This window comes from Scophthalmus maximus, chromosome 14, assembly GCF_022379125.1.
Source record: "Scophthalmus maximus strain ysfricsl-2021 chromosome 14, ASM2237912v1, whole genome shotgun sequence".
Taxonomy (NCBI): domain Eukaryota; kingdom Metazoa; phylum Chordata; class Actinopteri; order Pleuronectiformes; family Scophthalmidae; genus Scophthalmus; species Scophthalmus maximus.
This window is the reverse complement of record NC_061528.1, coordinates 20,117,345-20,189,433: the sequence shown is the minus strand read 5'-3', so window position 1 is coordinate 20,189,433 and position 72,089 is coordinate 20,117,345. Positions and strand designations below refer to the sequence as shown.

Here is a 72,089-nt window from a genome sequence, read left to right as displayed (position 1 = left end):
GCACACAGAGAGACACACATTTGCCCATGGTTGTGTTGCCCCCCCCACACACACACACTGTGACTGTTTGTTGTATAGCAGGAAATGACTGTTAAGTTTTCCCAAGGGCAACGGCAACACAGCTCTTTAATGGACATTGTTATTAGAGGATATTTTTGTGGTTTTTAAGCAATCATCCCCTCCGCAACCGCCCTCCCTACCCTCAGCAGATGGCTCCTGCAGGTGATTAATGCATAGCCACGACGTTAGCACTTTGCTAATCAGCCCAAAAGCACTTTGCTTGAGTGAGAGTGAGTCGTCCAAATGGTGTTCACTCTAAAAACCCTGTGTTGATGTAAGAGGTCAGGGATTTCATGTTGAGGCTGGTACATATGTTGGCCATTGCAGACGTGCCCCTGTGTCCACTTGTCCTGCTTCAGCACACTGTGGAGCATAGCTGAATAAAATATCCAAGTTGGAATATTTAGCATGTAACAAGAGACAAGAAATTCACAACTAGATTGTCACTCATTGGAGCACATACACCTCGATCTTGACCTAACAATCCTACATATGATAGGCTATTTCTTATAGTATAAATATAAAAGAAAAAAAGGATGTGGCCTGAAAGCTTCAATAATTTCTTTGTATTAAAATAGTTAAAGAAAGCAACAAAATGTAATGGGCTCATCTCAGGCCCAGACCTCATCCTATCGGTTAAATAGTAAGGCTGAGTTAATTAACAGAGAGATAGGATTGGTATTTGGAAAAATGTTGGCTTGGTTAGTATGTTATGGAATTTTTTTTAGCTGTTAACAATCAATGACTTTAGCCAGTCCAGGAGGGTTGCGGGTTGTGGTGAGTGTTAAGAATGAGTTAATGTTGCCTCAAACTAGCTCTACATAGCCTAGGGCTGTCAATCTTTCCAAAAATCAAGTTTGAACAAACTTGAATGACATGAAATTCATTTCAAAAGTATTTGAACAAATACAGGATGGCTTTGTACACTAGTGTCTTTCATTTTCATAGCAAATCAGCATACACATCAGCATGAACTTGTTCATCAAACAGGAAGCAGATTGGCTACTCAACTGGTTACTGTCAGGGATTAGGAGCAGGACCCAAATGCAAGTAGAAGGGGGGGGTAATAACTAAGGTAATAAAAATCAGACTTACAGTCTTGAAAGGAAAAATTGAAAAATAAACAAAACCAAAACTCTGACATGTATTTCGAATACTTTTTTACATGAGTAGTGCTGTCTTGGAATTGTGTCTATCCTTCCCTGAAAAACTGTTAAGACAAGTCTTCTCAGGCACCAAGCAAGGTCAACCTGTCTGTGGCAAGCCACAACAATCATCGAGCAGCTGAAGTCTCTCTCGAGGTGTCATAGTCGTGAGGAGATGACAACATTACCCTGAACTAAATACACTTCAGAGACCGGGAACAGGCAGATTGTCTTGGGGCGCCATACACTGACCACCTTGTTGATCTGTGTAAACGAACCAGACATCTCCTTGATATATATTGAGCTCTCATAATAAATACTTCACACACACAGGTATTCACACACACACACACACACACACACACACACACACACACACACACACACACACACACAGAGAGAGAGAGACCTAATGAGAGTGTTTCTCAGCCTTCGTTTGGGGGATTATCACAAGCAGAATGGAGCTGATTGAGAGAGGAAACCAGCAAAGGGGTGTGGACAGACTGAATGGGTAAAGTAAATAGCACTGACCAATGGGGGGTCGGCCCCCTTTCACCAGCTATCTCCCTGGGAATCCACTCTGACTCATTCAGGCCTGTCCCCAGCTCTTCACTTCAACGCATCACTATATCCCATTCCTTTTGGGATTCAAATGATATCTCATTAGCTCTTATTGGATTGCATCTTTCATGGGATGCATAGTGTTTCAGTTTTTCTATTTTGCTATTCGATAAAAAGGACACTGGCGTTTGGTATACATGACTCCATTTTATGTTCCTCCCTTCATTGACCATCTCGCCTAATATGCACTTCTCTTCCTCTCCTCATTTATTCTTTCTATCACTCCATCTTTCTCTCCCTCCTCCTTTACATTATTTTCACCTCGTTTCAACACAGGATTCATCTTGTGCTCTTGTCCTTTTCTGTGCCTCTCCCCTCGTTCTCTCTAGCCTCCTCATCCACAGGGTGTCTTTGTCTGTATTTAATGTGCCATTAACTTCAAGTGCCAGTCAATGGTATTCAGTCCCAAAGGCCATAGAATTAAAAGAGGAGAGAGTAAAACTTGAGGCATCAGATATAGGGCTGCAGCTATCGATTATTTTAGTAATCGAGTATTCTACCGATTATTCCATTGATTAATCGAGTAATAGGATAAGAAATACTTTTGCTTTATTGAGGAGTGTTGATCTTTTATCCTGCCCGTCATCCAAACTGTAGTCGGGGAGCACGGAGATAGTTTATCCAGGGCCAAAGCTGTCTGCTCCGGGACCAATGCCTTATTTTCCCTCCAACAGAGCGATGAACAGACACAGGTTTAAAAAACCCGGGTCGACCCGCTAAAAATTGGCCACTTTCACACTGCAAGCAGACCAGTATCTGATGATCGCCAGCAGGAAAACAAGGTAGTGATAGGTGGCAGTCATAGATGGCGGTAAAGAGCAGTGCGCAACGTACATCCTAATTTAGTTTTATTAATACCTCTGTCCACGGCAAAACACTCAATAGAAAGATTCCTTCCTTTCTTTTACTTTTCCAGTTGGAAAACAACACAACTGCACATCACGGCTAGTGGCAAAGCATTAGATAGTTTGAGCAGATTTACTCACTTACCTCAAGGTCTCCTGCTGAAGCTTTAACGTGACCCTTTAACGGTTGTAAGCAGATGACACACAAATGTGAATGTGCTCTGATTCCTCTTAAGGACCCAGACCTTTCTGATGGAACACTGCAGTTTTGAGTCACTGTCACTTCTTTCCACATTTTCTTTGACTGTAGCAGTTTTTTTAATGGAACTTTTTGAGCTATCATTTGTGAGGCAAATTCTTGCTCTACCCACTTAATTTTTGTAACAGTGGAAACTTGTTGCAGTTATTGTATATGTATGTACCTTTATATGTATGCAGGTATATGTTACTTGCAGTATTTTAAAGGCTTGATTCGCAGGTGTCCGAGCCCACTACTCTTTGCTGCTGTTGGCCTTAGGAATTTTTAAATGTTGTTAATTTAACATCTCCTTTATTTAATATGCCTTTATTTGTCCCACAATGGTGAAATTAAGGCATTACAGCAGCAAAGTGGACAGAAGAATATATAAGAAATTTACAAAAAAGGGTTAGTATGTAAAAATTTTACAAAAAAATAACATTAAATTAAAAAATTAAAAAACAAGGGTATATAATACTATATACAGAGCAGTAGCAGTAGTTGCACATGGAACATTACAAATATAAAATATAAATATTGCACAGTTAGCTATTGCACTTTAAATGTATCCTTGACTTATTTTAGGGTGGTTGAGTCCTGTGTGTTAGAAAATATGTTATTGTGACTATGGAGAGCTTTTCACTTCTTTACTCTCACTCTCTCTACATGACATCTGTAGGCTTTAACAGGTGGATTAGCCCTTTATTCCTCTTCTTTCTTTTAGGGGGCTGAGACTGTTTGTGTTTTTGGATGAAATGAGATTATCTGGCATCAACATTGTGCACACCGCCTCTTCCTCCCCTAAATCAATTTGTAATTTCTCTTCTTTTAAAACCCTCTATTGTGAGGAGTGAAGATTAGAGTCCCCAAATAGAGAGATCATTTAATTGTCTCTGTTTGGTGAAAAACTTTGTAGTATTCATTCCGTGAATGGCATCATGCAGGATATATAGCTTCTAATTCACGCAGGACATTCAGGGAAATACTGAGGTTGCCTGAATACTGAAATTTTACGTCCTCACTTAAAAGCTTTTTGTGATACTAAAATAATTGCTTGCTAACCACCTGAATCCTGAAAGTAGGCAAAGTTGCGGCAGAAATCCTCACTGTAGTCCAGATTTGTAACTAATATTTTTTTCCACAAAGTATTACTGGAATTGTTGTCATCAGGGGGTTTGTTCACAGGTCTAGTATCACAATATCTACAGAGCAAGAACTTAAGTACTCTGCATCTACCTGGGATCGGTTTGGAACAGTAATAAATTAACTGTGGGTCACCTGCAGTTTGACAAGAGAAATGCCTATAGAACTATAGCATGAGTGAAATGCAGGCAGTACACAGCCTGTGTGGACAACTGTGGAGCCCATCTCTTCTGTCAGACTGTATCAGAGCAACAACTGAAAAAGGCTCAAACACTTTTTGGAAAGACATGCTTAAGTCTAAAGTTCCACTTTTCATATTTAACCGTGTCTGGCATGAACATATACTTCAGCACAAAAGACGTATATTTTGCCATTAGTGGAAGGTAGAAATAAAACAGGATATTAACAAGTCAAATAACTTTAAGAGCAATTGTGGCTAGATAATGCTAGCATATTAAATGTTGCCAGCTTACACTGTAAAGCAGCCTACTTGCCCCAGAGGTAGTTACTACTTCAGCATGATGACAATCTCTGGTCTGACAAAAATCTACGCAGGTAAAAACATGTACTAGTTGATGCAGCAGGGACCAGTAGTACACACATTAAAGTGTGTGCGCATTTTGCGAGGTATTGATAGTGTTTGACAGTGTGTATAATGAGCTTGTGTTTATGAGGCTGTGTAATAATGTGTGTGTGTGTGTGTGTGTGTGTGTGTGTGTGTGTGTGTGTGTGTGTGTGCATTGGGAAGGGGGTGGGTTCTCATTCAGGCTTTCCTTGGGGCCTGCCTGGCATTGTGTAGCTTCCTGTCCCGGCAGACTTTATCAGTGTGGGATCAACGAAAGGACAAAAGGGCTCCGGACACACACACACCAGATCGTTTTTTCCCAAGCTTCATGGAGCCAGCGAAAGGGTCCTGTCTATGAAATGTATTTCTATCTATCTATCTATCTTTCTATCTACACTGTACAAATTAATAAATGCAACTCTTTTGTTTTTGTCCCCATTTTCCGTGAGCTGAACTCAAAGATCTAAGAATTTTTCTATGTACACAAAAGGCTTATTTCTCTCAAATATTGTTTACAAATCTGTCTAAATCTGTGTTGGTGAGCACTTCTCCTTTGCCGAGATAATCCATCCACCTCACAGGTGTGGCATATCAAGATGCTGATTAGACAGCATGATTATTGCACAGGTGTGCCTTAGGCTGGCCACAATAAAAGGCCACTCTAAAATGTGCACTTTTACTGTATTGTTGGGGTCCGGGGGGGGGGGTTCGAAAACCAGTCAGTATCTGGTGTGACCACCACCACCAGTTTCAGTTCTGGATTTCCTTTTATTTTTACCTTATATGATTATTTGGATTATGCCCCACCACTACCCTACCCCCTTTTCCTCGCCTCATTCCTCTGTGTTTATCTTGTTTGCCCTTCATCACACATCTCAGGCTTGTGTGACTGTGGTATGTCTGACGATGTGGTCTAAATGTTAGTGTCGGTGCCTCATTGACCTGTCAGACCATGTTTAGTGAAATCACCATTAGCCTGAGAACATGACAGAGACAACCAGCCAGAAAATGAAATAGGAGCTTTGGTGTACAAATTATCGTTACCTGCATCTTTCTACTGCAGCGTCTGTACAACAGTGACCAAACAATAGTGGAACCGCTGGCGGCTACTAAATGGTTATTTTGTTACAATATATTGTGATCATAAAAAAATAACAGCCTAGTTAACATTAATTACCTAGGAATAAATTGTTATTCCTTCTTGTTCCATTGTTGAAAATTTGTAAAGAAGAACAACAAAATCTGTAATCTGTAGCTGTATGAAAACTGTATATGTGATCACAGATAAACAGATGACACTAGTGGGACTTTTGTTTTTCACAAAAAAAATTTCAAATCAATTCAATTTTATTTGTATAGCGCCACACAACATACATTGTCACAAGCCACTTTGCATAGTGAGGTCAATATTACAATATTACAGGGAAAAACCAACAAATCCCACAATGAGCAATCACTTGGCGTCGGTGGAGAGAAAAAAATCCCTTTTAACAGGAAGAAATCTCTGGCAGAACCGAACTCAGTTGTCGTCGGTCATTTGTCTCGACCGGTTGGGGTGATGAGAGAAATGGGGAAGAGAGGAGAGGTGGGCAGAAAGAGGGTGGGAGGAGAGACAGTAGGAGAGAAGAGAGGGAGAAAACAGATGTACAACTACCACTCTACCAGACTGATAATTATAATTACAAAAACTTACAATTATGTTGTTGTTATTATTAGTGATAATAATTCATTCATTCATCGTCTACCGCTTTATCCATTTAAGGGTCGCAGGGGGTCGCTGGAGCCAATCCCAGCTAACATTGGGCGAGAGGCGGGGTACACCCTGGACAGGTCGCCAGCCTGTCACAGGGCCACACACAGAGACGGACAACCATTCACTCTCACATTCACACCTACGGTCAATTTAGAGTCTCCAATGAACCTAACCCCATTCTGCATGTCTTTGGACTGTGGGAGGAAGCCGGAGAACCCGGAGAGAACCCACGCATACACGGGGAGAACATGCAAACTCCACACAGAAAGTGATAGTGATAATAATAATTATATTAATAATGACGGGTTTGGGTCCTGCAGCTCTGGGGTCAGAGATACACTAGGAGAGAGAGAGAACACAAACAGGGTTGCTGACATGTAATGTAAACATATCGGGAGAGAGAGTTGTAGTAACAGTTGCTTGAATCTCTACCAGATTGATACTTATAATTACGGAAAAACTGACACTTATAAATGCAATGATGTTATTAATAGATTCAAATTTTTTTCTTTGTCTTGCCAAAGGTACTTCAGAGATTATTGGTGTTGATATGTGCTTTTTTACATTGTGTTACAGTAGAACAAGGTTGTGTGAATTACAGAATCTATTGACTTAAATTAAAAGTGTAAACTGATTCACTATGATGTGGGTTTGCTTATCCACCTGTGGCAAATTCAAACAGCACTCAAGGAAATTGTAGTCCAAAAAGATTTATGGAAAGTGGATATTATTAAAATCTAATGGCAATTAATCTGCATTAGCAATAAAGTAACATACATTTGTTTGAAATTGATTAATTACGACAAGTACATTTTATGTTGTGCTTGAATTGTTATAAAAAATTCTAATAATCAAAAGCTTAAATAGTGTGTAATTTTTGTAATTTTCTGGCGCCATCTGGTGGTAATGTTGCAAACCGCAACCAACTGATAACCCGAAAGGGACCATTTATGGTGGCGCACCGCTAATTACATTTCTGGTTAGTGGCAGGGCTGAAAATTCAACATGAATGCGACTTATTCTGGACCATTCTGGCAACCGTATTCAACACGATGCAGCAAACATGGCGACTTACACGGAGGTCAGGTCCACCCCAACTATATTTAACTCATTCAATGTTGACAAAAAACATTGGTTCTTTGCTGCAGATAATTATAGATATATGAACACATAGTTATGGACAATATGTTAAATTTCTGTGAATAAGTGCTTCTAAATATTATACACTGTAGCTTTAATATTTAATGGTATTCTAGGCTCTCCTGTAATTAATGAATAACTATCCATCAATAAGTTTAAGTATTTCATCATCTATGACTGGCACAGTTGTAATAAGCTCCTATCTCTGATGCACACTGCAATTCACCATCACTTTTGCACTATTCTGTGACAATCTTATTAAGGTAAACTATTTGTGCCAACCTTAGAAAGCAAACCAAACAAGTTACCTCTCTTTCTGAAGAATTTTATGTATGAATATGAAAGGATTAAAAATATGTATTTTTCGAAATTTAAGTGTGAACAGCGCCAATTTTCTGCAACTTGCCTTTTATTCAGTCAAGTTACCCTACAGCCAAGATAGTTGAGTTTGGTATATCGTCAAGGTACAAAAGATCTTATGTCGACACTTAAACAATGTCTTCCATGTCATCAGTCTCATGCTTCTTGACTGCTTATATTCTCCCACAAACACAATCTCTGTATCAGTGATTGTTATTGTCAAAGGAACTCACTACCATTCCTCACATCTAACATGCTCCTCCTCTTCCTCCTCATGTTCCCCTCATAATGCCCTCTGCTCAGCAGCCCACATGACCGATTAAGGCCTCAGGCTTAAGAGAAGGGATAGGAGAGGTCTGCAACCCCTTAGCATACAAAACCCTACACCCCCGACATAGACAAACGAGCTTTTCAGCCTGTTCTCTTGGTGCTGTGATGTGAGAGTCTGGAGACTGGGGAGAGGAGTCAGTGAGGCAAAACCTCTTCACCTCTCTTTGTTTTGTGATTATGAAAGAAAAGCAGCATCCTTTGTTATTGCACTTTCATATTGTAACTCCACATGTTTCATTTTTACTGTGTGTGGAGAGATGGCTGATGCCTTGTATGGTACTTTGAAAAAAATATTTGTTTGAGTTCACATGAGCTTCAACTCAGAGAGTGAGAAGGAAAGGTTACAGGGTTAAGTGGCAGAGATGAAACAACAAATTCTGTTGTAGTCGCCTGAGAAAAATAAAAAGCCACTGTGCCAAAGTAATGTTATTTTAATTTTCAACATTAAAGAGGTTTTCCCCATGTGGCACCGTGCCTCTAATTGTGATGGACATTTGTGTTTGTTGATAAGGTCACAAAAGAATTTGAAATTGTTTGTGCCTGGTTTTGTCTGCAAACATAAACTTTTTGGGGAATGGAACAATCCTTGGTTAATATTATCAGTGCAATTAAGAAATTGAATCACACACAACTGCAAGACAGTAGTCCAAGTTTATGGTCATATTGTTCAGTAATAAAAATAAACTGCCACAGATAAAATGGGGAAAGGAACTGACTTCAGTTCCCATAAGTATAACAGTAATGACTTACTTAACTGTTTGGGTTTACTTTCACTGGTCAGTGTAGTCAGGCAGGGGGATAAAAACCTCTAGAAACCCAGTAATAGACCGGCTGTTGTGCATGGTGAAGCATTTTGTCAGCTAAAGAGCAAGATATTTTACTCAGGAGATTATGGAGACCTATTGCAGACCTAAATGAGATTCAAAACAGCGCTAAACAAGAGAATATTGGATGTGACAGCATTGTTCAATAGTCTGTCTAATGTTCATCTTACCAAATATGCCAGATTCAGATCTGAAATTAACATATATAGTACATTACACTGAGAAGTGTAAAAACACTACTGGTTCATTATGAAACTGTAGCAGGGTTAGGGGACGTCAGCCGAGTAGGCGGTCCTTCATATGTGGTCCAGGATTCATGTTTCTTAGGTGCATTCACGCCTAAACTTAGTGCTGTCCAATGTGATCAGATCACTTGAACGGATGTTAATATCATGTTTGAACAGGATGTATGTCACTCTGCTGGCACAACGCATCCACCCCCAGGGGATCTGTGTGATCGTGAAACAGGGAACACTGAGTGCTCTCCCAAGCTGCGAAGAGATCCACCGCCTCCCGAATCGTCTTTATCACTTCCTAATGCCATTTTCACTCTGTGAAAGCGGGCTGCTCCTCGAAAGCAGATCCGCCCATAAGGTCATAACTCCCGGCACGTGAGTTGCTCTTAGATACTGGAACTGGGCATAACCCTGCACAAGTTCTAGTGTGTTAAGCTTGGCGAACCTGAGACCCCCCTGCTTGTTGATATATCCATCCTTTCTTCTCAGTGAGGGGGCTGGCTGGCCAATTAATCTCTGGGGTAACGGCACCCTCTTGAGGGGATGGTTGGCATGGTTATCTCTGCCTGCACCGTGGGCCATGGGATATTGAACTTTACAGGACCACGTTTACACACCTCCTGCATGTCCATATCCAACAAGGTCGAAGGCGACGCCGCCTGCTATGTGCCCGCTGATTCGGTTGGGAGCTTTGTGCTAGCCTCCACCACAGCACCTTAAACAAGAACCGCGCAAAGTGGATGCACCCGTCTGGTGAGGCGAGAGCTTCCTGAGCATGTTATAGCCCCGCAGACAGTCCCATTGCAAAATTTTTACTGCACGGACAGGCTCGTGCCTGCAGCTTATCCTACTCTGCGGAGGCTGTTTGTGGCATAGCCATTCCTCAGTAACCACAGGTGTGCCAGCTAATTAACCAAGTCATGTAGATAGCTATGGGCGGCTATATACTTTTAGCCTTATTCGTCTACCTTAGCTGTGACGCAGGGAGGTGAGTACTGCATATAGCTACCACTCAGCTAGCGAATGTGGGGAAAAATATTAGTACTTTTTACTCCGATAGCTGGCGTTAACGCTAACCACAGAGAGTATCGCTACCCCATAGAGCTAGCGTTAGGGGAATAGGTATTACTACCAAGTGGGGAATATTGCTACTCTCCTGACTTTTGGCTAGTGCTAAAGTATTGCTACTCCAGCCACTAACCTAGCAGAGACAGCTAGTATTGCTCCTAGTTGCCCACTGCACTCAAGCAGTGATGCTTTCGCTGCCCTACACACCGAACAACAACTAAGAGCAAAGCGACGAGTTGGTTACTTGTGTCTATGAACAGTTGAGCTAGGCTCTGAAGTGGCTGTTCAGTCGTGGGCTTTGGCTTTGTGAAGCGAGAAGAGATTTTTGAATGGTGAATGTCAGTATGTCAGAATGACAATATCTATCTTTAAAAAATTCAGTAGTAAGACTAACAATGAATTAACCCGTTTTTAAATGGTTACGGGTTGGATATCTATTGAAATGTTTCTATTCTTTGATTTGAGAGATTTGATTAGATTCTAAATTTGAAATAAAACACTGATTTCATCTTTTTTAATGAGCAGAACAGGAGAGAGGAGAAGAGAAAAGAAGGAAAGAGCAAATGAGATGAGACACCAAAAGAGAGAGAGAGAGAGAGAGAGAGAGAGCTACCGATGAAGTGGAGAAGAGGAGAACATCAGACAGTAGGGTGACCAGATTTGGGGAAAATAATATTTTTGTGTGGGACAATGTGGGACACAGTAACAAAGATGATAGTCTAATGTTGCGCCTTTGAAACATCATACATTTATTCAGACTTTTGTATTATCAAAATCTACTGAACCACATACAGAAGTAGAACCACGTTTATCAAACAGAAGGCATTATTCACTTTAAGCCTTTTAATTCTCCTGATCAAATCACTGAATTTCAATAGAAATCAGACACAGAAAATTTAGATAAAATTAAAATGTATTAATACAAATCAAAATCGACCAAGAAAACAAGAAACAAGAAAATAAAATTCAAACAAGTCTCCATGGAGGCAGGGCGCTGCTTTAATACGACTACAGGACTTCGTTTTTTTTACAATATCCGAGTCTGGAAACATGACTGATGTCGCTCACTACCCCAGTCTGCTGACCTGTCTGATTTGGAGTGCAGCACAGTGTGGTAAACGCTACTTATTTCAGCTGCTGTTACCTTATCTGTCTGACAATCATCTCTAGGTTTCAAAAGGAATGCATCCATAGATTTGGACATCTCTTTTTGAGCGACACTTTTTGAGCGACACTTTTTGAGCGACACTTTTTGAGCGACAACTCTGCGTTTCACATCCACTGTCGCTTCACATCTTACTCTCCTCCGTGAGTAACTAAAAAACTCTTTGAGAGTCCCCTTCCACTGGCTTAACCAAGTTGTAATGACTTTCCCAGTCTTTGTTGTAGCTGGATTTTCTTTTCTTGGCCGTACTTTCCATTTCATTTTCCAGACATCTGCATACTTTATGATTGTGGCTGCAAAGACGGTCCTAACCTGCGCAGTTCAAGTGGGCATCTTACGTGTGTGCGATTTGATTGTCATCAATACACAGCCCCTGAATGACAGCTTTCCCTGCTTTCTCTACAGCCACTGGGTAAAAGCCGAATTTAGACAAGCGTTTGTGAGAAGCGTCTGCCAATCAAAATGCGGGACATGGTCTCAGTTGGTGGGACGTGGGAAAATGGATAAAAATGCTGTGCAGTCCCGCATAAAGTGGGACACCTGGTCACCCTATCAGACAGACAGAACACAGAGTGAACATAGTTTGTCACAGTTCAAAAGGAGCACACTGTTTTACCTCTTATATTAATTTAACTTGAAATATATGACAAAATCGTAAGACTACTGAGCTGGGCTTAGCCCCTAATGTTCAAGATCTTAACAGTGCCTCTGTTACACAGAGAGTCAGGATAACAACATGGGAGGCTAGAAAGGAACAATATTAACTTACCTACTGCAACTGCATTTCCAACTGCAATGGTGATCAAAAAACTATGTCAAATTATTGGGGATGATAATTGATAATGACTGTTTCACATTTTTCAATACTTCCCCTCAGTATATAACAATTTTGCCATTGCAAGACAAATTAGCAGATTGTCAGATTTTGTATTTCCATGTTAGTTGATTAGTTGATTGATTAGTTTACAATTTCAATTCAATTTACTTTTATTTGTATAGCTCCAAATCCCAAAATACATTATCTCAAGGCACAAGGCATAGTAAGGCGCAGACTTCACAATATTACAGAGAAACCCAACAGTTCCCGCAATGAGCAAGCACTTGGCAACGGTGGAGAAAAAAACCTCGCTTTTAACAGGAAGAAGTCCCTAGCAGAAACATGGACTGTGGTCGGCCATCAATAAGGAAAAAAATTCAACACCAGTTTTTTGCCCTCAAAAAGTCTACATAAACATAAGGTTTGAAAATAGGAGAAGATGCGCACACCTAGAAGCTACTGTTTTCTAGTAGTATTCTATTTACCATTCTGATATTTTAACAATCCATGTTAACCAACACATGTGATGTATCACAAGAATTATCGGCAATAAAACTATATATCATAGTAAATATCATAATAAATTATGAATAAATCTATACAAAAATAGTAAACAAAGATAAAACAACCTAAATGATAAATGGAATATAGCGCTTTTTCTAGTCTTATCAACCACTCAAAGTTCTTTACAGTACAAGTCATATTCACTCATTCATACATGCATACATTCATACAGCGCTTCTATTTACAGTGTATTTTCTGTCACATTAATACACTGCTGGAAGAGTAGCACTAGGTAATCTAGGGTTGAGTGTCTTGTCCCAGGAGACTTCGACATGTAAACTGGGGGAAGTTTCGAACTGCCGACTTTCTGGTTAGTGGACAACGGTCTCTACCTCCTGTAAAGTAAAGGATAAAAGTCACACTAATATTGGGTGTTCATACTTACTACTGGAGGTGCTTCTTCATTTTTCCATATTTCTGGTTCCAAGTCCATGTCAAGTCAATAACCATAAGAACACTGCTCATCAACTGTAAGCCTTTTGGGTATTGCTACCTGATAAATGACTGCAAAATAAATTGTTTGAGTTGTTCATCAACTATTTATCATTTCTTATCCCCCCCCAAAACTTCTAGTTTGCAATTACATTAGTCATTTTCTGTAGTCACCTGTCCACAAATGTTCCACATGCTTTCTTCACTTTTAAGTGTCCAAGCTCTTGCATTGTGGCACAGACTGACAAATAGAGATCCAGCACCCAACATGTCTCCATCAACCCATTCTTCTCATTCCAGCAATTAACGATGCAAAGCATGGGGCCTTGAAGAAACACCATACTCTCCTCCTCTCTCGCTTTGTTCTCTCATGCTGGGACAACTAGAGATGATTGCCTCAGTGAGATGGGGGTACAGACACAGGACTCCCCCTTGTTTCTCTCTCTTCTTTTAATGTAATCATTCCTCTACCTCCTCCACATTCCGAGGGCCAGTACATTGCCTAGGAGGGATAAGACATTCCTGGGACCTTTGTTGGGCTCAGGATATTCCTGTAATAATGATAAGAGACCCTTTATGACCATTTTATTCACAAAGCTGGAAGTGTTAGTGGGGTCAGTAGTGATAATGGCCTTTTTCTTTTCATTTATAGTGAATCTGGTGTGAAGGAGGCATATTTAGTGCAAACTGTGTTAATCTGACATGAACTGTGCCTATATATTCAACAATGCAAGTTAGATGACAAGTAAAATACATTTTTTTAAATTAGTTATCATATCTTTGATGATCCTCTAAACTTTTGGTAAATAGTCTACTTGCATTGAAATCTTGTTCATATATATACTGGTAAAAAAAAGGTTGAAACAGTGTAAAAGCTTGGCATTTAATAAGAAAAAATATTTTTTCAAAACAGAAACTGAGTTCTAAAGGCTGTTATGATAACTGAAAAACATTTTCAAATCTCTGGGTGCAAAACTGAGCACACACAGATTTAGACTAGAGTATTTCTGAAATCCTCTCATTTGTGGTTAGGATTTCTTCTGATCACCTCTGCCTTCAACATGGTTGTAAATAAGTTAAAAACATGGGCTTTTCCTTTTTGTCTCTGTGAAATTCAAACACGTAAAAGGTCTCTCAAAAACCTTTCAACTTTTTACATTTACATTCTTGACCTGAGTAAGAAAAGATGAACAGTATACTAACTTAACAACCAATGCACTTACAAAACAAACACAACAGCATCCGTACACCTAGGCCCTAGTCATACCTTGCACTGGATAGCTAAAGATACACTGAGATCTGGTTGCTCAGACCACATTTGCAGGTGATCTGGCCACATTCTTTTAGCAGTGTGAACATGTATCTGTTCTGGGCCACATTGGTTAAAAACAATTGATTTGGTCTTTGGGGTTAGGGTTGGCTCATGTATGTGTTTATTTGCCTATATATCTCACCTGGGTTCCTCAAAAAAAAAAAACAGACCACACCTCTGGATAGGAGAAGGAAATCTTTCACTGAAGAAATTACTGATCACTCTCAATGCAAAACAGAAGTTACAGAGGAGTAACAGAAACAGAAAATAGTCAACTGTCAAAACTGCCATTCTAAAGCAAAGAATAAGTGGTTTCAGACTTTTGTACTCCATTGTGCATATAACCGAGAGTTAGCATGCTACCATTCTTTAATGACATTGCATGCAGATATATTCTAATGCTCTAATGGAAAGCAGTCAGCTAGAGAGGACTGCTCAAGTACATCAGTTCACACCTAGAATTGGAATGCATCTCCAGATAAGTCTTGCGTGACTACTTCTGATCAGATCTCACCTTCCCACGCTATATGCAAATGCACATGTACATCATCATTGTTTGCGAAGACCAAATGCGTTTTTTGTTGTTGTCAGATTGCTCTGTTGTCAATGTGTCATTCAGTATGAGAGACTATGCTGAAGAGGGACCTTGGCTTCAACATCCTATGTTTTTGCATGATTTTTGTACTGCCCTGACTGTAAACCAGGGCGGGATCAGCCAGCAGCGACTTCGCGCATGCGCGATTCATTTGCAGTCTGGATGCAGAGGGGTGAACGTCATCTCCTGCTCTGACTGCAGCTGGGAGTGACTGCGTCACCACGCGAGGACTGGACCCCCTGTGAGTGCTTTGGGACGGGGGAGGGGCCCACAGCAGCACCCACTGCTCGTTGAGAAGAGTAAGAACAATACGTGCTTTCACGTCAGAGCCTCCAAAAGTCTGCAATAACACCAGAAAAAGTCGCTAGATTTGTTGCTAGTCGCTTTTTTGAAAAAGACTCGCTAGAGGGATCTGAATACTCGCTAAATATAGCGACAAAATCACTAAGTTGGCAACACTGAGACTATCTAAACATAACTCTCAGCAGTTGCTTTCACCATGAAAGCTTTGAATTAGGCTGACTTGGATTCCATGTTGAATACAAGTTGCATACAACCTGGACAAGGGCCTCAGCCATTTCCAATTCAACCTCACTATACGTGAGCACTTACCAGGTCTGAGGAAACAATCACAAAGTCAATCAGAGGTGTTGGGTCTAAGGTTCTGGTACCAATTACACTCATACCACTTTCACACCAAAATAACAGTGTAGACACGGTTTTTTAAATGCAGGTCAACCCACAAAAAATCGGCAATTGGCCACTTTCACACTGCAAGCAGACCAGGGTCTAATGATTGCCAGCAGACACAGTGCATCATGTTTTAACGTCATGATGTTGGTGAACGCGCTGGAAAACTGTTTAGTGATAGGTGTTTGTGAGCGGTTCGCGCCATAAAACAAAGAAGAAGAACAGTGTAGTAAACAACAGAAAGCAGCCAGCATGGAAGCCAGTGAGATGGTGGTCAACGTTACCTTATATCTTGTACTTTTGTCACTTTTTCAAAGTATACAAACTCAAGACAGTTACCAAAGAAGGAGACAAGCATTCATTGCCTCTTTCATCGCGCAAATTAGCATATTCACACGAGTGTGATATTCAAATCAATGAGGTGAAGCCTATTATTACCCGGGTCTATTGCAGAGTCATTTGACCCAGGACTAAATGCTGATTAAACGTTTTCAAACTGCAGAAAATGCTGGGTGTTATGGCTGGAACTATCGCTGAAGACTTTAGTGTGTCTCAAGTGCCAACCAACTATCTGTTTTTGAGAACAGACTTTTTGTCAAGGCGGAAAAATGTGACTTCCATGTTCCTACTGTGTCCTTCTTGGGATATTTCATCACACATGGGGAGGTGCAGATGGACCCTGCCAAGGTCTCAGCTGTAAACTTCACCCATGTGCTTCTTTCTCTCACAAGCTCTCTCCTGAAGAAAGGACTTATGACATAGGAAACTTCGAACTGGCAATGAAACTGGCTCTCACTGGCTTGAAGGAGCCAAACATCCAAACATTGTATGGACAGACCACAAAAACCTGGCATTCATACAAGAAGGCAAAGCAACTGAACTCCTGGCAAGCCAGGTGGGTTCTATTTTTTGGAAGGTTTTGCCTTACCTTGACCAATCGCCCTGGTTCTTGAAACATCAACGAGGATGCCCTCACCCGTCAATTCACAGCCTATACCTCTCCTGAGCCAGAACCCATATTGTCCTCATCTTGCATCGTTGCCCAAGTTACCTGGGAAATTGAGTCCTGTGTTGTCCGTGCTCAGCAAAACCAAACTGATCTAGGTAATGGTTCTCCCAATTCTCTCTATGTTCCAGATTCTGTCCGCTCTGATTGTATTAGACCGGGGACCCCAGTAATCGCCCAGCTATGGAAAGCTTACTGTGCTGCTCTGGGTCCTACCGTTAGCCTCTCCTCTGGATTTCACCCACAGACCAACGGCCAGACCGAGCAGGCTAACCAGGAACTGGAGGCAGCCCTGCGTTGTGTGGTTTCAGCGAACCTGTCCCATTGGAGCTCCCAGCTGTCATGGGTCGAGCACTTGTCCCGTGCTTCTCTCCTTCATTCCTCCAGTCGAGCCCAGACCTAGACATTCCCTTAAGAATGGAGAATAAAAAGCTTGCTCCCCATTTCATTGGACCATTTGCCATTAATAATTATTAATACGTCTTATGGATAAGGTATTTTATTGCATGTATTGACAATAAAAAATATATAACAATACCATCCTTTAACCCTAAAGTAAGTCAGAACTTTTGGAGAAGACAGGTTCCTGCAGGACAGTATTTAAATCTCTCTCTCTTGATCTCTTGATCTCTCTTTAAAAAAAGAGCAGATATTACATTTACACAATGACATCAACTATTTATTCAAATACATTTTATCCGCTACAAACTAACTCATGATGTCAATCAACTTCATGCTATTGTCAATATATATATTATGGAAGTGATGGAACAGTTAAACAGAACACATTCCCATTTTAGTAAGTCAAACAGTTAAAGTCCAAAACTGTAACTGATTTATGTCTGAGCCTGGGGAGCATGGCAGGCTGTAAAGTGACTACTGCGTACACATTCTCTCTCTCTCTCTATCTCTCTCTCACACAAACAAAAGCAGCCAGCTCAGACAAGGGCCAGTATACTGCTGTGTTTTAGAGATGCGAACATGTTTGAACAGATGTGCTCCCAGTCCGTCCAGTGGAGCCAGAGAGCCAGGGCAACCACATGCCCCACTCTGACCTCCCAACCTTGACCCTTTGATCCCCATGATATCCTGGCTTCTTTTTCAGAGCAACACTGGGGTTAAGTGTAATCTGTCTATATGTCCAACATATTATGTATAGTCTACAGTTGCTTTTGAGAATATTTTTTCTCAATTGCTGAAACACTTTTGTCCACTCTGACGATCGGTTTCCTTCACTGTCAAGATCTGAGCATATTGTTGCCTTCTTTATTACATTTATTCCAATAGAATTGGAACTGCCCATCCTTTACACTGATCTATGTTTTTGACCTGTATAGCAGCTGGTCTTGGGGATCACGATTATAGGTGTACTTAAATTGTGCCTTACTCTTCAGTTGGTCAGGTCACACTGGTTAAACAGGCATCACCCCTGCTGCCAAATTGCCTCAGTTCCCACAGTTCCCCATCAACTTAACACCAGTTTCCTACTGTTTTCAGTATCATTTTCCTTCCTTGTAGGGGCCAAGTGGGAAAGATGCCTCACCCATCTCCAGGTTCCTTTCCACTGTGAAAGAATGATGGGAGCAGGCCATTTATGGCTGTTTTCTCATGGGCACAGTGTTTTAGTGTAGTATGCTCTCACAGACACATGCAGGGAAAGATGGTTTGCTTAAAAAGTAAGGACTGTGGAATCATCAATCTTTGCTGTGACAGCTACTTTTGTGAAATAGGGTAACAATGATCCTGAAGCAGAGCAAGACAGGTCAGGGTTAGATTAAAAGCAGGCAGGTACACAAAACATGATCCAAAAGGCATAGAAAAGACTGGCAAGAAAGGTGGGTTGAAGCAACAATACCACAAGGTCAGGTGACATTCTGGCGAAGGAAGTGGGCATCGAACTGCAAGTTTATATATTGTAACAGGTGAGTAGATTGTCTTGATGAGAAACAGATTTGTGAAATGATTGGGAAGGATAAGCAAGAACCGAGGGTCACAGTCAGCCCACCCAGCAGCACGCATTGTCAGGGGTCCCAACATGCAGGAAGAAAGAGAGAGATGGGTTTTAGTTGAAGGAAAAAACTGGAAAAAAAACCCTGATTTATATCAAAGCACACAAAAATTTTAACTGCGTCATACTCATCATACTTTCCTCTAAAGCCCCATTCAGACTAACTAGATTCCTGTGTGCTCCTCATTTGTTTGAATAGTGCCAGGCTGTCGGCAGAGGGAGGAGGGGGGCAACACACATTCCAGATACTTTACATGAACAGCATATTTCTCCCTTCTTTTTAAAAAAATATGACGCTTTGTTATAAATCTACCCACCCAACAGTGTATACTGTGTAAGAAGAGGTGAAATGATAATCCATTGAAATTATTAGACAGATGATTCTTTCTTCTTTCTGTTTTTTATTATTATTTAGGTCTTTTTTCCCACACAAATGGCAAAATTCTCAAATGTGATAACTTGAGGGTACATATACATAGCCCAAAATAATTCAGGGAGCTCATTTCATTTGCTCTGCCAGACTATGGTCTGGATCCCCTCCATAGGGGAAAGGATTTGCTCCGACAGGAAACTTGCTGGTCAAACCACAACCGATTATCTGATAATGGGCGGGGATTTATACCACGGCGCGGAAAATCGACTTTTGTAAACATCCAAGGCTGCCGCTAATAAACGAGCATTTGACTTAATGTACCCAATATTTTCAAATTTCTCCCACAAAATCGGCAACACTCGTCCACAGTCATTATCACAGGCATCTCCTAGTCTGTTGACATTTTTCGCATCGCTCAACAGACATCACATACTCCGTTGCTCTCACTGGTTGTAGGTCTATCCAATTGCGTCCAGAAACATTTTGGTCTGCATCCATTGGTAATGCATCTTGGAAATCGAAAATGAACCGAGAGCTCCCAGACTATTACGCATTTGAGTATTAACTGGCTATGCCAGGCTAACGTATACAGCTGTTAATGTACTCTGTTTGGTTAGTGGACGGTTGTGGCTCAGGGGTTGTCCAATTACAAGAGGGTCAGTGGTAAGATCCCAGTTCACTGACTGTTTGATTGAAACTTCCATGCTTATATAATATATTAGGAACAGTGTGTCCACTTGTAAAGTGGGAGTTGTTGCCCTGACTTCTGGACCTTTAGATGATGTTAAATCATTGGCTAAACTGAAAATGATTTGATCAGACACACAAACAGCAACATTCTGATTGGAATATGCATATATGTTGAGAAACCAGAAACATTTAAAATGTTAATTCAGGCCTTTGGGTAACAGATCAGTGTTAATTTTGGCAGCTGTTTTAGATATAGTCTTAAGACGAAAATGCTTATTAGTTTAAGTAACATTTTAGTCATGTTTACCTTTCATAGTTTTAGTCGACGAAAACTCATTACATTTTAGTCAACTTTTATTCAAAATGTTTTCTCTTTTTAAACAAGTATCGGAAATTGAAATCAAGGTGACTGGTTGTATCAAGTATTCACTCTGAACACTTTTACTTGTGTAATATCTGGATTAATTACCTTACCTTAACCATTACCTCTTCTTCACAGAAATGAAGCCAATTTTAAAAAATATATATTTTATATATAAGGGCAGCAGAGAGGGCTACTCTCCACTGACGGAGACATACTACTTATCCTGCTAATAAGTCAAGATATCTGTCTGTCTGTCTGTGTCGAGATTCATCGACACATACAACCTGAGCGGAGCGGTGCAAGGATGCAGTCTGAGTGCTGCTCTGCTGAAGTAAACCCAGCAGCATGCAGGTTTGCTACTGCTGGGATAAATGCACGCCGGGAAAAATATCATTTCATCTTAACACTTAACATATTCGTCCCGTCTCATCTCATCAATGAAAACAAAACATACATTTCATTTTTATTATCAATGATCTATTTTCAGCTTGTCAACAGTCAAAAAGTTGTTGAAGAACACTGTAAAAGATGGATTTTAAATCTGATCTTCTTTCTTTCCAGGGCCAGTGGAAACAGGTTCTGAACACATCATTGAGATATATTAACTCTTTCAGGTGTTATGGAGCAACATTGTTGTTCAGTTTGATTGATTGTTCTGGCTACCTGCCAAATGCATTTCCAATATTCATTATCATTCATTGGTCAATTCCTGATGGAAATGTTTGTCTCTTTAGCTGTTAAGTGCTCCACTCTTTAGTCAATGTGTCTGTCGGCTGTGGTACTGGCAAGATGGTGTCCAATGGGTAATTCCCACAGGATACCATCAATTCCTCACAGAGAAGGCGACTCAGGCATGGTGCAGGCTCTTGTCATCTCACGCCTGGAATACTGCAACTCCCTCCTAGCGGGTCTGCCAGCATGTGCCATCTGAACTCAGCAGCTCATCCAGAATGCAGCAGCCTGGCTGGTCTTCAACCTACCAAAACTCTGCACCCTGCACTGGCTCCTGGTGGTGGCTCGAGTCAGATTCAAGGCACTGGTACTTGCCTACAGTGCTGTGAATGGCTCAGGCCCTTCCTACATCCAGAACATGGTCAAATCATACACCCCAGATTAGGCTCTACAACTGCCAAATGGCTTGCTACTCCCTCACTGCCAGGGGTGGGCAGTACCTGCTCAACTAAATCCTGTCTGTTTGCTGTCCTGGTTGCTCAATGGTGGAACGAGCTCCCCATTGACATCAGGACAGCCCTTCAATGTTTCCTTCGCAGACTGAAAACTACCCTGTTCAGACTGCACATAAATCGGAAATGGAGCACATAAATGTTTATGTACTCTCATGATTCCTGCACTTGTTGCACTATATCTTCATGGTTGAATGCACTTATTGTAAGTCGCTTTGGACAAAATCGTCAGTGAAATGACTGTAATGTAATGCAATGTAAAAACATGTTGCCTGCTGTTGCTATGAGAGAAGTGAGAGAAAACCAGAACAGTAAAGTTGTGGGCTGGATAGCAATGATCTGAATCTCACTATAAAGTACCATACACATTAAGTAGAGCTGCAGACTCTGGTGATAATTATCTGTGGATTCATCACTACAAGCAATCCATTCACACTGGCCACATTAAAGAACAAGAACACGCAAAGAAAAAACATAGCATTGCATTTTATTATGTTTTTCACAAATGTCATTTTCAGTTACATTTCTGGTGTGTTACTCATATGAGTAAATATATTTCTCAAAATGCATTTTGGAATGAAACCGACCTTCACCCTACCATGTATCCCATCCTCTGCTTCTCGATCCTCCTTTTCCACCTCCCATCAGTTTCTATCCAGAATTCAAGGGTGACAAACCTAAGTTCTTCTCACAGCTCAATGAAGAGACACACAAATCACTTTCAGGGTCGCATTGGCCTTTTTACAATGCGACATAATACTCCAAGAGCCCATCCATCTGACTATCTGAACTTCGGCGCAAAGAAGACAGAGAAAGATGTGAATTGAAAATAAGACTGTTAGAATAAATGTTGTTTCACATGTCAAGGTATGAGCACAGCTGTGTTAATATCTGTCGTAGGTGATCTGATCACCAGTGGACAGGTGTGAAGCACACCCACGAGATCCAATCATTAGACCACATTCAGAGTTGATCTGGGATGCACGTGGCCACATTCTTTAAGCAGTGTGTCCTCAGCCACATTGAAGGACCACCTATTCAGCAGACAATCTTCGACCTGCTAGAGTTTTATAATGAACCCCAAGTAATTTTTCACATATACTAACTTATATCAACATTTACCGCATATAGAGAGGAGAAATAATATTTAATATCTGTCCACTTGTGATCAGATCACCCAAGATGGATGTTAATGCCAGCTCTGAACAGGGCCTCCGAAGTTGAGCACATGCATTTTTGCATTTAATCTGATTTCAGAATGTGTGTGTGTGTGTGTGTGTGTGTGTGTGTGTGTGTGTGTGTGTGTGTGAGATAGCTCGTGAATCAAAGGGAGAGGCTTAAACTGGGACATAGAGTGTGACCCTGGCAGTGTGAAACACAACTTGACAGGACAACTGGGAGGGTATATTACCACAAAGTCACCTGTGTGTGTGTGTGTGTGTGTGTGTGTGTGTGTGTGTTTGTGTGTGTGTGTGTGTGTGTGTGTGAAATCTCTGTGTTGGACAATGTTCCTTAACTTATGCTCACCACAGGACTTTGTTCTCAAATACAGCATTCTTATCTGAAGAGTAATCTCACACTAACAACGTGATAATGTGATAGTTAAATAGTTCATAACAGGACTTTAGAACTGCTTTAAACAGAGTGGGAAAGTACAAGCAAAGGACTTCTCACCAGCTAGCATTGGCTCCCCCAAGCAGACATCCATAGTCATAATCATAAGAATGAGGTGGGGAGAGTGTTTGGATATTATCTGGTAAAGGCTGCCCTCCAGTGGACAAATTAGCAAATTAGTCTCTTATGATATCAATAAAATTGCCATTTTTACCCCCCCAATCTATATTCAACAATCCATATTGAACATTTCAACATTATGTTTCCAGATTTTTTTTTGGGGGGGGGGGGGGGGGGAATTATTGAAAATCAATAACTGAAATCTAAAAATGACAATTACAATTGTGATCATGTGCATCCGGTTCGCTTCAATTACCCTTGAGTTGTGTCCCAGAACCTGCTGGAATGACAACTATCTCAGCAGCACTCAAATCAACCCAGCCTTCATTCTGCTTGGAGTTTGCCAAATGACAAGACGGAGACCACAAGAAAAAAAATTATATATATTATTTTTTTATTATTATTATATATAACAATTGAAATCTTTGGGCAGAATTCCAAACATTATGTCTAGTGAACACCAGGCACCACTCAGCACCTGGGTAATACCATCCCTACATTGAAGTACTGAGTTCCTCTGCGGCAGGGATAGGAAGACTGGTCAGAAATAAGGGAAGAATGAATGCAGGTAAATACAGAGCACTCCTTGAAAACCAGCTCAAGAGTGTACATGAGCTAAAACAGTTCAACTTCAACTTGATCGAAGCATGCAGCCGAGCTATCAATAGAGTAGCTTCTGAGCAAATCTCTGAGTCAGTGGCCCTGTCAAAGCCCAGACTTGAGCACCTTTCAACATCTACCTGTATAGTTCAGAGATGTCAGTTCACAGACACTTCTTATCCAACCTGATGGAGGATCTACTGCCCAAAACCAGAGACTCAACAGAGACTTACCCAAGAAGATTCAAAGTAACGAGATCTGTGGGTCCAATTGGTTCACGTAAGTTCCTGCTGCACTGCTGAGGGTGTTAGATTTCTTAGTTCTTGGGTACTTCTGGATTAAATCTCTTTTTGTTTTAAAACTTTGATTCTTGTAGGTTTGGATCATATAACTTTCCCATGAGTCCTCATGAGATCTGGCCAAATATTTTGAATCAGTGAATATTTCCTTTATAAAATGGAACTGTAGAAAACTTAGCAATTTTCTTGGCCACTGTTTTGGTCTTGACTAAACAATTACTGGATGGATTGCATTGAATTTACTAAACAGACATCCATGATCCCGAGATAATGAATCATTACTGACTCTGGAGATCTGGAGAGTTTTCCTCTATAGCGTCACTATGAGGTTGACATTTGATGATTAATGATCTCAAGTTAATTTCTAAAACGGAGTCTTCAGACAAGTGTTGAGTTTTCAATATATCTTAACTGCTTAACATACTTGTGATTTAATGCAAACAGGAGGGTTTCCATAATACACCTATAAGTGCACCGTGTCAGACATTAAAGTCAGTCTATCAAACAGCACCCTCGGCCTTTGGAGAAAAAAATTGTGCTTTGTTTAGTCCCCTCGTCTCTTTGGAAGCGGGTCCCAGCGTCAGTTTGTGGACTAACAGAAGCTGTTGGGCCCGCGATCAAAGTATACTGGGGCCTGAGCACACTCAGTCATAGTGATCAGCAGCAGAGTTCTGTTTGGGATTATCACACCTGTGGTTCAGGGATTAATCCCTGCAGAGACATGGGAACCAGAGGCAAGAGGGCTCCAAGGTTGAGTGCAGAAAGGGAGGAGGGGTGTACTGACTGGGTGTCCCAGAATTTTGCCCCAATTAGTCCTAGGAGCCATGTAATACAACAGGATGAGGCTTGGATCACTAAAACTATGATGGCTAAGTATCATTACTGTCGGATGAGGAATTGACTAATTCTTATTTATCATGCTGTTTGTTTGTTTTTACAGAACAGACGGAATTTTTGATTTGAGCAAAAAACAAAATGCTGATTTCCTAATGGGGAACAGGCAGAACTACCGAGGCCTCAATTTATGATTTCTTTTTCCAGTGGTTGGTCAACGGACACTTAAAACGTTATTTAAATAGATCTTTATTGTCATAGTTTTTGACAAAAAAAAAAAGGGTCTGTTAGCATCTCTTTATTTTTATATTTATGCTCCACGAGACATTTTTTCTGTGAGGCTATCTCGTGGGTTGATATTTGGCCATTAGCAGCTGTCCGCAGCTTTACATGATTTGCTTTAAGTGTCACTCTAACTCAATGTTAACATCCTTAATGGTGAACGTACATTTTTTCCACCTTACTACAGTGCACCTGACATTATATTGCCGGTCTTAGAGGGCCAAATCTAACTTTGGTGTTACATTAGCCTGACTTAAAGACCCTGCTTAATAGCTTTTTATTTTGATTAAACGTTGCTAATTACTTACCTTGATCTGTGTATCTTTATGTGCAGACTTGATTTTGAGCCACTATAAGTAAATCTTCTTTACAATTTGTATTAAATTTTCTTCTCTGAAGCCTTTAATAACTCTTGAATTTAGATGAGGCTACTTTTTAAAGAATATCATCCCTTCAATCACAATCAGGCTTCTTGTTATCAAAGCAGGTCAAACAATCAACTAAATCCACAACCTCATTCCTCATAGTCCGCTAGCAGATGGTTTTGTGTGTGCGCCGAAAAGAAATCTGGGATTTTGGCGCAGCCCTGGCTCTGTAAATCGAAAAGAAAACAAATGGCTCGGGTCGCACCACACAACACTGTGAGTGCAGTTTGTAAACATCACGTGTCGACACGTAAGACACGTGCTATTCGGTGGCACTGCAACTCAGGAGTTTTGGCCTAGTGGTTAGATCGTCTGTCTCCCATTCCCGAGGTCATGGATTCGCGGCCCGGCCAGAACATGAGAGTCAAATCGACAACAATAACAAAGTCAGAAACAAGCTTTATCCAAAATCGCTTCCTGCCCCTTTAAGTTTATTAAAATGAAGGGGTTTTGTTAATTTGAAGTGAAAATAAATCAGCCAAAGGCAACAGGATTGTTGAATGCGAGTCACAAAGATGAGCCCCGTAATATGGCAGTTCAAAACAATAAAAAAAGAAAAGGCCACGACACACATTACCTGAAACACTAATATTACTTCAGCTTCCATTCATAATAATTTTGGTCATCATTTGACAAAATAAACAAAAATAGTCCCTCACATGATCATATTATTTACATTTCACTTTTGGCGCAGGTATCAGCGTTTCCTTTCATATTATATTAAGTACTTTTTTAAAACTGGTTGGGTGTACTGTGTATATCAGTAATCCTCCACTGATATTGGTATTACATCAGGGCATAAAATAGGACGATAGTTCAGACAGCACAATCAGATAAGTAGAGACAAAATGTGGCTAAGAGGTTCTGATTTGAACCTAAAAGTTTAACAGTTACAGAAACATGAAGTTAATACACCTCATTGTGATTAGAGCAGCATTTGCTTGTGGCATCTGAATTTTTAAATATAAATGAATATGAGCTATTACAATACATGCTGTACAGGAAAATTCCAGAGGAGTCAGTTTATGAAGTTTTCATTGCGTTATTAATGAACCAAACAGTCCAGACAGTTTTATACAGCTTTAATGGCAGCCCACAGTCCCTGATCTCATACTCATCTGCCCTGAAGCTTCTTCATTACGAGGCTGCTGGGTGGTGCGTCAGTAAATATTGTCCCCACAAAAACATGTGTCCCCCACAAAGCGTGTCTGATCACTCTGCAGCAGCCTAGGTCCTCGATCTGGAAACCCAGGTGACGGTACCGGTCATCGGTCTCAAACAGTGTGTTGTTGGTGTACGAGCCAAAGAACTGGAGAGGAACACAACACATTTATCATGTAGTTCTTTGACTACATTCATCTCCAGAAAAACAGCTTTGCTTTTTGTGCTAGTATCCTTTTTTTTTGCCATGAAAATGGATGTGAACAGAACATGACAGCTTTATATACTCCGCTTCAGACCCTGTAAATATAGCAAAAGTGAAGCATTTCAAAACAAAGACATATAATGTGGATGTAGCATTGATTGGTCACTTGGAATATTAAACCATAACCTTTGATTGACTGTTTGGTTTTATCAGTGACATATATAATTTATTGTTCCAATCTGCAGTCAGTTATGGCAAGAAGTGGGAGGGTTGTCCACTAACCAGAAGGTAAATAGACAAGACACTTTACTCTAATTTGCCCTACGGCTGTTCCAGCAGTGTATAAATTAAATATGACAGAAAAAGGCACTGCAGCGCTGTATGAATGAGTGTGAATGCTTTGGGTGGTCAATCAGAACAGAATAAAGCGCTATATAAAAACAGTCCATTTACCATTCCATATACAATTTAACATGTAATCGAACTACACTGATCTAATACAGTTTTAACTGTATTCGCAGTATTCAGAATGGTAAGCAAAGATATCCACTATAACTTGGGCGGCTGTGAATAGGTGAATATGACTTGTACTGTAAAAATGGTTTTTTATTGTATTTATCATTGAGTGGCTTTTCTTATCACTAAATTTGATTATAACAGTCAAAACTAAGAATAATACAATATCTATCTAATATTACAATATCTAAAGAAAATGTTTGAGTGGCTGTTTTGACATTTAATAGCTAGACTAGATATACAGTATATCGCAGATATTATGTAATTCACTGCTTTCTAGTCAAAAAGAACATTTCAGATATCCACTACATCTTTCTTTCAAGGACAATCAACGTCGCTTTTTTCTTATAAGTGAATGACAGACCCTAATGACCTTGTGTACGGAGAGATGGGGCCCAGAACAGAGCCCTGAGGGACCCCAGTAGTGCGGTTGAAGGGGTTCAGACACAGATCCTCTCCAAGTTACCCTGTAAGTGTAGTCCTTGAGGTAGTGTTTTGTGGGTGGGAGGTATCTTTGATATATGCGACGTATCGCAGTTTGTTGAACATGAGATGTTTTAAAAGACTATATCATGAATAACACGACTACAAATTGTCATGTAAAATTTTGTTAAGCCGCCGGCATAAGACTTGATTTGGCATTTCTCTTCTCTTGCTCTCTCGCTCTCAGACACAGACACGAACAAAGAGAGACAAAGAGTCCCAATAGAAACTATTAATGAATATAATAAAGAATAAAGAATGTTTTAATACAGACATAGGTTACCAGATTGATTGTATGCATATAAGGCTTAAATTGTGCATTGATGAGGTGCTTTAGAAGAGAATAAAAAATATTGTGATATATATCCTGTATGGTGATATAACTAAAATATATCACGATATTACATATAGGCCATATTGTAGACCAAGTCAGGGAGGCTGATAATACAAAAATGTGTAATTTCAGGAAAGCATCGCCAACAGCACATGGACTTTGACATTCACTTTTGAGTTGTTAAGTTTTTAACGCATGTGTGTTTCACTCTTGCAACACCTGAGGCACAGTGGGAATCTTACCGCCAGGCCTGAGGAAGGGTCGATAAAGTCAGCCCAGAATCCTTCTCTCTTCAGGGCATAGCAGATATCCTGGGCTCCATCCACAAACTGCACAGGGATAGAACAACTTCTAATCAGTATGTGACACATATAGATGATATGCAAACTGATCACATCGTTCATTATTAGAGCTTCATATGATGCACACAATTGGAAATTCCACATTCATCCTAAAGTTAAAATACAAGTTTCAATTACTATGTTTATAATGAGCATGAATAAAAATCCAAAGCTCATTCACTTATTACTCAAACAGAAAACGTACAGGATGGGACTGAACAACACAGACCTTTGTAGGGCTGCAACTAATGATTATTTTCATTATCGATTCATCTGTCAATTATTTTTTCGATTAATCAATTAGTTGTTTGGGCCATAAAATGTCATAAAATTGATTGGTCCCAGATTCATTGTGCAGCAGGACATCGAGCCCATACACACAGCCACAATCAAAAAGATCAGACAAAAGAAGAACAATCCTGGCACTCATCATCTTAAAACCATGGAATCAACCCCCATCCCCAATTTTAGAAATAATAATTAATCATGGCCTTATTTAAAAAAAAAAAATCCTCACTTTAATTTTAGACCCTTAACATGTCTACATTACTGTTTATGTACAATATGGAAATAGTTTTTTTTCACCATCCTAACTGTCATAATGTCTTTTGCTATAAAATAGCCCAATACACTGTTTCGCCTAGGATAGAGTTGTAGCAGCGGAGGTGAAGCACGTGTGCAGGGGAAAAAAAATTGTGAGCCAGAACTCCTATCGGCTCTTGTTTCATTTTTAGTAGAACAAATTATGAGAATAAAATGGAACGGACAAATGTTTTGTTTCTCATACTGTACTCAGTAAATTGTTGAACACTGAACAGCACTATTTTGAAAAAATAACTAATATAAAGTACATGATGTTGTGTGTTAAGTGATAGGGCTAACATAAAGCCTGTCAGAGGAAATAAGAAACACATCTCAATATGTACAGACAGACTGTTACTTTAAGCCCTTGGACTGTTGTAAAGGGTTGTAGGCCTTTCACTCATTCACCATCTCCTCAGTCATCCTCCCACTAGCTGCAGCTGTTGTGTACTTTCACTTTCACCAAATATTTCACAGATTGCTTGTGTTACCGACTTTACATGCAAAACATGTTACATTGTGGCAACAAGCGTGGTCTCCATTGATTTCTGGGGGCCTTTTAATACCGGGTTTCCGTTCCCACCCCTAGATAAGACGGAGCCCAATCTCCTCTCGTTAAATTTTTTTTTAAACTAATAATAATTCAGGAGTGGCAGTCAAAATCCAGGAGCAGCGCAATGCATTTAGGGGAAACACTGCAATATATGACATATCCTGATGTTTTTCATGTTTTATGTCTACCTTTGTCTGGTCACAGTAGTAAAAAGTAGTGGTGTAACGTATCACAGTTGATCGGTGATCCGCACAGATCCCCACCTATGGTTTGGAACGCATGTGATCCACGGATTAATTACAAAGTTTAACAATAACACCCTGGTTTCCCTTTTTTATACTGCCGCTGTTACTTTTTAAAGTAGTAATGATAATTCCCTAAATGTTGATGTAGAGAACTGCAGTGAAAATAGAATGTTCGGGAGATGTTGAAGGAAGTTGTGTGTTCACGTTAACGAGGCGTGTTAACATAGACAACTGGAGGAGCGGAAGAACTGGAGAAGCCACCTGCATCATTTAAGTCTCGTGTATGGGAGCATTTTGTTTTTTCTGTAAATTACACAGATGATGGTGGTGACCCACTGGCTAGTGGAGAAGCAATGACCTTAAATACTCCTGTCGGGAATGGAGTGGCGTGTGTGTGCGCGAGAGAGAGAGAGAGAGAGAGAGAGAGAGAGAGAGAGAGAGCGAGCAGGGAGCCTGTGCGAAGTCAGCATGGCTAGAACCAGCGAGGTAGAGAGAGTTGCCAGTTGCAGTCTGTCTTGATTTCATAAATAAGTGTAAAGAGTAAGTCTTGCGTGTCCTTTGCCTCACTGTTGGGGAAAGTGAGGATATTGGTCCTGCAGCGAGACAGTGAATATCTCTCCCTCCATACTGATTCAGTGATTCATGCCTGATATCATTTAATTTTTGGGATTTTTTATTTTGAGATTTTATTTAAACACCAAACTTGAAGGTTGTTTTCATTTAAGACCTTGGGCAAAAGTTCTCTGCTTTATGTGTTGTAGAAAGCAACGTTATATTTGTCTTTTTTTCCCAAAATCCGTGAAAAGATCTAACCATAAGTTTTGTGATCCTTTGCACCTCTAGTAAAAAGAACTTCCGGGTATCTGATAGGGATGGGCGCGAGTGATCGATTCCTTGAGTAGTCTTCGTTTCAAATGAACTTGATTGGTGAATAACGGCACTCAAATTTTGCTTTAGTTTTTTGTGCACGCGCGTGCTTCTGTGCTTGACCCGAGGCACAAACAGATTTTTGGAACCAGCACTTCGCCTGACCATCCGAGATAAGTTGTCTGACCTACACGACGGGGTTACTGTGCAAGGCCCAGACGACATGGTGGGCAGGGCCGGTTCTTGACATATGTGTGCAGCAGCGGGTGAGAGTGGGACCAGTATGCGCTGTGCTTCCCTGTTGACCGGAGTACAACGGCGGAGCGGCACACGACCAGGCGGGGAGAGAGACCCGGGGGGGAGAAGTGACGCTTATTTCAGTGAACCATGCATTTGTCCTCAGCAAATCCCACTGGAGTGGTGGAAGTCCAACAGGCACCAGTACAAAAACCTGAGCGTTCAGGTATCAGCGTCCTGCTGATACCTGCCACCTCTGCCAGCGGAGCGCGTCTTCTCCGCAGCGGGACTGATCATAAACAGAATGTGTTCTCGCTTTTCTCCCGAACATGTTGACATGTTCGTTTTCCTGAGCAAGAATAGAATTCATTTTAGGTTGCAGAAAAACTGTGTTTCCAAAAGCCCATGGTTTTTTTACGGTTACAGGCCTACAGCGTTTGTTCGACGACAAGATGTGTGACCCGCAAATTTAATAACGTTTTTGTAAGGAAAAAATGTTTTGAAGTTGTGAAATATAAATCTATAAAGGGTAACTGTAACTGTTTTGATTGAGAATAAGCATTACGTGTTGGGTAGGCTGTATTGCTGTGCATCTAAAAATAGATTTAGAAAAACGACTACTCGATTGGTCCTCTAAATGCCTCTTGGAATTTACTACTCGTGCCCATCCCTAGTATCTGACCATTTCTTGAAAGAAAACTGCATCCATTTTCCTTCTGTAGGTACTGTGATGAACATACTGTGTAACTTGGGTTGCTGCAGCAGCATCACAAGACCTAATGAAAAGCATCAGGGGCGCGATGCATATCCTGCACGCGGGTTGTATATAAGCTAGTATATACAAACTAAATATACTACAGACACAGCAGCTCACCTTGCCAAGCATCTGCTCTCTCTCCTGCTCCACCTCGGCACACCATGATGTCATATTGTTCTGGGTTTTCTGGGTCACTGTGACCACCATCATACCAGAGGGTGGAGCCTCAGGAAACATGGAATGGAAATCTGTCATCACATTATAAGAAGACACATGCATTAGAGAGAAACACTGCTTCTCATCAGCTACAAGAGCTAAACTTAGCTGTTGTTGCTCTGGTCTGATAAACCCAAATCTGGGTAACAGTTAATGCAGGACCACATGTACAAACAGCTTTTGCCTTCAAGGTCTAGTCCAAATAAAGAAAGATGTTGGATGATAGTTTAAGGAGTTGCAGTACCAGTGCTGTACCTTTCTGTAGAAGCGCGGGGCATGACTCTATAGCACACTCTACACTGGAGTTATCAAAGTACTGTTCAGCTCTAATGACACTCTGACAGGAGGCTGAGTCATCTTTTTCCTGAGAGAGAGAGAGAGACAGAGAACGACACACACACACACACACACCCACACACACACACACACACAAACACACACACAGACACAGACACAGACACACACACACACACACACACACACACACACACACACACACACACACACACACACACACACACACACACACACACACACACACACACACACACACACACACACACACACACACACACACACAATATACTGTAGATACAAAGGAAGATTTTTTTTCTTTCTCTCAGGTGAAGAGAGAAAGAAAAACCATGGCCGTGGGAAGTAGGGGTGCTTTTTTGCAAGACAAAAAATAAACGTGTCAAAATTATTAAAATAATTTTCCTGTTATTATTTAAATAAAAATGAAGACTTGGTAAGTATTGCAAAATAATTTGTAATAATTACAAGTTATTAAAATAACGCTTAGCATCATGGTAGACAACGGGCCAGACACCACTGCAAGAGTGAGTAGAAACCACAGCTGCTTTCCCCAAACCACTGAACAGGCGGCAGTGGTGCACAACGCAGCTACAGTGATTTGGCGACGCAAGTTTTACGAGGCTGCAGATGTGGCCTCATCAGAGCAAAGCTTCTCAAACTTGCAGCGTTTAAAATGATGCAAAAAAGAGTCACACACCTGTCCCTGATGAATGTGTACTCCGACATTTTAAACAGTTTTGACATTAATGCACTCATGAAGGACTTCATCTCCTCAACCCCTGAGAACCAAGGCCACATTTTGAGCTGGTTAAGTGGAGAACGCACCCAGCTCAAGGTAAAGTGTTTGGTTTATTATGTGCTGCCGCCGAGCAGTTTAATATTATCTCTAGACAGTAATTTAACACTGATAAATATAACATGGTTTGTTGTAAAAGCTGGGCTTTTCAATCTCGGCCCTGCTGGAGTATACTGTGCATTTGGATACATTCTTGTCTGCTGTGCGCAAAGTGTTAATTAAATTCTGTTTAAACTTGCTGGAATGATGTTTGTGGTGTCCTTATTCAATTATTAATGGCTAGGCTAATGCCGAGTTCACACTACACGATTTTAAGCCAGATTTTCAGCTCACCGACAAATCCTGGAGCTGCAGCAAGTCGGAAGAAAATCAGCGTGCAACCGGGTCAAGCAAATCGCCACTCAATCGCTGTGTGAACAACCAACGACGCGATCAAAGTATCTCACGAGGCCTCGCCAACGTCTTTAAGATATCTAGCAGGCTAAATATCTCGACAAGTCGGGGAACCAGCAGGGAACCCATCTCCTGTGTGAGCTGTGATGTGACAGGCAGTGAGTGCCTGGGGGAGAAAATGTAGCACAACAACACAACAAAACTCTTCACCCATATTCTCTGCCTTTTCTGTGTCTGAAAAACATCATCGCCCAGACTATAAGCTGGGTTTATCTGTCATGTGCGTTTTCACTGCAACAGAAGATGAGCGTAACTTCGAGCTGATTTTAATGCGGAACCACATATTAACACGTCAAATTATTTCTCTCCATCGGCTGAGTGTCCGCTCAAACTACTACCTGTGTCTGGCTTCTCAACATTAGAGTATCCTGCAATATATTGAACAGTTTCTTTTTGACGTCCATCGTGAAAGTGACAAACAATTCCTGTTTCGCGCCTGTATCCTGTATTGTCCCGTGTCACTTCTCACGTGTTTTCGTGGAAAACGTGCTTTGGAGAAACTTCTCCTGGTAAAGGATTGTGTAGTGTGTGACCCCCCCATCGCAGATGAGTCAAATAGTGTGAAAAGCACAACAACTGAAAGCCTGCGATTACAAGACAGCCCGTTGTGTAGTATAAATGGTACAGTGATCTCACGACCTTAAAAAATCGTGTAGTGTGTCTAAAGCTTAACCAGTAAAAAAAAAAAAAAAGTATATAAATATTTTTGACCATGATATAAAACATTTCATGTGAATTTCCTCTTCATTCTGAAACTGTTTTCCTATCATGTTCACAAGCATCATTATACTTACAAAGTCACCAATGACCTGGGTCAGTATGAACTCATGTCTCTCACTAGTGGACGGGGATGACAGCACATTAGGGATCATCTTGTGTGCCAGGCTCTCCTCCTGCTTTGTTAGTCCTTCTAGGTGGTGGTCAAAGCCCACATTACCAGGCAGCTGGAAGCGCTGGTCCTGGGACCCAAAAGGACCCATGCTCTCATCAGGCCACACTGTCCGCAGTCCTGAACCAGCGAGGGGATAACAGAACAAATACATGATGCATGCCTATTCAGGTTTCACACAAATCGGAGGCAATTTAGGGTTAAATGTCTTGCCCAAGGACACAGCATGATGACGGGTGGAAGCGGGGATTGAACCAACGACCAATGTGCTGACCAATGAAAAACAAAAAGCATACATGACATACCCATGTCAGATGGAGTGATGGCTACGTGGGGTTCACCCATATTAGAGAAGGCTCTGGCTCCTGCCACACGATGAACCAATACATGAAGTCCTGGGAGGTAAGTGACCAGCCTGGCTCTGTGGCACAGCACCTGAACACAAACACAACATATCAATGTTATTCTCACACACACACACACACACACACACACACACACACACACACACACACACACACACACACACACACACACACACACACACACACACACACACACACACACACACACACACACACACACACACACACACACACACACACACACACACACACACACACACACACACACACAAAACACTTTTGACTTTTTGAAAAGTAAAAAGTAAAAGGTCAATTTAGAACTTTATTCAACCAAATAAAGTGCCAACTACATGGTTGGTTAGAGTGTGTGATGCATTCACAAAGAAAAAAGGAACTTCGTCCGCAGGTGACTGAGTTAGAGACTGTCAGAATCCACCCCAATGATGTTCTTTATAAAAGATATATTCAGTATCTTTGACAACTTTCAGTCCCGGTTCTCCGATGCCCTCACTGTGTCCTGTTTTGTGCCACTTATCCACCCAACACTTTTTATGTTTTCCATCAGTGATACTGATCATCTGGTCAATAATACTGTATGATGTGAAGTTCGCAGGCTGGATGCGTTAGTCGTGTTCCCTGGACATTTAAATGTTCTCACGATCAATAAAGCTTTTTATACGATCAAAGGATTTGCAGTCTAAAAGAATCAAGCTATGCATAGCATAAGCTTTGCCTCTGAAAAAATAAAACAATATATTTGTGATCATTTAGAAAAAAAAAAAGTTATGCATAGCAAGCCTGCACACATAACCTATATTTTTGTAAAGGATCCCGGATAATGGTTTGTGCTGTTGACTATGACTATTGACTATTGACTATTGATTATGCTGCTATTTGTGCTCCGACATATCCCCATTTAAGCCCCTATAGGAGAACATGAGGAAGATTATCCACCGGAAATTATTTCATTGTATCAATGTTCAGGTATTTGATCATATCCTATTTAAACTGACATGATTACTTTGTTATATTCTATGTATTTTAATATTAAGGACATAGACACATTAGGTGGTTGATTTGTTTTGTTAAAATGGAAACTTAATAGTTTTCCACTGAACTGTACATAAGACATGTGAACTACATCAAATGATTTTAATTAAACCAGGTGTTCAAAACAATTGATCTGATATTACCCTACTACCACCAGGATCAGAACTGATTGCCTCCTATATCATGAGCCTTCATTTATTATTTGCTCTCTGACCAGCTGATCTGCCTGTGAAAAGGTTGCAGGATGTTTTCTCCTCCAGTTCAGCTGATTTCAGCTTCTTTGACACATCACAAGGCTTTTATAAATGTGACTCACAAAATATTAAACACGTGCAGTAAAAGTAAATATTTCCCTCAAACACCACAACTTGTGATCAAATGAAATTATTCTCTCAACAATTCGTTAGTGATCCACAAAATACAGCATCAACATGAACCCGTCCAGCCTCACTGTAATTTGTGCCATTTGTTACAGTATCAGCCAAAAAAGCGAGCTGTGATTTTAAAGGGATAGGTCAGTGATTTTGAAGTGGGGTTGTATGTATTACTTATGCATAGTTAATATGTTACCTTATGGAGATGGTGATCAGCAATGTCATTTTACGGAGTTTGGAGGAGAAGTGGAAGTAGCGAAAGTCTGAGCCCCACTGTTGCAGAGGGGACCACCAAAAAACATTTTTCGCCACATTTTTAAATGCTTACCTAAACAAAAAAATATCCGTTCAATTGTACACTAAAGAATGTATTTTTTTCACTGCATTAGTTTTCCGCCAGACAGCAGTTTGAATTTGCACTTTTTTTTCAAGTATATGTATTCATGTATTTACTGCGCCACTTCAAAATCACTGAAGCAGAGTGTTGTGTTGTGGTCTTTGCAGCGGGTTTTCTAAATGCTGTCACCACACTTCTTCACAAACACACAGCTATAGGCTTTGCCTCACCCAAACACACAAGCAACTATTACATCACAGCATCTTGCACAGCTACACACACACACACACACACACACACACACGCACACGCACACACTTGACTTACATTGGCCATCCTGTCGTGTCTCTGTCCGCCTGCAGGGTCCAGTTGTGTTCCTATAAGAGTGCACCATGAAGCAGTCAGGAGCTTTTACAAAGCACATCTACTCTGTCACATCTGATGTTAGGCCTAGTTCAGACTGCCTGCCCACATACATCTTTGACATATCGAGGTTGATTATCATCAATGAAGACTATGCATCGATCTAATGTTTTTTTTTATTCCCAATTCTGCTCTACCTAACTCACGTTGGAATTTGTCACATCATATTGAAAGAGAAGAACCAGTAGATTACTTTGAGAGCAGGAACCTACCGGATGTCGTGACCCTTCCACTCGTCGTGTGTGAGATGTTCACATTCACAGCTGACAGAAACACAACTGCAGCTCATTCACAGCAAAAACATACGAGCAACGACTGCTGATCAGCTCCTGTTCAAAACTCACCTTGAGTCCGAGCATGCGCTGTGATCTTGGAGGCTCTTCTCCTTCCTGGATGGATTGAGGGCAGGTGGCAACGTCCTCAGCGCACATTACCGCCTCCCGCTGGTGCGGAGGGTCCTGAGCCAGCTCAAACAAGGCAAGGCAAGTTTATTTGTATAACACATTTCAACAACAAGGCAATTCAAAGTGCTTTACATACAACATTCAAAGAATTGGGAAGAAACGGATCAAATCTAATTAAAATATCAATAATTGAAAAGAGAAAATAAAAACATGTTAAAGCAGAATAAGACAGGTGATAAAAGTTACAGTGCAGTACAAGAAACGCATACATAGCTCATTTACTGAAAGGCAGAGGCACACAGAAAAGTCTTCAGTCTTGATTTGTGGATATGTGGAGCATAGAAACTGAATGCTTCCTCTCCATGTTTAGTTCTGACTCTGGAGACAGAAAGCAGACCAGACGACCTGAAAGCTCTGGATGGTTCATAGCAAAGCAGAAGACCAGAAATGTATTTTGGCCCTAAGCCATTTAGTGCTTTGTAAACCAACAGTAGTTTTTTTAAGTCAATTCTTTGACAGGAAGCCAGTGTAAAGATCTACTTTTTTGGTCTTAGTGAGGACTCGAGCAGTAGCGTTCCAATGTACTTTCTAATTTATTCAACTAAATATATAATTAAACACGTGTGTGTGTGTGTGTGTGTGTGTGTGTGTGTGTGTGTGCATTTATTTATTTATTAAAGAGGTATATATTATTAGAATTGGTTTTAATTTTATATTAATATTCTAGTGCATGCAAGTTCATGATTTAATGCCATTCATTTGGCTGGGTTTTGCAAGGAGTTGCCTTGTGGAGTGAGTGCAATTTGGATGCTTATGTTGCCCCTGGTGTGGATGTGTAAAAACATATTTTGTAGGGGGAAAACTACCAAACATCCGTCATAATTTACCCAGGAACAGTATCTTTTCTTTTCTTTTCTTTTTTTCACTAGCTTTTTCAATCCAGTGACAATAGGACTGGTTAATTTGGTGTCATTTATTTTGCCCTGCTGGTCCTCACAGGACTGTTATGAGTTGGAGTTCATTTTTCAATTTTGTCAGACCTTGCACTTCTTCTTCAAATCAAACTGTGTCAAATGAGTTGACACATGCTGTTAATGATAATGTTTGTATGTTGTTAAATGAATGCCAATTCTGTGCTGTTGTACTTGATGGCAAAGATATAAACCCCATGATGCTTTACTGAATAAATGTTTTGTTACTTTTTGTTTTCATGGCATTAAATTATTTGGCTACTTACCCTGTCACTTCATGTTATTTTTTTTTGTTATTATAACTATTGACATAACTGCTAATAGCAATTACGTTTCACTGAACTTTCATGTTTAATAAATCCGTTTGAGTTTTCATGGCACTAAATTATCTGGCTGCTTACTGTGTTGATGTTTGCGTGTCATTCCAAGTAAACCAGAGCTCAGCAGCGTGATCCTTAGAGTTTGATAATTTGATTAAAGCAAAAAATAAAGTCTTGAATCTTGATAAAGCCTAAGTTCATGCTGGCACTGGACGGGTGGATTGTAGGAAACAAAGGGAAGAAAATATCATCACCTATCTGTGAATAGGTCAAACATCACTAATATACTACATAAGCAGTAATGCAAATACATGCTGGTTTCCCTTCTGCCAATAAACACCAAAAAGAGGAAGCTGATGCTGAAGAAAAAGAAGAAGATTAAAAAGAAAAGCAGCAGCGGCTCTGGCGATGCCACAGTGAAGCTGATAACTTGATAAAATGTCTGTGCCTTTTGGGCAGAGATGTGACAGGGTGATTCTGCAGCTGTACTTTTAAGTTTACAAACTGTGAAATCTACCAGGGAACATATCATGTTTGAAAATGTTCAATGTTTATTTAGAATTCAAATGGTGGGAAAAGTTGTGGAATTCTGTTGGATACCTGCAGATATGGGCTTGAGGGGAATTGAAATAAAAGACAGGACACCAAATAGGTCCCTCAACATGAGACAAATAATAGATATCATATGGAAAGAGGAAGGCAAAGCTTCAAGTAAAAAAAATAGTGGGATGAGGCAGAACATATTACAAAATACAAAAGACAGTTGAGACAGGAAGAAATAGACTAGTGCAGGTAGTAATAAGTAGGCTGAGGTTTGACCACATTGGGGCGGCTGTGGCTCAGGAGTCCGTCGTCCTCTTACCTGAAGGTTGTCCCCCTGTCCGCATGCCGATGTGTCCTGGGGCGAGACACTTAACCCTGAATTGACTCTTCCGATAGTGTATGAATGGGACAGAAAAAGAGTGATAAATAGCAGCACTGTATGAATGAGTGAAAAGTAAACTTGCACGATGGAATGGAATTGAAAAAAAAAGGCTGAACATGTGTAATGCACTGTAGCAAATATAATGAAGAGAGAGCACGGTTGAAAAATAGGATGAGAGAGTCCCAGCGAGGAGGGGATGGGATACTTTATACACATGGGGATAGGGTGTGGTAATTACAGAGAGGTGTTATAGAATTTTTTTAATCAAATTCTGGATCGCTTAGTAGAATAGGCTATTGGTGTTTTATCTTCCCTTAGGATATTGATTATGAAGTAGATCCTGTTCTACATACAACGGTACAGTGGGTGGTGGTATGCACCTAACAGTTGGTACTGCAACCCGCCCAATATTACAAAAAACGAAGAAGAAAGAACCCTTGTGACATCATCAGGCCGCGCCGTGCGCCGAAACGTGTGAGCAAAGTAGTGAAGGAGAGAGAAGTGTTCCCCACGTGAAGCGACGTGAACATGGCGACGGTTCAGGAGCCGGAGGTCCAGTTCGCACAGAAATTAGCATCCAACGAGAAGCCCATCCGGACCAAGGCTATAAAGAAACTGAGGAAATATATCAATGTCCGCTCACAGAAAGCGACAGGTAAGTTAGCCTGTGCGTGTTATGTCAGTTGGCTCTAACTTGCTAACTACAGCTCAAATACAGAGGAAACACTAATCTAACATTAGCTCTGGTTTTAACATGGATGTAGCGAGAATACATTAACTGTTAAACCGGACGATTGAGAGGTAACTGGTTATGTTAAGACGACGACAGTAATTAACTGGTTTTGTTAAAACAATTGGTAGCGTGGGAGTGCACGTGTCAGTGCACGTGTCAGCTTTACGTGAAACGCTTATTTATTTATTTGTCGGTAGTTCAAGTTACGGCTGGCCACCAGTTAGCTGTAATGTAACAATGATAACCGCATCACTGAGCCTGCTACTTGCACTTGTTGCGACATAAAGTGACTGAAGATCATGTCTACTGTCTTGAAACACAAGGTATCCATAATCGGTGCAGTCAGCCGTTTGTATATACAGTTAACTTGCACGTACCTGGACTCCGGTGTGTTACAGTCAAAGTCTTATCCTTTTGCAGGTGGTTTCACAGGTGATGAGCTACTCAAGCTGTGGAAGGGTCTTTTCTACTGCCTGTGGATGCAGGACAAACCCCTGCTGCAGGTATGTGTTTCTTGTGTTGTTGCTTAGCTCACAGACGCACACATACAGATATTAAGAGCCCCTTTCGGACATGCACGTCAATATTCAAATGTGTCATTATTAGGGCTGTGATACCAATGTTTACAATAATAATTTGTCCGATACCGATGTTTTTCGTTATGTTTGTTTATTTTTGTTTTTGTTTATTCATTGCCCCTTTTGCGAGTGAAACAAATTAATCCTCATTATAAAAATAACTGAACTGGTTTAAAGTCTTTCAACCTTTCATCACACTATCTTTGAATGAGCACAAATTCAATCATAGAAATTTATAAAACATACACATTTATTACTGTGAAAAATTACATTTTCAAAAGAATTGACTAAAATGTTTTGTTTTTCTCGTACTGTACACATTGTTGATCACTGAATAGCACCAGTTTGAACAAATAACTACTATTAAGTACATCATGTTGTGTGTTGAGTGATGGGACTATCATGAAGCCCATCAGATAAATAAAATAACACAACTCAATATGTACAGACAGTCAGATAGTTCCCTAAACCCTGATACCAATGCAATGCTCCAGAATGCGACCAAATGGTTGCTTTTTGCAGCCATTTTTTGAGACAGTGCCAGTAATTTTTTTGCACTACTCGCGCGCGCGACCTGCAGACATGCATACTCTTTTCTTTCTTCAAAAAACAATGAGGGAGCGAAAGGGGGAAGAGTGCTTAAGTCGACTGCAGGGGTTACGTCAACTAGACTCATCGGGGTGTCTTCGCGTCTATGCAGTCGCTACGATTTTCGGCAATTAGGTTCCAGAGAGGCCACGCATGAGATCAGGGTCCAGAGACTGGTCCTGGTGCTGTTTAACCGGAAGGGCACGGCCCGTCTAGACCAGACGTCTCAGTGTCGCCCCTCTCCTCCCCTCCACTCCAAGCGTCGCACCTCACCGGCCTGTTCCGAGGGCTTGACGGACCTGATGACAGTGCGCTCGTGGAGGAGTTACAGAACAACAGCGATGTGTTGGGTGGTGCTTAATAAAATAATTTCACTTATTAAGCAGCATTAAGGGTCAAAGGTGTGTACACAATATCCACCTTTTACATGAAAACCTATGGGAAGCGACCGCATGGTGGAAAAAAAGTGGCCTCTAAAAAAGTAGATTAGGAAAATGACTTGGCCATTAAACCCTGCTAACGTCTCTCTCAACAATGGCAAAATAACCATTGACCCTTTTTCCTCATTCAATTCAATTAAATTGTGAACTGAATAAAACCGCACATTGTAATTCATGTAAGTTGTCTATTCATAATCATAACCAAAGCAGTAAATCAGTAATAAAGTTAAAATTGGCGAAAATGTGGATAATTGCGTTGCAGGCCGATTTTAACGGGATAGTTCAGTGATTTTGAAGTAATTTTTAATATTAATATTAGTAATATTTTTACGGTAACGTTTTAAACTGTGCCGAAAAATACGTTTTTCGATGGTCCCCTCTGCAACAGTGGGACTCAGACTTCCGCTACTTCCACTTCCCCTCCAAACTCCGTTAAATGACATCGCTGATCACCATCTCCATAAGGTAACATATTAACTATGCATAAGTAACTCATACAACCCAACTTCAAAATCACTGAACTATCCCTTTATGGTGTGCCCCTACATTTTCTGCTTGTGCCCCTAAAATTTTCATTAAGGGACTACAGCGCCCCTAGTAAAAAAAGTTTATTCTGGAGCCCTGCAATGTATGGCCGATAAATCGGTGCATCCCTAGTTATTATTGTTGTTATTATTATTATTATTATTATTATTATTATTATTATTAGTGTTAATCAGCATCCACTGATTTCAACCATTCAGCTATCAAAACCACCAGCTCGTCCATGTCATTCGCAGATTGGAATAATAAGCAGCGTCATTTATACTGTAATTTATATGTAGAGTAATTTATACTGTACCATATTAAACACAGCACAAGTTTGGCTAGATGTCAGATTAATGGAAAGGCAACATCAGCCATTCAGATTTCCAACGTTCTGAAACTTTTAAATATTCATAAGAATAAAATATAACACTGAAAATTTGCAATGTTCACCTTTTAGGATGTCGAACCAGAGCATATTTGTGGTTCCACATCTTCCAGTGTCCAGCTTCTAGTGAACATGATGGTGCTTAGTGTTATTGTAAAAACAAATGTCCACTAAAAGATTGCAGATTTGCCATTGTCCTCTTGTGACTTGATCTTGATGGGCAACGAAAACCTGCAAGTCCAAATTGGAGACACTTGATTCTGTGCCTGTCATTATTAAATTTGGATTATGATTGTGTCCAGTCAACCACCCCCATTCTGTCCCTCCTGGTTTGATATTTATGTAGATGTACTCTCCACTTTTCTGTGTTAGGAGGAGCTTTCAAACCAGATCTCCACCCTGATCCACAGCTTCCAAGACATTGATGGACGTAAGTTACCACATGTAAATTCATAATTTAATAAGAGCAAGTAAAATCAGGTCATGGCCCATGAGAAAAGATCTGAACATTTCATGATGATGTGCTGTTTCCTGCAGAGCTTCTATACCTGGAGAGCTTCCTGCAGACGTTCAAAAGAGAGTGGACTGGTATCGACAGGTTGCGGATGGACAAGTTCTTCCAGGTGAGTGTGATGTAAAGAAAGTGAATCCTTATGTATGACAACCAGACAATCTGCTTGAAAGAAATTAACTTGAGAATTGTTGACACTAAAAAATGACTCCACTGGTTTTACGCTGTGATTCTGCAAAACACTCTCCTGAGATTGACTGGTTAAGATAGTGAGGATCAAAATTAACGGACTAGAACCTATTTTTTTTAATTCCACACCTTTCCAACGCATTTTCACAGGTGCATTAGTTATTCCTAACACTTGAGGCCTGTACTAAGAAGCAGGATTTGCAGTTATGGAGGTAACTTCAGGTTTAACCCTGGCTACGAAGCTGGTTCACTTACGAAGCTGGTTCACTTCTTAAATTACCATGGTAACTAATGCTGAATGTTCAAGTTTAGAGATCAAAACCTGCTGATCTACAGGATCCTGACTGGGACAAACGAGTTTACCTACAAAAGCTTGTTTGTTTGTAAGTTGCGCATTTTACAACTGAGCGAAATTCCTTAACTAAATCTTTTGTCAGGGCCATCTGAAGATGCAATAGACCTAGTCTCAAACAGATCGGACGAAAACCGTAGGAGTTCGAAAAAGAAGGTTCTGTACATGTCGCGATTGTGCGAAATAAATATTTAGTGGAAATGGGCGTGGCCTATGTCATGTGATTCAGCTTGATTCAAGGAATGCATGGACGTAAGGTGTTTAAATGTGCGATGTGTAATGTGGGAGTTATGGTCGTAAACGTGTGTACCTTAATCATAGCGCCACCTAGTGGTCCTAATTTGTAATTTTTGGTTTGTGAGGTGTATGACTCATTGTAAATGTACCCTGGTCATTTGAAGTCATTCAAGTTAGTATAAGAGATGAATCCAAAAAAAACAATTATCGGGTGCAAAAGGCCACGCCCATTCACACCAATCAGTACACCATTGTAGGTGTGGCCTCAGGAATGGCCCTAGATCATACCCTCCGAATTTTCGTAAAAATTTAATGAGCCCTTCATTAAATAAATACGAATTTGTAGCTCTCCCTAGAGGGGGGACGCATGGCGTAGGAGAAGTTTGAAAAAGTAGGTTTTTGATAAATTGCGATTTTGCAGCAAAAAAAAGTGATGTAAAAATTTGTTTTTCCTATCGGAGGACATTCAACTCCATTGAGGGAACACCTGGATATAAGTTTTATAAAGTGCGATGTACTGTTTGGGATTTATAGGCCCAAAAGCTTTTTTTCATTGTAGTGCCCCCTTATGGCCGATCTATGCCAACTTTGGTCCAGAGCCTCACAGTCACACGGAAAATAAGAATGTCAAGTTTCACGTTGATATCATTTAGTTTAGCCTAGATATGCTAAAGTTCATGTTTGGTCTCTAGCTGCAAAAAGTTTGTTTGTTCTTAATGTGCGCATTTTTTAACCGAGCGAAATTGGGATATACCTAGTGTTAGGCAGATCGGGCATAACCCTGTGCAATTTTCTTTTTGTGGGAAGTGGCCTACGTCATTTGATTTAGCTACATTGAAGAAATGCGGGGATGTAAGGTTTTTAAATGTGCGTGTAATGTGGGAGTTATAGTCCAAAATGCGTCTACCTTGATTATAGCGCCACCTAGTGGTCCACGTGTAATTTTTGGTATGTGAGGTGTATGTGGCATTGTTAATGTACCCTGGACATTCAAATTTGTTTTAAGTTAGTGTAGGAGGTGCTATAGGCCACGCCCATTTTGAGTAATCAGTACACCATTGTAGGTGTGGCCTCAGGTGTGGTCCTAGATCATACCCTCCAAGTTTTTCGTAAAAATTGCACATTCACCCATTCTCACACATTCATACAGCACTTCTAGATACAGCGCTTTTTCTATTACACATCATGCATGTCTTGCGCAAGGACAATTTTTCACTCGGACTGGAGGCTGGAACTGGGATTCAACCTTCTGGTTAGTTGATGACCTGCTCTAATGAGCCAATTTGTAAATAAACTGAACTGCGATTAAAGCCGCTGCTATTTCTTTTGTGATTTCTTTTTTAGTTTGCTTTTGAGGGAGCCGCATTATACCTGGAGCGGACTTGTCTTTAGTTGTCTTAATTTTTGGGTTATGTGAACTGGATTGGGGCATAGTTGTTTCAGGGTTGTGGGGTAAACGCATAACGTACATTACACTACATTCATTTAGCAGACACTTTTGTCCAAAGCGACTTACAATTGCTGCGGACAACTTGGATTGAACTCTGGACGTCACGCAAGCGCATACACTTGCATTTCATTTGAATACAAATATTCAACAGGAAGGGTTAGGGGTTAGTCTTAAATCCCAGCACTGCACAAAGACCCATATCATGTTTATTTGCTTTGTCTTTCCCAGCTGGTTCGCTTTATGTTCAGACAAACTTTTGAGATGCTGAAGAGGAAAAACTGGGAGAGCAGGTAATATATTCATATTTCCCTTATAAAGCTCATTTGATTGTGGTTTGTTTCATATCTTGTTGATACAACTGTTAACTTTGTCTTTTCAGTGCAAGGTTTCTAGAGCTGCTGACAGCTCAGCTCCTCCAGGGTGGCAGCGGAGCACCCAGTGGGCTGCAGTTCCACATTCTAGACCTCTACATGACAGAACTGGCAGCTGTGGGTTCCGCAGAGGTACAGCACCACCACTCTTTTCAAGACATTGGTGGCTCTTGGATTATTGATGTACTAACACGGTTGACATTTGTTTGATATGATTTGAAGCAGGTTCAGTGCTGCTATGGTTAGCTATTAACTTTCGTCCATGGTAAACAGTAAATCAGAAGTTATATTCAAGTTTCAACTTACTACAACAGAGGATTAATGCCTCACTTGCACCATTGCTAACATCAGACAAAATTATTCCACCTTTATGAAATATAAGAATCCCATTAAAGCCAAATATTTATTGAGTGATGCACTTATTATATATTACTGAGTTGATCATGACAGTTGAAGTAACAGGATTAGGTGGTGATTGATCGAACAAGTAAGGTTGCTCTGCTCCAATTAGAGCAGCACATTTCAATGACTGGAAAAAAACAAACAAAAAATGCATTGGTTCTACTCAGTTTGCCTCCATTATAACACACAAAAGTGTTTATTTTTCGCAGACGAGTGAGTAAATGCACTTAGTGCAGCTCCTCAATGTAATAAGATCTGAAAATCAATGTTGATTTTGTAGCATAATCAATGCATGGGAAGGCTTTTTAAAGATGATCATTTAAGAGGCCATAATTGCATCACAGCCAGAGCCTTTCACAAACATATCGGTATTAACGTTTGACAATATGAAAACTTGAAGAATAAACAATGCTCAACAGATTTGCATTTGTTTTACATTGAATTAGTTTATTCTCTTAACCCAAGCTCTACATATTTGGTTGTATTTGTTTTTCTTCTATTAATAGTTATTTAAAGTTTAAAGTTAAACTGTTAAATATCGAACCTCGATTACATTCCTGAGTCATAGGGGACTTGAGGAATCATTACCCATTTTTCAATAATTATATATTAGAGCCCAACCGATATTGGATTTTTGTGTAAGACGCCGATATTACAAAGTACAAAATTACCGATATTGATGTATCGGACTATATTTTTTGTATATATGGGGAAGCTAATTTCAACACATGATACATCTACATATTATAATGTGTATATATAACGTAAACTATGAGTTTACATTTAAAAATTGATCTGAAACGTAACTAGAGCAGTGAAATAAATGTGGAGTTAAATGTACAATATTTCTCTCTGAAAAATAGTGAGTGGAAGTATAAAGTAGCAGAAATTGCCATGGGAATACTCAAGTACAAGTACCTCTAAATTGTATTCCACTTAAGTTCTCCAGTTGAGTTAATATACTTTGTTACATTCCAGCACTGCTCTCTGCTAAACCAGGTATTCTCTTCTCTATGAAGTTAGTGTTGTGCATCGGTTTGGGCTAATTTGGTTATCAGCAATAATTAATGATTATCAAAGATAATTATGAATTATTAAAAGTCAATAGAGCTTACCAATCAATGTTAATAGCAACGGGGCACCACCCGGGAACCGGGACCAATAACCAAATAGTCAATTCAGTCTCAAGAATTAAGGGGTGTTCACTCAAAATGTTCATATCTGGTAGATATGAGCATATGGAGTGAGCTGAAGGTGTGAATCAGATCACTGACTCTGTCACAATGTGCATGAAAATAACACACGTGCATGTCCGTCCAGTGCACGCGCGCGATGGCGGACGTGACCTGGGAAGTCACGTGGCGCCAGAGAAAAATGGGGAGTGAGACATCAAATTAAACGGCGGCTACCTTAAAACATCTGACTCTACTCCTTTGTGGGGGATCAAGCTTGTACAGTCCGTCCTCGGATGCGGCGATGCGCAAGGTGGGAGCCATGGCGCTTCCTAGCGGCTAGGGCGGTGCGCGGTCCTCCTGGTTCGGATGGACGTCGGTCGACTTGGTTGAAAGCCTGTGGGTTCAGGTTTTTCCTTCTGCAGGGATCAATCGACAGTGTTCCGTCTTGACGGCTCTTGTCTCGGTACCGGTGCTGTGTGCATTTCCAACGCACACAGGGAGGAAGAAAAAAAATGATGATGAAAAAGATTTTGGTTCGTCCGGCCTAGATCATCTGCGTGCACGGCCACTTCTAGTGGTTTCCAATCGTCGTGGTGGACGAAGTCTAATTTTAGAAGTGGTTGCCTCCTTTGTATGACAGAGGAACCCACCTGATCAAAGCGTTGCGATGGGCGGTTGGCGTTGCGTTCTATTATAGAGTTTGTGACGTCATGGGACCTCTCGCGGTGCCGTGCAGGTCTCTACCAATGAGGGATGCGAGTTGGGCTGTGTCCAAATCACGGCCCCAGGTGGGAGATGCGGGTTGCTGCGGGGGTCCAAGGCTCTTGGTGCTCCTTTCTTTGTTCACCTTCTTTGTCTCAGAAGACCATGCGTTCACTCAGGCTTCTGAGATGACATACATTAGTCTCATAAACCCACTGTGCTCATGCACAACACTTGCTATGAGATTCAAGCTACAACTTTTTTCTGTTTCCAAACCATTATTTCAATGGATTGAACTCCAATCAGAAATGCCTTTTCCTGCTTGTCAAAACATGTCCAGAGTTTCCCCTAACATTAAATTGGGAGGGCGCCCCACCCCCCCAAACGGGAGCCCCCCTGAAATGTCAAATTGATTTCTTTTTTTCTATTTTACATATAATGTCAAGCAGAAGTCATTTCAGGTCACTTTCCTTATACACATTTTTCCTCATTCCGGGACACAACAACAGATTTATTTCAAAAGTTTTAACTTACGGCTGAGGATTTTCTCGTTTTTTTCTGCCGTTGGTTATCGCAAAATGCATTCTGGGATACTTCGGTCTCCCAAGAACACAAGTCTCTTCCGAAATACCTATAAGCTCTGAGACCAGCGATTGATTGTTTTATTTACCCAAAACGGAAAAATAGCTCATGTTGAACTGCGACAGAGCCAGCGGGGGACTTACCGAGGTGAGGGTGCTCTCGGTGGGCACCGACAGCTCTGCCCGCCCAGTCATCTGGATGGTCGACGAGGCCGCTTAACAACTCCGAAAAACGTCGGAGCAAATTTTAAAAGTTTTAAAAGGCCCTAATTTGATAAATCGACCATAAATATAAAGTCAAAACGACTATATTATCGAATCAAAACATCTTTAAAGTACATTTCGGGACACAACAACAGATTTATTTCAAAAGTTTTAACTTAAGGCTGAGACTTTTCTACTTCCTGTTGCTGCCGTTTGTTGTCGCAAAATGCATTCTAGGATACTTGGCTCTCCCAAGAACACACAAGTCTCCTCTGATGCATCCTCGGTAAAGGGGGTGCGGCGAGAACAACATCCAGGCATGTGGACAGTTCTTGGCTCGATGCGTTCTTTGTATGTGAACAGTACTTTGGCCGAGACTGATGACGTTTCACGAGAACATGAGAACGCAAGTACAGAGAAGATCGCACATTGAGAAACGGCTCGATCTACCATTGCATCGTCATCTGCTGAGCTGCAGAAAGATGCTCTGATGTTTACCTTTCAACCTGCTATGTTTCTGACTGTTCAGACAAACTATAGCGAACTAATAAGCATGAGTGACATGCCGGTTGTCGGGAGCAGGGTTAACGAATTAGTTATATTGAAAAGGGAAAGGATGAGGTCATTGTTTATTAACTCCTGTATGTATTTAAAGACACTGCTTAGCCAGCTCAAGCACCTCTAGTAAAGCTCTTTAACATGCAGTAAGATCTTGTGCACTGAATACACTTTATTATCACATTTTGCCGCTATTGCTGCTTTTATTGACTGACCCTTCTGCTGAAAAACAAATCCTGGAGGAAACTGGCAGCGATGCAAATCGTGTAGGAGAAGAGTGCAGTGATTCACACGCAACTACCAATAGGCCTAATAAAAGCTCACATGACTCAGTTGCAAAAAATGACAATAATATTGTTTATCGCAATTATTCTGGCCTTATATATATCGTCTGACAAAAAGTAGATATTGTGACTCGTTTGGCATTTGCGAGAAAACCAGAATTGCCCATGTTCGGTTCACACTGTACACATGTGACAGGCGTGAACGAGTCTTGAGACACTGGCGAACGTTATGCTGCCTGTAACATCATCCAGCATGACCGGTTGGTCATTGATTGTCTTGGGAGTCACATACTCGGATGGTCACACAGACCTCAATGTCATAGCCAACAGTACCCTGACTGCTGTTAAGTACCAAGATGAAATCCTCAGAGAGATTGTCAGACCTTACAGTGCAGTGGGCCCTAGGTTCCTCCTGGTGGCGGACGATGCCAGAGTGTGTTGGCAGTTCTTGGATGATGAAGGCATTGATGCCATTGACTGGTCCTCTCTTCCCCTGACCTAAATCAGGGGAACTGAGCATGTATAGGATGTTATGTATCGGTGCACTGACACCGCCAAGTACCGCCACAGACTTCCCAGGAGCTCACTGATGCCTTGATCCAGGTCTGGGAGTAGATCCCCCAAGGAAACCATCCGCAAACTCATCAGGAGCATGCCCAGATGTTGTCAGGAGTGCATACAGGCACAAAGTGGGCCATACACACTACAGAGTCACATAATGAGTTGCTCTGATAAAATTCAAGCAAGCTGGATCAGGCTCTGAATTTAAATTTTTTCACTCTGATTTTCGGTGTGATATTGAATCCAGTCTTCAAGGGGTTAAAGATTTTGGTTTCCATTGACCGTTGTTGTCATTTTGTTCTCAACAAATCATACAATGTACATCAGTTAAGATTTCCAACTTGAATTATTATTTGTTACCTTGATTTTTTTTTTTTGGAGCAATGCCTATTTGTTCTAAAATTATCCTGATGTGGTCTTTTCTTCTCACAGCTCACTGCTAATCAGAACTTGGTGTTCATTGAGCCATTCTGCAAAACTGCAGCAAAAACCAAAGAGTAAGTCCATATCACCTTTAACTTCTGTTTATTTTATTGTAATGCAGTCACTTCAATTAAATTTTAATTGTATGGCGCCAAATTTATTTTCATAATCAATTAATCTGTCGATTATTTTCTCCATTAATGGATTAGTTGTTTGGTCCATCAAATGGTTAATAATGTTGGTCGTGTTTCCTAAGCCCAAAGATGATGTTTTGTTTGCTACACACTCCAAAGATGTTTAGTTTACTGTCATAGATGATTGAGGAAACCAGAAATGTTCACGATTAATAAAACATTTTTTTTTGATCATCAAAATAATCAATAAAGGGTTGCAGCTTAACTTTCATGTAGAACATTTCTGTTCCCCAAGTTCAGATTTTTTGTAGATTTTGAATTTTTTGTGTTTGTGTGTATTTGATGTTCAAGCAGGTGGAGTGTTTGGGATGGTTGAAACACAAACTTACTGAAACCTGACACATTTCTTAATTTTCCAAAACACTTATGGATTTCCATTGCAAGTCTGCAGTTTCTGATTGGCCAGAGAAGAAACCGTACACAGTATGCAACACACCATAGACACGTGTTTATAATTAAAATCTTTATATAACGGATTTTTTTATCCCACGGGTACACATTGTTGACTCACTGTTCTTCCAGATCTCATCTGCACAAATGCACTGACCTGATGCAGCTTGTCTTTGTGATTAAATGTTTGTGATTTAGTGTCCTGATTTTTTATACTGTTGCTAATAGCGTGCCTGACTACTTCATCCACTCATTCTGTTGTCGTCTTTTGATGTCTGTCTCACCAGTCGGACTCTTTTCAGAGCCATCTGCAACAGCATCTTCAGCACTGTTATTGACCAGGCTCCCTTTGCCATTGAAGAACTGATGAAGGAGGTGAATGCAGATGAGGACTTGGACTCGGGACAGGCCTCTGAAGAGGACGACGAAGACCAAATAAAAGAGAAAATTAGCAAATTACCCAGCAAGAAATGGGCAGGGAAGCGGATCAACGGTAAATCTAAAAAATGGAGTAAAATGATAACCAGGACTCTATCTGAGTTTTTTAGAGGATAATCACTCTCACTATACACAATAGATAATTTCAGATACAGATTCTCTTAATGGTTATGGAAAGTAAAAGATTATGAATTATTTTGGAGTTGGGCTCAGTGATGACTGCCTTCCCTCGCCAGGCTTTTCCTGCTCTACACATTGACAAGAAATGGAAATCAGTGAAGCCTGTTTTGGGCCTTCATTTTCATACTCAATTCAAAATTGCCCAATTCTTTTTGCGTTTAGGTCATGGCACCAAGACAATTTCCTAAAAGACTGGAGATGATACATGTGCACTTGAAATTTCTTACATGTAGAAACGGCTTGATTTTTGAAAATTTCCAGGGGGCACTTTGAAGCCATTTTGCAATTACCAAGCCCACGAGCCTTATCGGATTAAACTACTCATTGTTTGTAATGCTTGTGCCAAGTTTCATGTGGTTTCAAACATCCCAAACCCCTTAAAAACAACTTCCTGTTTCATCGCAAATCATGGGTCGCCACAGCCACACCCTTAGACTTACAATAAAACCTTGAGTATTGTTTCATCATAAGGTATTTTCTATACTTTGCCGAAGTTTGAGTTGAATCTGATTAACCACCTGGGAGGAGTTTGTTAAAGTACGACCCCTTCAATTAGCCATAAAAATGCCAAACTTTCACACAAAATATATAATGGCCGACTTCCTGATGGTTGGAGGTAATAAGTACGGTCGAATTATCGAATTGGCTTAGGAAGTTTCCCAAAGTGACCCGGAAGTATTTGATCAGCAGCCGTGATAAGAGCTGTTCGAATTATCTAAATGTATAGGAAAGGAGCTTCAATGCTTCCTTTCCTGTCTCCTTTAGCATAGAGTACACTGGACTTTCCTATGTGAAAGGAAAGGAGATATATGGCGCCACAATTCATTGTAGCAGCGATATTTAACGTGACCACACCATGCACAAATGTAATGATTCAATCTGAAACAGAAGAAGAAGAGTATGAATATGACCCAGAACGGATGTACATCATCATGTAATTGAGCGTTGCATATGAATCATTTACATCTGATGTCACACGGTGGTAAAACACTCAATTATAATATAGTGAAAATCGAGTCAGATTCTCTGAGCAGCGATGTCGGCGTTTCCTAAGTCCTATGAGTCCTCCTTAACAAATTTCCTTGGCCTCATTAAGTTTTCAACTTAGGTCAAGGAAAAGTAGATAGGAATAGTAGATGGGAAGGACAATTTGAACGCAACCAATGACTGCTGGAGGCTTTTTTGTAGGTCCTGAGATGATACAAGTGCCTACCAAATTTTGTCCATCTACATCAAATTTAAAGCTGAGGGCCTTGACTTTGAAATGTTGTAGGGGGCCTTATCGAGCCATTTTGACTTAATTAGACCAAAGAGCCATTTCAGATATCAGGATTTGCCACTCTTAACATGTTTGCCAGGTTTCATGAGACACAAACCATCCCAAGTCCCTCAAACACATTTGTATTTGATGGCGAACAATCTATCGCCATGCCAACAGCGTTTAAAACATAGTCAAAAGTTTCATAATCGAACATCATCAATATCTCACAACTTAGCTGACCAAATTTGACGTGGATTGGGTCAACCTGCAAGGCAGAGGACTTAAAAGTGTAGGACACTGTTCTACGGTGGTGCTATGACCGTCGGTCAATAATGACATGTAAATGTTTCGATGGCGGGACAGTTATCATGCCTGAGAATTTTCGGTCAGATCGAACCATGTACCTTAGATAACGAGCAACTTCCTTTTTCTAATTATGGATTGAAATTTGCCACATTTTCGTAACAAGGGCCTCTGACACACTCAAACTTTAAGCAACTTCTCCAGTAGTTCTTAAGATGACACATTAGTAGTTGCTCATGTGAAATCTGTAGGACGAGTTCGTTAAAGTATGAAACATATAAAATAACAAATTTGACTTTGAAACAAAATGGCTGACTGGCACTATGACCTTGGGTTAATATTGACATGTTAATGTGTGGAGGGTGGGAAAGTTATCATGTGAAATCTGTAGGAATTTATTAAAGTATGAAATGTGTAAAATTACATAAATTAGGGTGGATTCAGATTGTCCTTCCTATTGTCTTTTCTTATCGGTTATTCCTTGACCTCAGTGGAAAATGTCATGAGGTCAAGGAAAGGTGTAAAGGAGGATTCATAGGACTTAGGAAAAGCCGACAGCGCTGTTCAGGGAATCCGACTCTACTTAGACTATAGTACACCATTATGCAATGGCATATGGACTACAAAAAACACAGCGGCTCCATCCAGCATTTTTCAGTGTGTATTGCCACTGTGTGACATCAGATTTAAATGCTTCATAGGCAATGGTAACTTACATGATGACTTGTGTCCTTCTGGCTCATATTCATACTCTTCTTCTTGTACTTCGGATTTTTGGCTTACGTTCGTGCATGGCGTTTGCGTTAAATATTGCTGCCCCAATGAATTGTGGGGGCGTCTATTGGAAAGTCCAGTGTACCCTTTGCTAAAGGAGACGGAAAGGAAACATTCAAGCTCCTTTCCTATGCATTTAGAGAATCAGAACAGCTCTTATCATGACTGCCGATGAAATACTTACGGGTCATTTCATGATTTAGGAAACGTCCTAAGCGTTGGGGTGTACTGCAGCTGCGGCCTCGTTGCTGGATACTGGCCGTTTGACGATGCTCTGAATTTTAATGTGTTTTGAGTTGAGTTCATTTGATGGCTGCCTTCTCCCGTCAGGCATTTTTCCGGCTCCACACGGTCAGTGAAGCCTGTTTTGAGCCTACATTTGCAAAGTCAATTCAAAATTGCCAACTTCCTCTTTAGGAAGGGTATAGGCCATGTCACCAAGATACTTTTTTGAAGTGGTGCAGGCGCCCTCCACTGGAATAACCGGGGGCACCGCACCTCCAGTTCTTGGGTCCTAAAAATAACATATAATAAAAAATCCTTATGAAAACAGTAGGGCCTTCAACCCTAATAATATGAACAGTTATTATGAAGTTAGTAATTCTTAGTTCGGTACTAATTTGTGTTCACAAAGTAACAAATTGTATAAGAAAAAAATAAAGGAAGTCTGTCTTGCTGATACCTTTTTATTTATACAGGTAACAAATCTAATGAAGATGAGGATGAGCTTCACTCCGAAGAGGACGACATAGAGCTGCCATGTGATGGTGACATCGGACCAGTCCTTCAGGTGAAACCAACCTCTTCTTTTCAGAACCCAGCTTTCCTATTCCTATTTTTACTTTTTTGTCCTTTTGGGATGATGCAGCTTGGAATCCTTCCATAAGTCAAATGGAAAGATCCATGCTGATGGTTATGCATGATCATATCCCACTAACTACAGACCACATATACTTAATAATGTTGAACATTTGTGCAGGTTTTTAGACTGTCTCATCCTCCAGGGTTGCATTGGTCTGGTAGCATTCAGTCATGCCTGGTTGGACAAGTGAGCAGTTTGATGCCTTTTCTGGGTTTTGTCAGTAACACATTGCTGCAGCTGCCTCAAGACATAGTTTTAAAACAAAATGTTTCATCTCTAAGGTTGCTGTTGAACAGCAATGCTTCTCCACAGTCCATGTTGTCAAAAAAATAGGGCTGTCAAACAATTACAATTTTTAATCAAATTAAACACAGGGTAGCTGTGGACTAATTATGATTAATCACCATTTGTAAATATGCCCGAAAAAATTCAAATTTTCTCTGTATATCGTTGTAGGAACGGAGAGATAAATGACAGAAGGTGGATATATACCTTTAACATTTGTTTTTTTACTCTTATTTTTTGATGTGTAGTATTGTAGTAGTTATGAACATGAACAAACAAAAGAAAAGTACAAACATCTGTTTTTAAATAGAACTCACTTTGTACTGTTTTTTACTAAATTTTTAAGATTTTTCAGAAGAAATATGAGAATGTCCACATTTTCTGTAGCTACACATCACAGCTCTGCTTGATGTGCCATTGTCACCTGCAGTGTAAGATTCCCTCTCACAAGTAACAACGTTACAGTGTAAGGGACTGTTCGGTTAGCGTTGTAGCTTTGTGTAGCCTTGATGTGGACCGGTCTGCGGTCAGATCAACAGCGGGTGCTTTGGACAGTTGGTTCTGTTTGGGCTTTTGTTTTATCATACAAAGCAGGAATCCGCAGCTATAAAGCACCAATCGCTGCCGTTATTTGTTTTTCCCAGTTTAAATCAGTTGAATGGTACCTAAACACTGCGCGGATAGTTTGTAGCGTGCGTGCGTGCGTGCGTGCGTGTGTTTTGCGTGTTGCTCTGTGTTTCCGTCTAGGTAAATGAGTAGAAATGTCTGAAATAATCCCACTGAGAAAGATGAGACAGATGCGAAATATCATTGTTTTAATGGCATTACTAGCCATATTGCAAAAAGCTAGCTTAGTGTACTATGCGTCCCGGAGTCTGGAGTGCAATTTTTTGCTTTGGGGAGGGGAAGAGCAGACAGCATGCTGACGCCTGCCTATATGGGGCGGGTCATTCAGCGCATGCGTTAAAAAAATGAATGCATTAATTCCACATATTAATCATCCCGCGTTAACGTGTTAATTTTGACAGCCCTACAGAAAACCAAACCTGGAATAACATTAGTATTATAGACAAGCATTACAAGCTAATGTGAGTTCAGTTTTGTGCGTTCTAGGGAAAGTTTTCATCATATAGACCACATTCACACTGCAAGTCTCTGCCAAACGATAAACTAAATGAATATAAAATGAATGGACTGTGATTAGAAAAGAGTTTCTTTCTGTTCTGGAAAATCTTGAAATGTTTCTTGCTTATCATCTTTACTCAGATGGTGCATATATGTGATGGAATGGTGATGAACTGTGTGTTTTGTAGTTTGACTATGCGGCCCTAGCAGACAAGCTGTTTGTGTTAGCCAGCCGGAGCAGCACACCGAGCCACAACAGACAGAGACTCTACAAAATCATCAAAGTGTGAGTAGAGGCTTTCACACTATACTCTGTGTTCATTAGGCTATATAATCAGTGTTTCCCATAAGATTTTGAAAGACAATGGGGGTTGGATGTCTGACCCTCTAGGGGGGGAAATTCTGTACATTTTAAAGTTAAAACCATTGATCTGGTGAACTTTGATCGCACTTGAGGAGGCTAGATCTATGAAGGACTTTATGCTGTTGTAAACAATTGTGTGACGTAGCAAAGAATTTAATCATAAACACATAGGTTGTATGTATATGAATGATAATCACCACCATTAATATCATTAATACCTGTGTTGCATGGACACTGACCCCCACTAACAAATAAAGGGGAAAAAGTAGCTTTTTCAAAACATAATTCTTAACATAAAAATAATAACAATACAGAACAATTAACTGTAAAATGAACGTAAATAGTCAACTTGGTACCTGCAGGAATTATGAATAAAAGTAGCAATTTGTATAAAATTATGAACAGATTATTTTCTGATACATTGCAATGTATCAGATAATTTTTCCTCATATTTTAAGATCATAATTCTGTCTGTGTTATGATTTTTCCTTTAATTTCCATTTTATATTTACGGGCAGCATAGAGGCTACTCTCCACTGCTTCTTACTAATCTTGCTAATTATTCAAGAAATGTGTCCATCAGTCTTATCTCGACAACCGTTCATCTTATCAGCCTGAGACTTGGCGTGTGTTGTTTTGAATTTAGACACGTTACGTTCAGTATTGATACATTTTGAATCAACGGCGGTGCTAACAGCTGATTAGCGGAGCTGCATTCAAACACTGTGTATAACTAGCCTGGGACCGAGATGAATTCTGGGAGCTTATTTAATTTGCTCTGCCAGACTGTCTGGATCCCCTTCATTGAGAAGTGATTTCCTCCGGCAGAAAACTTGCAGATCCAATCGCAACCAATTATCTCATAATGGTGCTATTACATTACTAATTTTTAATTTAAGTGCAGCTGGAAAGAGTCTGAGGTATCAAAGCGGAATAATCACAGCACATGACAAGTGTTTGCTACCCTTTTGAGCTGCTGTACACCAACCAATTAGCAATTGGTAAGAACAGTGATGTGTAAGACTGAAGTGCTGCTCCCTTCCAGTGATGAACCCTTCGTCCAAATAACACAGCCTAAAATAGTGACAGATTTTTTCATGGGTTAAATCCTGCCCTCCTGTGATATTTGTACTACTTCTATTTATGATGGCTTAAATCCAGACTAATACATTATTTTATTCTCTCTCATTTCAACATGTGTTTACTCTCAGACTGCGGGACCTTGGCGAAGGTAAGAGCTGGAGATTACCTAAAAATCACAGCATTTCTTATTAATTTTTTTGAAATATACTTAGGTGACAGGAGACATGGAATCAAGATGTAATTTTTATGTCTTGGATACAAAGATTTATCCTGTTTATAAAGAAAGGTGTGAAGAAGTTAGAAAAAAGTGAACTCTGTAAAGAGAAAAATAAAAAATGTATCTATTAAAACTGAATAATTGTTTCTAAACTTTGACCTTGTCTCACTTTGGAATCTCTCTCCTCAGGCGTCTTTCCTCAAGATGAGTATCCAGAGGAGGTCTCCACAGATGAGGATGATGAAATGTTCGGCAGCAGGAAAAGGATGAAGAGAGGAGGCTTTCCTATGGACGAGGATGAGGAGGGGACCCCAGCAGTGAAGAAAAAAAAAGGTAAATTGCATATGCAGATTGTCCAACTTGCCAAAAGTTTAAAAACGTATAATACAATTTGGCATGTGAACATATTCTTGAGAATGGTATATCACTGATGTCTCTGCATGGACGCCTGATGTGAATTAGGTTCTGCTAGAGATTTCTTCCCTTTTAAAGGGAGTTTTTTCTCTTCCACAGTCTCCAAGTGCTTGCTAATTGTGGAACTGTTGGGTTTTCTCTGTAATATTGTGAGGTCCCGACCTTACTATGTAAAGTGCCTCGAGACGATGTATGTTGTGATTTATGCTATGCAGATAAAATTGAATTGAATGTTGGTGAATCAAACCAAAAGTGTTGGGTATGAAGTAAAATATCTAAAAGACAATAAAGGTAAACAAATGGGCCAAAAGGTTGTACTTGAGCATATTTGTTAAAAAGTCCAGTATCCTGTTGAATTTGGTTGGAAAGCTAATAGATGAGCATAGAAAAAATGGCATTACATTACTCACTGCCTCACCAAACTGACCGGCTTCATCCCAAAATTAAAGGGCGACCCATACAGAGTTCACTGATTACAGATATCAACAAAGTAATGTCAACTTTCATTGTGATGACTAAAACATTTTGTTTGAGCTATTTATAACATGTATCAATATATCAATCTAATTCTTGATAATGCTTATCTGAAAAGGAGAGACACTGGAGTTGTTGGAATATTTCATGACATTATTCAGAGACTGTCTAAAGTGAATCCTCTTCAGAACGGAAACTTTAGCATATACATTTGCTTTGTTTTAATTTGCAATGTTTTTGAAAGAGCAATGTACGAGAAGACGAGTAAAAGTTTTATTTTTAATGAACGGCTGGAAAGGATGAAATGTAGCTTGTTTATTTATCTGATTGATAATCAATGAATTTATGTAATAACCAACAGAATAATTGATTATCAAAATAGCTGTTATTTGCAGACCTCATTGCTATAGTGGGCCACTATTCCTGGCAAGAATTCTGCTTTCTGAGAAAAATTGTAAATTTTTGGCTGGACCACAACAGCAGGGGCCAATCTTACACTCCGAGACTGAGCGTTGGCTGCTAGCTGCCATGCAGACTGGTAAAATGGATCGGTCACCTCTCAGCTGCAGGTGCCTATACAGTCTATGATTGGTGTTCTTCTCTGTGTCGGAACCTGAGACAAGAGTTTTGCCAGCTTAGTTACCCTACAACATGATGTATACTAAAGGCTTCTTGTGGAAATACTTGCTGCTTGTGCTTCAGCCTCCTGTCACGTGATAGGGTCAGTCAAAGCCACAGCCGGTTGAGGATCAGTTGAATTTCTTCCATCTTTTATCTTTAACCAGCCTTTGGTAACTTGAAAATCTGGTTGGTGATCAGCTTCGGTACTATAGATACTATTGAAAAAGAAATTGGCAGAGATTGTATCATTTTTAACACTTGATATCGAAAAAGTATTGAAGTATCAATACTTTTGACAACCCTAGTGTCCATACAGTCAGGGTATGGACTCCCCATTCTTAATCATCTACAAAGCGCTCGCTGTTCAACTGTGGAAACGGCAGTCAATGAGCACCAAACACCACCAGACCTTGCTGAATCACTGAAAGAATCTACGAGATGTGGGTAGCGATTCAGACATCTGGAACCAGGCTAATTTTGATATTTAAAAACCATTGTGACTAAGCACATTTTACTCCAGGATGTCCCGGCTTTTTTATTCTGTCACAATGTGCAAAATTGTACTTCATGTGGACTGTATGTCACAGCATTTTGCTTAAATGTGGCTTAATTAGATTCTGTCACAATATCTGAGATTAAGAATAGCCAAAGCCTGCATATGTAATTTATGGAAGAAGCAGTTGATGGATTCTTACCTTTTTACACTGAACTAATATTATATACACAAAGCTGTCCTTTAACAAATATTGAATGGATGACAAATGTAGCTTTGACGAGTGGAGTAATGGATCTATGTTTTTTTTTGCCACTTCAGGGAAGAAAAGGGAGGCATCCACACTCGACAAGCAAAACAAGGACATGGTAAAAGATGACAGTGTAGAAGTAGACCAAACTGGTAATGACAGGGAAAAAAAGAAGAAAAGGAAAAAGAATAAGAAGAAAGCGGAACAGGTTAGAAGTGCATTCAGTGAGGAAAGTTCTGAGAAGTCCACACAGGGACAGACTCTTACTCAAGCTCAAATTCCAATTAAAAAACCTGAAGGAAGTCCACAATATTCACGAGCAGAAAGTTTAGAAAAGGAAGCGGAGTTCACTGCTAAAGTCACAGCACCAGCTACTGCAAAGGGCCAGTCAGAAACTCTGTTCCTCTCTGAAGTAAAGAAACAGCCCTCAGTTACAGTAACAGAAGAAGACAGGCAACCAAAGCCCTGCACCACTGACAATAAGGACCAATCTGAAGCCTTTACAAACAAGAAGAAAAAGAGGGACACTTCCAAACCCAAACCTGGGGTAGTGGTGGGAGAGGAACAGCAGACTTCTCCCACAACAGAATCAGAAATTTCCCCTGAAGCAGATTCTCCAGTCTCCGGAAAGAAAAAGAAAAAGAATTGGTTGAAAGCTGAGGTACAATCAGATGGAATGAAGACTCAGTCACAGGTCAGTGCAGAGGCAGAGATCACTTCAGTAAGTTGTGAGACATCAGAAGAAACCACAATGACAACACCGAAAACTGATGCTACAGTCCCTGCTAAGAAGAGCAGGAAGGTCATGAAGGCTGCAAGCAAACCTGAGGGGATCAAGGGGGTATCACAGGTTTATAGTGTGAGTTCAGAAGAGGATGGCACATCAGTAAGCTTTGAGGAATCTTCAGAAGGTGACACAATCACCAAACTCAAAAAGCCAACTGGAGCTATAATTCCTGTCAAAAAGAATAATAACAAAAAGGGCCTCAAGGCTGATGCCCATGTTGAGATAGAGGGAGAACACGCCAATACTGAGATCACATCTGAAGCATTACAAAATACCACTGCAGTGCCAGTTAAAAAGAAGACAAAGAAAAGGGGAACGCAGAAACTGGAACACAGCTTTGTAGCTTCACCTGTTGCAGATGACAGCATTGAAACACCACTGAAGAACAAAAGTAAAAGGAATCGTAAAGAAACTAAGACTTCAGTGAAAGAGGAACAAGTAGTAGATGAAACCCTGCAGGATACAGAGCTCCCACTGGATGAAATTGAGGTGGTTTCCTCCTACAGCAAACTGACCAAAAAGAAGAAGAGGAAGATACCAGTGGTGTTTGAATTTGAGGCTGATGAGCTGGAGACGACTGCACAGGAGGCTGCATCGATCAACGGCCTTGGAGAAGAGGAAACTTTTGCCGAGAAGACAAAACGTGGAAATGTGAGTATTTGGTGATGTTAAATTGTTGTGCCTGACTATATGCTTACACATAGACATAAGAGTCTTATGAAATTATTTCCCACCACAGGATTTTGAAGAGCCATCCACACCTCTGAGCGTGAAAAAGTCACAAAAGAAGGGGAAGACTGCCTTGTTGTTGCCGTCTGACTTCATCACCTTTCAGAGCAACACGGTGGCCCCAATGCCACTCTTCTGCAAGACAAAGGGAATCCCCAGCACCCCGGTGTCAAGCAAAAAGGTAAAAATGTTGAACAACTACAACTCAGCATCAAAAGGTAGGTTCTTGTTCCCTTTTGAAACGAAAAAAATTATTGAACACTGAACAGCACTATTTTAAACAAATAACTAATATAAAATAGATGATGTTGAGTGACGGGACTAACATAAAGCCTGTCAAAGCTCATTGTGAGGTTTCAACCTTACTATGTAAAGTGCTTTGAAATAATGTATGTTAGGATTTGGCGCTATACAACTAAAACTTAATAAATTGAATAAGGACAAAATTAACACAAAGCCCTCGGACTCTACTACTCTACGGGTTGCAGGCCTTTCACTATGAACCGGGTCAGAGGGAGGTGGCACTCATTCACACTCTCCTCAGTCATCCTCTCACTAGCTGCAGCTGTGTAGGGGCTTTGGGCTTAGATGTACTTACACTTTCATGAAATGTTTCGACAGATTGCTCGTGTTACCGCCTTTACTTGCAAAATATTTGTTACACTTATGGCAATGAGCGTTGTCTCAATTGATTTTGATAAAGCACAACCAGACATTCGACCGGTTCACTCTCTGCGCCATTGCCAGACGGAGAAGGTCTGAGTGTCTCTGTCTGTGCTGCGTGTGTCGGGCAGTGAGAGTTGGTCACGCCCCTTAACGGCGCAGGCTTCGACACGCAGAGAGAGACGTGGATTTCTCCTCAGGATTGAGAATAGCGAAAATCCATCATAGACTATTGCATTAATCTCTTTAATACTGCTAGCATCACCGATAATGTCGGAGCTTATTGATACTACGGTCTCTCTTATTAAATTTAAAGGCCCGGGGCCCATTTAATACCGGGGTTTTCTATTCTCAACCATAGATAAGACGGAGCACAATCTCCTCTTAATTAATAATAATTAAGCAAAAGGATGTAATAACGTCAATGGAAACCAAAAGCATTGTCCTGCACCAGGAGGGATCCCATGGCCCACTGAACTAGTGTCAGGTCTGACAATTGCCCTGAGGATTTAATCCTGGTCCCTAACAGCAGTCAGGGTATTGTTGACTATGACATGGAGGTCTGAGCGACCCTCCAAGGATATGCCCCCCCAGACAATCACTGACCCACCACCAAACCAGTCATGCTTGATGATGTTATAGGCAGTATAATGTTCACCACAGCGTCTCCAGACTCTCTCACGCCTGTCATGTGGACAGTGTGAACAGCTCTCATCTGTGAAGAGAACGGGGTCAATTCTCACGTGAATGCCAATCGAGCTGCACAGTGCTGGGTTGTGAGCACAGGTCCCACCAGAGGACGTCAGGCCCTCATTCCACCCTCATGGTGTCCGTTTCTGATAGTTTGGTCAGAAACATGCACACCAGTGGGCTCCTGGAGATCATTTATGTATCTATTGTAATTTTGTGCTTGCAAAATATATTTTCCTGTGCTCCGTATCTCAAGTTGTTCGCTGAGGGATGACACACAAATATAATGCCAAAAAAACGCTGTAACAAACATTGGGACATCCAGTGGGCCATCAGATTTATGGCCCCGGGAGAAGCAGGAGGTTCCTTTCCTGCCCCTGGCATGCCCCTGTCCTCCAGGACAGGTTCAATGGAGAAAAAAAATAGTTTTACCTATTAATTCTCTTTTTCAGAAATGAAATGTTCGTATCTCCTAGAATAAATCAAAAGTACTGCTTTATTGTGCAGCTCTGCCGTTCGCTGGTGGTAATAATGTTATTGGATTAATGTCATACAATAAGCTAAAACCTTCTGTTGTTTTTATTCCACAGAAGTGTCAAACTCCCAAATCAGAATCCAAGAAGGTGACCTTCGGTCTCAAGAATAATAAAACAGCTGGTAAGATGTTAATAATAATTCATTGAAGTTGGCTTACAAATATATCTGTGTTCACCTGCACCAACAGAACTAATGTACAGGTGTAAAAGCAGCCTTTAAAAACAATAAGTGATGTTCTCTTGTAAGGACTGTATAACATGATCTTCATTGGCAGATTGCGATGCCCAGTTGCCATTGTATCTTCAAAATTCTTCAAAAAGTCTAACAGGCAATAAGTCCTAAGAGCTCTTATAAAGCATAAACATTTACGCTATTGTAGATGAAATTGTAGATGTTCAAATTTCCATTTTTATTTCACTTTATTTCAAAAGTCCACCATGTGCAGGATATTTTCTCATTTGCTGTGTCTAAGGTCAAGACTGAACTGTGTTACAGATGTTTGCTGTGATTCTTGGAGATTAATAACTCCAAATTGATAGTGGCAGACCCTTTTATAGACTAATTAAACTTCCTAACAACGTGTGTAACAGTATTGCTTTTACCTATAACTCATCCATGTATTTGTGCAGAGTTTAGGAAGACTGATCGCAGCCTGCTGGTGAGTCCTGATGGGTCTTCACGAGTCCCCTTTGACCCAAAGCAGAAACCCAAGTTTGGGGTCTTAAAGTCTCCTCCTACTCCAGGCTCCACCCCAATTGAAGCGACCACCAATGCCAAGAGGAAGATGAGTTTGAATAGTCAAAAGAGCACACCTAAACGACGACCTTCGGCAGCAGACTTCTTCTAACTTCACACACTGACGGACTCTAGATACAGATGTTATACTATAATTTTAATAATTGACTGATTAGACAAATTATTCTGGTGAGTAAGTATTTTTGTGTTTAGCTGATATCAGTTTTGCAGATCACCACTTTGAGTGACTTGATTTTTGAATAAAGTTGCTCATTTCAGCTTTTTCAATATTATCAAATGTTCCGTTTGTGTGATTAAATTTGATACGCAGTATGTCTTGAATATCAATAAATCATATTTTGCTAAAAATATATTAACATGAAGAGAAGCCGTGGATGTACTACATACCTGTGAAAAATTCTGGACATTTTAATGAAAAATATAGACAAATCTTTGATAGTTAAAGGAAATAATGATAGTGTGTGGTATTTTTTAACTTAAAGGATGACAAAATTATTCAAACAAGAAGTTCTACTCCTTCAGTGTTAGAACCCTATTGTTTTTGCTTGAATATATTAGGGTTATTATTGTGACTACAATTGCCTTGAGTTGGATTGAGCTACAAAAATTAAACTGAGCCCAGTAATGGCAAATGGTTTGAAATATTAGATCAATTGACCTAATGGTGGCACTGTAATAAAATATCAAAAATGGGGAGATCTGGAAAGAACGCCCCTCACTGTAAGTCTGATTGACTTTAAATTTGACACAAGTTCAGTTCAATGTGCTCTTCAAAGAAAAGACTTTTGGAACAAGATTTGAAAAATGTATCCCAATCAGTCAATGCTAACTTTTTTACACTGCAGGATATTGTTTTCTAGTGCTTGCGCACACAAAATAACTTTAAAATGCATGTACAGATTTTTAACAAAATTGGTGTCAATATTAGAGGGGGAGGGTGATTCGTTTTTGGGGCTGATCGGTTGTGTGTATGGGGGGGGTTCTTGTCAACACAAAAGCAAAGGAACGGTGTTAAGCCTGCCTGCTGACAACTATCGGTATCACTGGGGTATATAAAGCATGCGCAGGGTATTCAGTGCCCCCCAATGCTTTTCATATTGTAATAATGCCATTTATTATGTAATTTATGCGATATGACAAATTATTCTCAATAAGCTGTCGTGTCTGTTATCTTACTGGTTACAAAATAATGGTGACTCCATAGGTATGTCATAATGATGTTTTTTTTCAAACATGAGCATAAATTATTTCTCGATCTATACTTACCTCAGGTTGTGTCTATAGGAAATACCTGAGATACCTGCATTGCATTTCACTGCATTCTTTGAACTATGATGTAATTTTCTGATTTTGGTGACTTGATATCAGTTTTTATATGATGTAATAGGACGGGAAATAATTTTTCTGATCTCCATGGTCTATATTTGCAGAGATATCATATTTTTGCTGACCCTTGATCTTTGACCTATTGGCTCCAGAATTGAACCATGTGGAGATGCCATCTCAAGTGATATTCCCACAAATCACAAAGTTATGTAGGAGTAACAACCTAAATGTAGCACAGAACGGGCTTCATTTGTTTGGTCGACCATCTCTCTCCTTCACTGAACGCTTCTGTAAAAAGACTGCCACAATGACATCCAAGAATGAGCTGCCTGCCTTGTCATATAGGATGTAATTACTCAAAGACTGTTTGATGATTGAGGTGTCTTTAGACACCTCTGCAGCCCCGTTTTGTCTACCCACATCATGAATAACATTTTTCTTGATATTCAGTCAAAATGACAAAGTTCATGCTCTTGGCACAGACATCAGTCAGTCAGTTCTGTTCATGTCCAAATCCAGTGAAGTAGTGGCTTTTCAGATTGTTGAATTACTGAATATGTTGTGCATTTAAATGTTAAAAGTTGGAATGGATTGACGATCAGCCCTTTTTGCAGTCTAATCCGATTTTTCAAATTTTCCATCGCAAATCTGCATGCATAAGGGTGGCTGTGGTGAAGAGGTAGAGTCGGTTGTCCACTAACCTGAAGGTTGTCGGTTCGATCCCAGCTTCCCCTAGTGTACATGCCGTTGTGTCCATGGGCAAGACACTTAACCCTAACTGCTTCTGATGTGTCTGAATGTGACAGAATAATTAAATTATCCCAAATCCCAATATACCTTGTTTCAAGGCACTTGACATAGTGAGTTTGAGACCTCAAAATATTTACAGAGAAAACCCGACAGTTCCCACAATGAGCAAGCACTTGGCGACTGTGGAGGAGAAGTTACATTGGTTTTCAGGTGTGTGCACTACATGTCTTTGCCATTCCATGTCAAAACACCCCAAGGATCAAGCCACACAGCGTGTGTTTGAAGGCGAGTTTACACCAAAGATTCACAAAAATACAAGTTTACACTTTAATCTACTTGCAAAAAACAGTGGTCTGCAACATTAAAACCTGCCAGTTTACATCACTGCAACTGGACGAGACGATGACATCATCGTATGCGTATCTGGCGTTCACACAAACTCAAATACACAAACGCAGGGGGGACATTTATCTTCCCCACCCTGGGACCGGGATTCAAAAGAGTGCTGCTGTTGTTGTTCGGCTTCTTCTTCTACGAGTATTTGTATGCTCCGCCTCTTCTTCTTTTTTGGTGGAGTTCTGTAGCAGAAGACAGCGCCACATATAGGCCGGGAAAGAGGGGGAGAGATGGGAGTGAGAGCAGTTGTAAAACAAGAAAGATGACAAATACCAATTATTACCAAACTAATATTGACACATGCAGTGATGTTATTGTAATAATAATACCTAATAATAGTAGTAATGATGATGCATTTGGATCATGCAGCTCTGGAGTCAGGGAGATACTATATAGGAGACAGAGAAAACACAGTGACATGTAATGTAAACATATTAGGAGAGAGAGAATAAAATGATTTTACAAAAACACTATTTAACTTATTAAACACTTTTTAATAAATTAAAAAGAACTGTGAACTTTGACTTGAATCACTCCTCCGACTCTTGCCCCTCTCACACACATTTGCGTACACTGGCAAACTTGCTCCCTGAGAAGAAGAAAAAAAAGTCTTGCAGTCTGGAGCCCTGTTGCCTACATTTGTGTATCACATTTCTGACGTACCAAATCTAGCTTGCCCAGGATTTGTTTGAACTTGAAATTTCAGAGGAGTGCACAGATATCCTCTCCTCCAGGAGAGGAATGTGAAAACACCTCTATAGTGAAAATATTTGTCCAGATACAAGTCCCTATAGTCAATGTCAGACATATTTGAGGACAGAAACTGAAAAAAGGGGGGACTTAAGTTATATAATAATAAGTTATTCAATAAACGTTTGTGCAAAATTCAGTTGTTTGTCTGACAGAGCAGAGAATGTCGCTATAGCCTCAATGCTGTGTGAATGTCTGTATATCTCCTATGGCTTTGTAATACCTGAACTCTAGTCAGAGTCTTCCTCTGACATTACAGAGAAACACAGAGAGATCCTCCTGCCCCCCTTTCTGTTCCACCTTGTTCCTCCTGCTGATGTAAATGGCCATTTTGGCTTCTCCTGACAGGAAATTTAGTAGCTGCCATTTTGTACAGTTTGTTTTTTGTATCCAGCACCAAACAAAAACACTATTAAAATTTCACATTAAACAGACTAAAAAACAAAGTTAAAAGAGGGAAGAAACTAGTGAGTCTTTTGCACTCCCCGAACACATGGAAAACAGTCTCTCGTAGGCCACAGAAAGGACACTTATTTGATACAGCAGGATTTATCACTGAGACGAAGACATTTAAGGTTATGGCACTGTGTAAAACCCTCCACTGGAGATCAGCTGTCCGCTTTTTGAGAGGAGGCTTATATAAAACCCTCCACTGTGGGCGGGACTTATCCCCTCCCAGCCCGTCGCTCCACACAAGGGGCTCTTTGACACGCAAGACAGGCATGCCACAGAGGGGATGCCAAAAGATTATTTAAAACCAACAATGGGAGCCGCCATTTCCACTTTGTCATTTTACCATCGATTTTTTTCAATGACGGTAAAACAACCTCATCGTACAACACTTTGATCTTAGCTATGAAACCTGCACTGAACCCAAACTTCTCCATGACTTTCTAGAGGAAGTTGTGTTCAACGCCATCAAAAGCCTTTTCCTGGTCTACAGAAATCAGACCAGTGTTGAGCTGGTGAACTCCAAAACATCTTGAATGAAGTGAATATTGTTCACCATGGACCTGCCGGGCACACAGTAGGTCTGGTCCCACTGGAATACCTGCTCCATAGCTCTCCCTAGATAGAAGTTCATAATCCACACACAGCAAAGACACAGGGCGCAAGTTTTTTATGTCCTGCACATTTCCTTTTTTTGGCAGTAGTGTGATACCCGCTCTGTGGCAGGACATGGGCATGGAGCCAGAGATCAGACTTTCAATAAAAACATCTAAAAGGTAATTTGCAAAGATATCCCAGAAGGTTTTATAAAACTTGACTTTTAAGCCATCAATGCCTGGAGCTCGCCGTCCCTGCATGCCCTGCAGGGCAGCCTTGAGCTCTTGCGCCTGTAGCAGCTCTTCAAGACAGGAGTTGGTCTCCACAGAGACCTGAGGTAGTCCACCAGTGAACTCCTCCAGCAGAGCATCCTGCAAATTAATAAAAACAGCCGTAAAATTGTCAAACCGAGCGTTGACTAAAAGTAGCCTCCCCTCTGGCTTCCCCTTCCCACTCTCTCCTTCTCTGCTTCATTGCCTTTGTCACTGTGCTTTTCTTGTAAAAATAAAACATCAATGTGTTTTATTCTTGCTGTTTCATAAACACTCCATTTATATTTAAACTCCCCACTCTTAAAACAGGGCTGCACGGTGGTGTAGTGGTTAGCACTTTCGCCTCACAGCAAGAAGGTTCTGGGTTCAACCAGGGCCTTTCTGTGTGGAGTTTGCATGTTCTCCCCTTGTATGCGTGGGTTCTCTCCGGGTTCTCCGGCTTCCTCCCACAGTCCAAAGACATGCAGAATGGGGTTGGGTTCATTGGAGACTCTAAATTGACCGTAGGTGTAAATGTGAGAGTGAATGGTTGTCCGTCTCTGTATGTGGCCCTGCGATAGGCTGGCGACCTGTCCAGGGTGAACCTCGCCTCTCGCCCAATACTAGCTGGGATAACATTGGGCGAAACTAAAAACAAAATAATTAATTAAAACACATTTTACCTTTTTCCATCATAAGGGTTCATTTGTCTTTTTTTTTTGCAAAAGTTTCTTCAGTCTAAAGAGGCCGGACACCTCTTTCTGGCTTATGTGAAGTCAGGCTGAGGAACAACGAACAAAGCCAGGTCTGGAAAGAAATCCTCTATTTTCACCCCATGCTTGTGTTTTGTCTGTTTTAGTAAGCTTTTAATTTAATCAACAGTGTACAGTATTTTCTGTTTGCTGAAGTTGAGGACATCACTGCCATCAGACACACAGTCCTCACTATCACTCTCTGTGGCCCTTCCTCACTGTCTCTTCACTCACTTTACTGTTTTTTAGCTTCACTTACTTCACTTACTTACTTTTCTCCTACATTTGACGGTAAGTTTTGATTTAACTAGGCCTGTTGTCTCTGCTTCCTCTTCCTCCTCCTCCTCCATCACTGCATCCTCCACCTGTTCACCTGGCTGTCCCTTCTGTGTTTCCCTAATCTCACCTGTCTTCACCTGCTCCCCACACACACTTTCACTTGCTTCTTTATCTTTTCCTCTATTCCCTACGCTTTCCCCCACTTCACTCAACACTTCATTTTCACTCTCTCACATCATTCACACACTCACCCGGTGCATTTGGTCGGACTGAGCAGAAGCGCAATGCAGTGGAGCACGGGACCTCTGCCCTGGCAGTGGAGTGGTGGCCCTGCTCCGACACCAACAGCCCCTCCCGGACCAGGCAGATACGGATCACTTTGTCTCGGACAGGCTCTCACCGCGTGCCCCTCTTCTCCAACTCATAATCATCTTATTATTATTACTTTAACATGGAATCGGAGGTTGAGCTCCTCATTCCGGTTGTTCGGTATCATATAAACCTGTCTACGGAGAGACACTACGTGTTTCACCAATTGAGATTTACATCTAGACAAGGTTTTTTTAACAGGGGAAACAATCGTCCCGTGTCTGGACAACTCTCTGCTGACAAAACTCATCGGTAATGAATGGTGGGATGTTCAACAGATAGATAGATACTTTATTTATCCCGAGGGAAATTCAGACATCCAGCAGCATTTACAAACATACATACATTAAACATACATCAATCCTACATAAAAATAAAAATACAAAATTAAATATTAAACTATAAAAAAACAAACTAGGGAAAACGGGAACAGTGCAAATGGATGTGCAAATGGATGTGCAAATGAAGGTAGAAATAAATTGTCCTATTGTCCTCCCTACCTTGACTAGGAGCTGTTGTACAGTCTGATGGCCAGGGGGACGAAAGAGTTTTTCAGACTGTTGGTGGAGCTGGACTGGGACAGCAGTCGGCCACTGAACACACTCCTCTGCCTGGTGAAGGTGTTGTGCAGTGGGTGATTGGCGTTGTCCAGTATGGACAGCAGTTTGTCCAGGGTCCTCTTTTCTGCCACTGTCACCACAGAGTCCAGCTCTGTGCCCACCACTGAGCCAGCGCTCCTCACCAGTCTGTCCAGTCGACGAGCGTCTCTCTTCTTGCTGCTTCCTCCCCAGCAGACCACAACATTAAAGAGGACGCTAGCCACCACAGACTGGTAAAACATCTGCAACCGTTTTTTGCAGATGTTGAAGGACCCCAGCCTTCTCAGGAAGTACAGACGGCTCTGCCCTTTCCTGTGTAGAGTTTCCATATTTGCTGTCCAGTCCAGCTTGTCGTCCAGCTGCAGCCCCAGGTATTTATATGTCCTGACCACCTCCACATCGATCCCCTCGATGGACACGGGTTGGAGATGTGGTTTCTTCCTTCTGAAGTCCACTACCATCTCCTTGGTCTTGGAGGTGTTCAGCTGCAAATGGTTGGACCTGCACCACCTCACGAAGTCCTCGACCAGGCTCCTGTACTCCCCCTCTTGTCCATCCTTGATACAGCCAACTATCGCAGTGTCATCCGAGTATTTCTGCATGTGGC

At 40.7% G+C, this 72,089-nt stretch overlaps 2 protein-coding genes across 3 annotated transcripts; one reads left to right on the top strand and one right to left on the bottom strand.

The window, feature by feature from the left end:
* Positions 1-26,101: 26,101 nt before the first annotated feature.
* mmadhcb (metabolism of cobalamin associated Db) lies at positions 26,102-37,625 on the bottom strand. Of its 2 annotated transcripts, none has more exons than XM_035603568.2 (8): positions 37,546-37,625; positions 37,106-37,155; positions 34,958-35,087; positions 34,558-34,772; positions 32,455-32,563; positions 32,101-32,231; positions 28,644-28,730; positions 26,102-27,011 (listed from the first exon to the last, which is right to left on the bottom strand). In XM_035603568.2, the coding sequence occupies exons 2-8, from the start codon at positions 37,112-37,114 to the stop codon at positions 26,817-26,819; spliced, it is 876 nt and encodes a 291-aa protein (XP_035459461.1). In that variant the 5' UTR covers positions 37,115-37,155; positions 37,546-37,625; the 3' UTR covers positions 26,102-26,816. The 2 variants fall into 2 exon arrangements, with proteins under 2 accessions (XP_035459461.1, XP_035459460.1); XM_035603567.2 differs by having other exon boundaries at positions 37,414-37,556.
* Positions 37,626-40,267: 2,642 nt separating this feature from the next.
* Positions 40,268-65,313, top strand: rrp1 (ribosomal RNA processing 1). The gene is made up of 16 exons (XM_035603566.2): positions 40,268-40,476; positions 40,975-41,057; positions 43,446-43,503; positions 43,611-43,696; positions 46,041-46,102; positions 46,192-46,315; positions 51,083-51,147; positions 51,945-52,150; positions 55,312-55,403; positions 57,074-57,171; positions 58,461-58,480; positions 58,739-58,882; positions 60,873-62,239; positions 62,328-62,498; positions 64,261-64,327; positions 64,837-65,313. Exons 1-16 carry the CDS (start codon positions 40,350-40,352, stop codon positions 65,052-65,054), a joined length of 2,988 nt encoding a protein of 995 aa, XP_035459459.2. The 5' UTR covers positions 40,268-40,349; the 3' UTR covers positions 65,055-65,313.
* Positions 65,314-72,089: the final 6,776 nt, after the last annotated feature.

Bases quoted from the DNA above. Each gene is read 5' to 3' on its own strand.
- rrp1 (XM_035603566.2), top strand. From the start codon at position 40,350: ATGGCGACGGTTCAGGAGCCGGAGGTCCAGTTCGCACAGAAATTAGCA. The intron at 40,477-40,974 runs GTAAGTTAGCCT...ATCCTTTTGCAG, and splicing joins CCGCTCACAGAAAGCGACAG to GTGGTTTCACAGGTGATGAG. The intron at 46,103-46,191 runs GTAATATATTCA...TTGTCTTTTCAG, and splicing joins AGGAAAAACTGGGAGAGCAG to TGCAAGGTTTCTAGAGCTGC.
- mmadhcb (XM_035603568.2), bottom strand. The intron at 32,564-34,557 runs GTAAGTATAATG...TCTCTCTCTCAG, and splicing joins CCCAGGTCATTGGTGACTTT to GAAAAAGATGACTCAGCCTC. The intron at 32,232-32,454 runs GTACAGCACTGG...ATGTGATGACAG, and splicing joins CCCCGCGCTTCTACAGAAAG to ATTTCCATTCCATGTTTCCT.